Below are 72,089 nucleotides of genomic sequence, written 5' to 3' on the forward strand. Positions count from 1 at the left end.
TTATGGAACATTATATGTGGTCCATTATTCTGTATGGGGCAATATATGGGGTTATTCATTCTCTTTAGAGCATTATTTGGGTTCTTTATTCTGTATGGAGCATTATATGAGGCCCATTATTCTGTATGGAGCATTAAATAAGTTCCATTATTCTGTATGGGGCTTTACATTGTGCCCATTATTCTGTATAGAGCATTATATGGGGCCCATTAATCTATATGGAGAATTATATTGGGCCGATTATTCTGTATAAAGCATTATACGGGGCCCATTATTCTGTATGGAGCATTATGTGGGGCCGATTATACTATATGGGGCAATATATGGGGTTATTTATTCTGAATTGAGCATTATATGGGGTCCATTGTACTGTATGGGGCATTATAAGGGGCCCATAATTCAGCATGGAGCATTAAATGGGTTTAATTATTCAGTATGGAGCATTATACAGGGCCCAATATTCTATATGGAGCATTATATGAAGCCCATTATTCTCTATGGGGCAATATATGGCGTTCTAAATTCTGTGTAGAGCATTATATGGGTTCTTTATTCTGTATGGAGCATTATACGGGGCCCATTATTCCATATGGAGCGTTATATGAGGCCCATTATTCTGTACGCAGCAGTATATGGGGTACATTGTACTTTACGCGGCATTATATGGGGCTCATTATTCGGTATGGATCGTTATATGGATTCCATTATTCTATATGGAACATTATATTGGGCCCTTTATGCTGTATGGAGCAATATATGGGGATCTTTATTTTGTTTGGAGTATTATACAGTGCCCATTATTCTATATGAAGCATTATCTGAGGCATATCATTCTATATGGAGCATTACACGGGGCACATTATTCTGTATCGAGCATTATATGAGGCCAATTCTGTATGGAGCAATATATGGGGTCCATTGTACTGTATGGGGCATTATATGAGGCCCATTATTCGGTATGGAGCATTAAATGGGTTCCATTATTCTGTATGGAGCTTTATTTATATTGGGCCCATTATTCTTTATGAAGCATTATATTGGTCCATTATTCTGTTTGGGGCATTATATGGGGCCCATTATTTTATATGGAGCATTATATAAGACCCATTATTATGTATGGAACAACATATGGGAATCTTTATTCTGTATGGAGCATTATATAGGGTCCATTGTACTGTATGGGGCATTAATTTGGGCCCACAATTCGGCATGGAGCATTATAAGGGTTGCTTTATTCTGTATTGAGCATTTTATGAGCTCCATTATTCAGTATTGAGCAATATATGGGGTCCAGTGTATTGTATGAGGAATTATATTGAGCCCACAATTCGGCAGGGAGCATTATAAGGGTTACTTTATTCTGCATGGAGCATTTTATGAAGTCCATTATTCAGTACGGAGCAATATATGGGGTCCAGTGTACTGTATGTGGCATTATATTGAGCCCATTATGTGGTATGGAGCATTATAAGGGTTCCATTATTCTGTATGGAGTATTATACGGGGCCCATTATTCTATATTGAGCATTATATGAAGCACATTATTCTGTATATGGCAATTTATGGGGTTCTTTATTCTGTATGGAGCATTATATGGGGTCTATTATTTTGTATGGGGCAACATATGGGTTTCGTTTTTCTGTATAGAGCATTATATGGGTTCTTTATTCGGTATGGAGCATTATACTATATGAAGCATTTAATGAGGTCCATTATTCTGTACGGAGCAATATATGGGGTCCATTGTACTTTACGTGTCATTATATGGGGCCCATTATTCTGTATGGAGCATTATATGGTACCCATTATTCTGTGGAACATTATATTGGGCCCATTATTGTGTATGGACAAATATATGGGGTTCTTTATTCTGTATGGAATATTATCAGGGGCCCATTATTCCATATGGAGCATCATATGAGGCTCATTATTGTGTATGGGGTAATATATGGGGTTCTTTATTGCGTATGGAGCATTATATGGGGTCCATTATTCTGTATGGATCATTGTATGAGGTCCATTATTCAGTATAGAGCAATATATGGGGTCCAGTATACTGTATGGGGCATTATATTGGGCCCATTATTCCGTATGGAGCATTATATGGGTCCCATTATTCTGTTTGGAGCATTATGTGGGGCCCATTATTCTATATGGACCATTATATGAGACCCATTATTCTGTATGTAGCAATATATGGGGTTCTTTATTCTGTATGGAGCATTTTACGGGGCCCATTATTCGACATGGAGCATTTTATGAGGCCCATTATTCTGTTTGGAGCAATATATGGGGTCCATTGTACTTTATGGGGCATTATATTGGGCCCATTATTCTGTATTGAGCATTATATGGAGTCCATTATTCTGTATGGAGCATTATATGGGGCCCATTATTCTGTATGGAGCATTATATGGGGCCCATTATTTTATATGGAGCATTAAATGAGCCCCATTATTCTGTATGGAGCAATATATGGGGTTCTTTATTCTGTATGTAGCATTATACGGGGCACATTATTCTGTATGGAGCTTTATATGAGGCCCATTATTCTGTATGGAGCAATATATGGGGTCCATTATTCTGTATAGAGCATTATATGGGGTCAATTGTACTGTATTGGGCATTATATGGGGCCCATTATTCGGTATGGAGGATTAAATGCGTTCCATTCTTCTGTATAGAGCTTTATATTGGGCCCATTATTCTATATCGAGCATTATATGAAGCCCATTATTCTCTATGGTTCAACATATGGGGTTCTTTATTCTGTATAGAGCATTATATGGGTTTTTTATTCTGTATGGAGCATTATATGAGTCAATTATACTGTTTGTAGCATTAAATGAGGCATATTATTCTGTATTCTGAATGGAGCATTATATGGGGTCCATTGTACTGTATGGGGCATTATATAAGGCCCATAATTCAGCATGGATCATTAAATGGGTTTTATTATTCTGTATGGAGCATTATATGAAGCCCATTATTCTCTATGGGGCAATATATGGGGTTCTTTATTCTGTGTAGAGCATTATATGGGTTCCATATTCTGTGTGGAGCATTATAAGGGGCCCATTATTATATATGGAGCATTTTATGAGGCCCATTATTCTGTATGGAGCAATATATGGGGCCCATTGTACTTTACGCGGCATTATATGGGGCCCATTATTCGGTATGGAGGATTAAATGGGTTCCATTATTCTGTATAGAGTTTTATATGGGGCCCATTATTCTATATCGAGCATTATATGAAGCCCATTATTCTCTATGGTTCAATATATGGGGTTCTTTATTCTGTATACAGCATTATATGGGTTCTTTATTCTGTATGGAGCATTATATGAGTCAATTATACTGTTTGTAGCATTAAATGAGGCATATTATTCTGTATTAATTCTGAATGGAGCATTATATGGGGTCCATTGTACTGTATGGGGCATTATATGAGGCCCATAATTCAGCATGGATCATTAAATGGGTTTTATTATTCTGCATGGAGCATTATATGAAGCCCATTATTCTCTATGGGGCAATATATGGGGTTCTTTATTCTGTATAGAGCATTATATGGGTTCTATATTCTGTCTGGAGCATTATACGGGGCCCATTATTCGACATGGAGCATTTTATGAGGCCCATTATTGTGTATGGAGCAATATATGGGGTCCATTATTCGGTATGGAGCATTATATGGGTTCCATTATTCTGTATGTATCATTATATTGGGCTTATTATGCTGTATGGAGCAATATATGGGGTTCTTTATTCTGTTTGGAATATTATACAGTGCCCATTAATATATATGGAGCATTATATGAGGCCCATTATTCAGTATGTAGCAATATATGAGGTCCATTGTACTGTATGGGGCATTACATGGGGCCCAATTTTTGGTATGTAGCATTATATGGGTTCTATTGTACTGTATGGAGCATTACATTGGCCTCATTATTCCGTATGGAGCATTATATGGGTCCCATTGTTCTGTTTGAAGCATTATATGGGGCCCATTATTCTGTATGGAGCAATATATGGGGTTATTTATTCTGTTTGGAGTATTATACGTTGCCCATTATTCTATATGGAGCATTATCTGAGGGCCATTATTCTGTATGGGGCAATATATGGGGCTCTTTATTCCGTATTGAGCATTATATGGTTTCTGTGCTCTATATGGAGCATTATACGGGGCCCATTATTCTATATAGAAAATTATATGAGGCCCATTATTCTGCATGTAGCAATATATCGGGTTCTTTATTCTGTGTGGAGCATTTTGCGGGATCTATTATTCTATATGGAGCATTTTATGAAGCCTATTATTCTGTTTGGAGCAATATATGGGACCCATTTTACTTTATGTGGCATTATATGGGGCCCAATATTCGGTAAGGAGCATTATATTGGTTCCATTATTCTACATGGAGCATTATATTGGGTCCATTATTCTAAATGGAGCATTATATGGGGCCCATTATTCTGTATGGAGCATTATATAGGGCCCATTATTCTACATGGAGCATTAAATGAGCCCCATTATTCTGTATGAAGCATTATATAAAACCTTTTGTTCTGTATGGAACAATATATGGTGTTCTTTATTCTCTATGGAGCATTATAGGGGCTCCATTGTACTATATGGGGCATTATATTGGGCCCATAATTTGGCATGGAGCATTAAATGTGTTTTATTATTCTGTATGGAGCCTTATATGGCTTGTTTATTCTGTATGGAGCAATATATGGGGTTCATTATTCTGTATGAGGCAATATATGGGTTTCTTTATTTTGTATACAGCATTAAATGGGTTCCATTATTCTGTATAGAGCTTTATATTGGGCCCATTATTCTGTTTGGAGCATTATATGTGGTCCATTATTCTATATGCAGCATTAAATGAGGCCCATTATTCTGTATGGGGCAATATATGGGTTTCTTTATTCTTTATGGAGCATTTTATGGGTTCTTTATTCTGTATGGAGCATTATACGGGGCCCATTAATATATATGGAGCATTATATGAGGCCCATTATTCTGTATGGGGCAATATATGAGGTTCTTTATTTTGTATAGAGCATTATATGGGGTCCATTTTTCGGTATGGCGCATTATATTTGGTCCATTATTCAGTATGTAGCAATATATGAGGTCCATTGTAACGTATGGGGCATTACATGGGGCCCAATTTTTGGTATGTAGCATTATATGGGTTCCATTGTACTGTATGGAGCATTACATTGGCCTCATTATTCCGTATGGAGCATTATATGGGTCCCATTGTTCTGTTTGAAGCATTATATGGGGCCCATTATTCTCTATGGGTCAATATATGGGGTTCTTTATTCTGTATAGAGCATTATATGGGTTCTATATTCTGTCTGGAGCATTATACGGGGCCCATTATTCGACATGGAGCATTTTATGAGGCCCATTATTCTGTATGGAGCAATATATGGGGTCCATTGTACTTTACGGGGCATTATATGGGGCCCATTATTCGGTATGGAGCATTATATGGGTTCCATTATTCTGTATGTATCATTATATTGGGCTTATTATGCTGTATGGAGCAATATATGGGGTTCTTTATTCTGTTTGGAGTATTATACAGTGCCTATTATTCTATATGGAGCATTATCTGAGGCCCATCATTCTGTATGGGGCAATAAATGGGGCTCTTTATTCTGTATGGAGCATTATATGGGGTCCAATTATTCTGTATGGGGCAATATATGGGTTTCTTTATTCTTTATGGAGCATTTTATGGGTTCTTTATTCTGTATGGAGCATTATACGGGGCCCATTAATATATATGGAGCATTATATGAGGCCCATTATTCTGTATGGGGCAATATATGGGGTTCTTTATTTTGTATAGAGCATTATATGGGGTCCATTTTTCGGTATGGAGCATTATATTTGGTCCATTATTCAGTATGCAGCAATATATGAGGTCCATTGTACTGTATGGGGCATTACATGGGGCCCAATTTTAGGTATGTAGCATTATATGGGTTCCATTGTACTGTATGGAGCATTACATTAGACTCATTATTCCGTATGGAGCATTATATGGTGCCCAATATTCTGTATGGAGCAATATATGGGGTTATTTATTCTGTTTGGAGTATTCTACGTTGCCCATTATTCTATATGGAGCATTATCTGAGGCCCATTATTCTGTATGGGGCAATATATGGGGCTCTTTATTCCGTATTGAGCATTATATGGTTTCTGTGCTCTATATGGAGCATTATACGGGGCCCATTATTCTATATAGAAAATTATATGAGGCCCATTATTCTGTATGTAGCAATATATCGGGTTCTTTATTCTGTGTGGAACATTTTACGGGATCCATTATTCTATATGGAGCATTTTATATAGCCTATTATTCTGTTTGGAGCAATATATGGGACCCATTTTACTTTATTTGGCATTATATGGGGCCCAATATTCGGTAAGGAGCATTATATTGGTTCCATTATTCTACATGGAGCATTATATTGGGTCCATTATTCTAAATGGAGCATTATATGGGGCCCATTATTCTGTATGTAGCATTATATAGGGCCCATTATTCTACATGGAGCATTAAATGAGTCCCATTATTCTGTATGAAACATTATATAAAACCTTTTGTTCTGTATGGAACAATATATGGTGTTCTTTATTCTCTATGGAGCATTATAGGGGCTCCATTGTACTATATGGGGCATTATATTGGGCCCATAATTTGGCATGGAGCATTAAATGTGTTTTATTATTCTGTATGGAGCCTTATATGGGTTGTTTATTCTGTATGGAGCAATATATGGGGTTCATTATTCTGTATGGGGCAATATATGGGTTTCTTTATTTTGTATACAGCATTAAATGGGTTCCATTATTCTGTATAGAGCTTTATATTGGGCCCATTATTCTGTATGAAGCATTATATGGGTCCATTATTCTGTTTGGAGCATTATATGTGGTCCATTATTCTATATGGAGCATTAAATGAGGCCCATTATTCTGTATGGGGCAATATATGGAGTTTTTTTCTGAATGGAGCATTATATGGGGTAAATTGAACTGTATGAGGCATTATATGGGGCCCATAATTTGGCATGGAGCATTAAATGTTTTTTTATTCTGTATGGAGCATTATATGAGGCCCATTATTCTATGTGGAGCATTATATGAAGCCCATTATTCTCTATGGGGCAATATATGGGTTCTTTATTCTGTATGGAGCATTATATTGGATCCATTAATCTGTATGGTACATTATATGAGGTCCATTATTCAGTATGTTGCAATATATGGGGTCCATTGTACAGTATGGGGCATTATATGGGGCCCATTATTAGGTAGTGAGCATTATATGTGTTCCATTTTTCTGTCTAAAGCATTACATTGGGCAAACTATTCCGTATGGAGCATTATATGTGTCCCAATATTCTATATGAAGCATTATATGAGGCCCATTATTCTGTATGGAACAATATATGGGGTTATTTATTCTGTATGGAGCATTAGATGGGGCCCATTATTCTATATGGAGCATTAGATGAGGCCCATTATTCTGTATGAAGCATTATTTGGGGTCCATTTCACTTTACGGGGCATTATATGGGGCCCATTATTCAGTATGGAGTATTATATGGGTTCCATTATTCTGTATGGAGCACAATATTAGTTAATTTATTCTGTTTAGAGCATTATATAAGGCCCAATACTCGGTATGGAGCATTATATGGGTTCCATTATTCTGTATGGAGCAATATATGAGGTCCTTTGTACTTTACGGGGCATGATATGGGGACCATTATTCGGTATGGAGCATTATAGGGGTTCCATTATTCTGTATGGAACAATATATGGGGTTCTTTATTCTGTTTGGAGTATTATAGGGTGACCATTATTGTATATGGAGCATTATGTGAGGCCCATTACTCTGTATAGGCCAATATATGGGGTTCTTTATTCTGTATGAAGCATTGTATTTGGTCCATTATTCTGTATGGAGCATTATATGAGGTCCAGAATTCAGTATGGAGCAAAATATGGGGTTCATTGTACTGTATGGGGCATTATATTGGGACCATTACTCGGTATGGCGCATTATATGCGTTACATTATTCGGTTTGGTGCATTACATGGGGTCCATTATTCTACATGGAGCATTATATGAGGCCCATTATTCTGTATGGAGCAATATATGGGGTCCATTGTACTTTACGGGGCATTATATGGCTTCCTTTATTCTGTATGGAGCATTATATTGTTCCATTATTTTGTATGGAGCATTATATGGGGTCCATTATTTTGTATGGAACATTATATTGTACACATTAATCTGTATGGAGCATTATATGGAGCCCATTATTCTGTATGGAGAATTACATGAGCCCCATTATTCTGTATAGAGCAATATATGGAGCTCATTATTCTGTATGGAGCTTTATATGAGGCCCATTATTCTGTGTGAAGCATTATATGGGGTCCATTTTAATGTATGGGGCATTATATGGGGCCCATTGTTTGGTATGGAGCATTAAATGTGGACCATAATTCTGTATGGAACGTTATATTGAGCCAATTACTCTGTATGAAGCATTATATGGGTCCATTATTCTGTATGGGGCAATATGCGGGATTCCTTATTCTGTATGAAGCATTATATGAATTCTTTATTCTGTATGGAGCATTATACGGTGCCCAATATTTTATATGGAGCATTATATAAGGCCCATTATTCTGTATGGGGCAATATATGGGGTTCTTTATTCTGTATGGAGAATTATGCGGGGTCCATTATTCTGTATGGTACATTATATGAGGTCCATTATTCAGTATGTAGCAATATATGGGGTCCATTGTACTTTATGGGGCATTATATGGGGCCCATATTCGGTATGAAGCATTATATGCGTTCCATTCATCTGTATGGAGCATTATATTGGGCTCATTCTTCTGTATGGAGCATTATATGGATCCCATTATTCTGTTTGGAGCATTATATGTGGCCCATTATTCTATATGGAGCAATATATGGGGTTCTTTTTTCTGTATGAAACATTACACGGGAAGCATTATTCTATATGGAGCATTATATGAGGCACATTATTCTGTATGGAGCATTATATGGGTTCCATTATTCTGTATGAAGCATTACATTGGTCCCATTATTCTGTTTGGAGCATTATATGGGGCCCATTATTTTCCATGGAGCAATACATAGGGCCCATTATTCTACATGGAGCATTAAAAGAGCCCCATTATTCTGTGTGGAGCAAAATATGGGGGTCTTTAATCTGTATGGAGCATTATATGGATCACATCATTCTTTATGGAGCATTATACGAGGCCCATTATTCTGTATGGAGCAATATGTGGGGTCCATTTATTTGTGTGGAGCATTAAATTGGGTCCATTGTACTGTATGGGGCATTATATGGGGCCCATTATTCTATATGGAGCATTAAATGAGCCCCATTATTCTGTATGGAGAAATAAATGGGGTTCTTTATTCTGTATGGAGAATTACACGGGGCACATCATTCTGTATGGAGCATTACATGAGGCCCATTATTCTGTATGGAAAATTATATGGGTCAATTATTCTGTATGGAGCATTATATGGGGTCCATTGTACTGTATATGGCATTATATGGGGCCCAATATTCAGTATGGAGCAATAAATGCGTTCCATTATTCTGCATGGAGCTTTATATTGGGCCCATTATTCTATATGAAACATTATATGAGTCCATTATTCTGTTTAAAGCATTATATGGGGCCCATTATTTCATATGGAGCATTATTTAAGACCCATTATTATGTATGGAACAATATACGGGGTTCTTTATTCTGTATGGAGTATTATATGGGTACGGTTGCACTGTATGGGGCATTCTATTGGACCCCTAATTCGGCATAGAGCATTAAATGGTTTTTATTTTACTGTATAGGGCATTATACGGGGCCCAATATTCTATATGGAGCATTATATGAAACCCATTATTCTGTATTTGGCAATATATGGGGTTCTTTATTCTGTATGGAGCATTATATGAATTCCATTATTCTGTATGGGGCAATATATGGGGTTCTATATTCCGTATAGAGCATAATATGGGTCCTTTATTCTGTATGGAGCATTATAACGGGGCCCATTATTCTATATGGAGCATTATATGAGGCCCATTACTCTGGATAGAGCAATATATGGGGTCCATTGTACTTACGGGGCATTATATGGGGCCCATTATTCTGTATGGAGCAATATTTGGGGTTCTTTATTCTGTTTGGAGCATTAAACAGGGCCAATTATTCTATATAAAGCATTATATGAGGCCAATTATTCTGTATGGGGCAATATATGGGGTATTTTACTCTGTATGGAGCATTTTATGGGGTCCATTATTCTGTATGGAGCATTATATGAGGTCCATTATTCAGCATGGAGCATTATATGAGGTCCATTATTCTGCATGTTGCAATATATGTGGTCCCTTTTACTGTATGGGGCATTATATTGAGCCCATTATTCGGTATGGAGCATTATATGGGTTCCATTATTCTATATGGAGCATTATATTGGGCACATTATTCTGCATGGAGCATTATATGGGGTCCATTATTCTGTATGGAGCATTATATGGGGCCCATTATACTGCATGGAGCATTATATGGGGCCCAATATTCTATATGGAGCATTAAATGAGCCCCATTATTCTTTATGGAGCAATACATGGGGTTCTTTATTCTATATGGAGCATTATACAGGGCACTTCATTCTGTGTGGAGCATTAAAAGAGGCCCATTATTCTGTATGGAGCAATATATGGGGTCCATTATTCTGTATGGAGCATTATATGGGGTCCATTGTAATGTATGAGGCATTATATGGGGCCCATTATTTGGTATGGAGCATTATATGGGTTCCATTATTCTGTATGGAGCATTATATTGGTCACATTATTCTGTATGGAACATTATATGGGGTCCATTATTCTGTATGGAGCATTATATGGGGCCCATTATTCTGTATGGAGCATTATATGGGGCCCATTATTCTATATGGAGCATTACATGAGCCCCATTATTCAGTATGGAGCAATATATGGGGTTCTTTATTCTGTATGGAGCATTATACAGGGCACATTATTCTGCATGGAGCGTTATATGAGGCCCATTATTCTGTATGGAGCAATATATGGCGTCCATTATTCTCTTTGGAGCTTTATATGGGGTCCATTGTAATGTATGGGGTATTATATGGGGCCCATTATTTGGTGTGAAGCATTAAATGGGTTCCATTATTCTGTATTGAGCTTTATATTGGGCCCATTATTCTTTATGAAGCATTATATGGGTCCGTTATCCTTTTTGGAGCATTATATGGGGACCATTATTCTTTATGGAGCCTATATGATGCCCATTATTCTGTATGGGGCAATATATGGGGTTCATTAATCTTTATGGAGGATTATATGGGTTCTTTTTTCTGTATAAAGCATTATATGGGACAAATAATTCTATATAGAGTGTTATATGAGGCCCATTATTCTGTATGGGGACAATTTATGGGGTTCTTTATTCTGTATGGATCTTTATATGGGGTCCATTATTCTGTATGGAGCATTATATGAGGTCCATTATTCAGTATGGAGCAATATCTGGGGTCCATTGCACTGTATGGGGCATTATATGGGGCCCATTATTCGGTATGGAGCATTTTATGGGTCTATTTTTCTGTATGGAGCATTATATTGGGATCATTATTCCGTATGTAGCATTATATGAGGCCCATTATTCTGTATGGAGCAATATATGTTTTTTTTATTCTGTTTGGAATGTTAAAAGGGGCCCACTATTATATATATGGAGCATTATATGAGGACCATTATTCTATACAGAGCAATATATGAGGTTCTTTATTCTGTATGGAGCATTACATGAGCCCCAGTATTCTGTAAGGAGCAATATATGGGGTTCTTTATTCTGTATGGAGCATTATACAGGGCACATTATTCTTTGTGGAGCATTATATGAGACTGATTATTCTGCATGAAGCAATATATGGGGTCCATTATTCTGCATGGAGCATTACATGGGGCCCATTGCACTAAATGAGGCATTATATGGGGGCCATTATTTGGTATGGAGCATTAAATGGGTTCCATTATTCTGTATTGAGCTTTATATGGGGCCCATTATTCTATATGGAGCATTATATGATGCCCATTATTCTGTATGGGGCAATATATGGGGTTCATTAATCTTTATGGAGGATTATATGGGTTCGTTATTCTGAAAGGAGCATTATACGGGCCCAATTATTCTATACAGAGCATTATATGAGGCCCATTATTCTGTATGGGGTAATATATGGGGTTCTTTATTCTGTATGAAGCATTATATGGGGTCCATTATTCTGTATGGAGCATTATAAGAGGTCCATTATTCAGTATGGAACAATATATGGGGTCAATTGTACTGTATGGGGCATTTTATGGGGCGCATTTTGGGTATGGAGTATTTATGGGTCTATTTTTCTGTATGGAGCGTTATATTGGGCTCATTATTCCGTATGGAACATTAAATGGGTCCCATTATTCTGTTTGCAGCATTTCATGGGGCCCATTATTCTAAATGTAGCATTATATGAGGCCCATTATTCTGTATGGATCAATATATGGGGTTCGTTATTCTGTTTGGAGTGTTATACGAGGCCCATTATTCCATATGGAGCATTATATGAGCCCCATTATTCTATATGGAGCCATACATGGGGTTCTTTATTCTGTATGGAGGATTATACGAGGCCCATTAATCTGCATGGAGCATTATATGGGGCCCATTATCCTATATGGAGCATTAAATTACCCCTATTGTTCTGTATAAAGCAATATATGGGGTTCTTTATAATATATGGAGCATTATACGTAGCACATTATTCTGTATGTAGCAATATATGGGGTCCATTATTCTATATGGATGAATATATGCGGTTCTTTATTCTGTATGGAGCATAATATGGGGTCCATTATTCTATATGGAGCATTATATGTGGCCCATTATTCTGTATGGAGCAATATAGGGGGTTCCTTATTCTGTTTGGAGTATTATACGGTGCTCATTATTCTATATGGAGCATTATATGAGGCCCATAATTTTATATTGAGCAATATATGGTTTTCTTTATTCTTTATGTAGCATTATACGGGACCCATTTTTCTATATGCAGCATTATATGAGGCACATTATTCTGTATGAAACAATATATGGAGTCCATTGTACTTTACGGGCATTAGATGGGACCCATTATTCGATATGGAGCATTATATGGGTACCATTATTCTGTATGGAGCATTATATCGGGCCCATTATTCTGTATGGAGCAATATATGGGGTACATTGCACTGCATGGGGCATTATATTTGGCCCATTATTTGGTATGGAGCATTATATGGGTTCCATTATTCTGTAAGGAGCATTATATTGGGCACATTATTCTGTATGGAGCATTATTTGGGGTCCATTATTCTGTATGGAGCATTATATGAGGCCCATTATTCTGTTTGAAGCATTATATAGGGCCCATAATTCTATATGGAGCATTATATGAGCCCCATTAATATACATGGAGCAATATATGGAGCTCTTTATCCTGCATGGAGCATTATACAGGGCACATTATTCTGTGTGGATAATTATATGAGGCCCATTATTCTGTATGGAGCATTATAGGGGGTCCATTATTCTGTATGGAGCATTACATTGGGCCCATTATTCTGTTTGGAGCATTATATGGGGCCCATTATTTTCTATGGAGCAATACATAGGGCCCATTATTCTACATGGAGCATTAAAAGAGCCCCATTATTCTGTGTGGAGCAATATATGGTGTCAATTATTCTGTATGGATCAGTATGTGGGGTCCATTGTACTGTATGGGGCATTATATGGCGCCCTTTATTCTGTATAGAGCATTAAATGGGTTCCATTAAGCTGTATGGTGATTTATACTTGGACCAATATTCTGTACGAAGCATTATATGGGTCAATTATTCTATTTGGAGCATTATATGGGGCCCATTATTTTATATGGAGCATTATTTAAGACCCATTATTCTGTATGGAACAATATATGGGGTTCTTTATTGTGTATGGAGTATTATATGGGGTCCATTGCACTGTATGGGGCATTATATTGGACCCCTAATTCGGCATGGAGCATTAAATGGCTTTTACTTTTCTATATGGAGTATTATACGAGACCCAATATTCTATATGAAGCATTATATGAAGCCCATTATTCTGTAACGGGCAATATATGGGGTTCTTTATTCTGTATGGAGCATTATATGGAGTCCATTATTCTTTATGGGGCAATATATGGGTTTCTTTATTCTGTATAAATCATTATATGGGTTCTTTATTCTGTATGGAGCATTATACGGGGGCCAATTATTCGGTATGGAGCATTATATGGGTTCCATTATTCTGTATGGAACATTATATTGGGCCCATTATTCTATATAGAGCAATATATGGGAATCTTTATTCTGTTTGGAGTATTATAGGGGGTCTATTAATCTATAAGGAGTATTATATGAGGCCCATTATTCTGTATGTGGCAATATATGGTGTTCTTTATTTCTTATGGAGCATTAAAAGGGTACATTATTCTGTATGGAGTATTATATGAGGTCCATTATTCTGTAGGAGCAATATATGGGGTCCATTGCACTGCATGGGGCATTATATTGGGCTCATTATTTGGTATGGACCATTATATGGGTTCCATTATTCTGTATGGAGCATTATACAGGGCACATTATTCTGTGTGGCGCATTATATGAGGCCTATTATTCTGTGTGGAGAAATATCTGGGGTCTATTATTCTGTATGGAGCATTATATGGGGTCCATTGTACTGTCTGGGGCATTATATGGGGCCTATTATTTGGTATGGAGCATTATATGGGTCCCATTATTCTGTATGGAGCATTATATTGGGCATATAATTCTGTATGTAGAATTATATGGGGTCAATTACTCTGTAGCATTATATGGGGCCCATTATTCTGTATGGAGCATTATATGGGGCCCATTATTCTATATGGTGCATTACACGAGCCCCATTATTCTGTATGGAGAATAATATGGGTTATTTATTCTGTTTGGAGCATTATACAGGGCACATTATTCTGGGTGGAGCAATATATGGGGTCAATTATTCTGTATGGAGCATTATATGGGGTCCATTGTACTTTACGGGGCATTATATTGGGCCCATTATTCGGTATAAAGCATTATATGGGTTTCATTATTCTGTATGGAACATTATATTGGCCCCATTATGCTGTATGGAGCAATATATGGGGTTCTATATTCTGTTTGGAGTATTATACAGTGCCCATTATTCTATATGGAGCATTATCTGAGGCCCATTATACTGTATGGGGCAATATATGGGCCTTTTTATTCGGTATGGAGCATTATATGGGGTCCAATTATTCTTTATGGTGCAATATATAGGGTTCTTTATTCTTTATGTAGCATTATATGGGTTCTTTATTCTGTATGGAGCATTATATGGGGTTCATTATTCTTTATGGTGCAATATATGGGTTTCTTTATGCTGTATAGAGCATTATATGAGTTCTTTATTCTGTATGGAGCTTATACGGGCCCATTATTCTATATGGAGCATTGTTTGAGGCCCATTATTCTGTACGGAGCAATATATGGGTTCCATTGTACTTTACGGGGCATTATATGGGGCCCATTATTTGGTATGGAGCATTATATGGGTTCCATTATTCTGTATGGAACATTATATTGGGCCCATTATTCTGTATGGAGCAATATATGTGGTTCTTTATTCTGTTTGGAGAATTATTGGAGGCACATTATTCTATATGGAGCTTTTTATTAGGCCCATTATTCTGTATTGAGCATTATATGGGGTCCATTATTCTGTATGGAGCATTATATGGGCCCCATTATTATATATGGATCATTATATGAGGCCCATTTTTCTGTATGGGGCAATATATGTGGTGCTTTATTTTGTATGGATCATTATATGGGGTCCATTTTTCTGTATGGAGCATTATATGAGGTCCATTATTCAGTATCTAGCAATATATGGGGTCCATTGTACTGTATGGGGCATTATATGAGGCCCATTATTCTATATGGAGCAATATATTGGGTTCATTATTCTATATGGAGCAATATATGGGGTTCTTTATTCTGTATGGAGTATTATACGGGGCCCATTATTCTATATGGAGCATTATATGAGGCCCATTATTCTATAGGGAGCAGTACGTGAGGTTCTTTTATCTGTATGGAGCATTATACAAGGCCCATTATTCTATATGGAGCATTATATGAGACACATTATTTTGTATGTTGCAATATATGTGGTCCATTGTTCTTTACGGGGCATTATATGGGGTCCATTATTCGATATGGAGCATTATATGTGTTCCATTATTCGGTATGGAGCAATATATTGGGCCCATTATTCTTTATGGAGCATTATATGGGGCCTATTATTCTGTATGGAGCATTATATGGGGCCCATTATTCTATATGGAGCATTAAATGACCCCCATTATTCGGCATGGAGCAATATATGGGGTTCTTTATTCTGTATGGAGAATTATACGGGGCACATTATTCTGTGTGGAACATTATATAAGGCTCATTATTCTGTATGGTTCAATATATGAGGTCCATTATTCTGTATGGAGCATTATATGCTGTCCATTGTACTGTATGAGTCATTATATGAGGCCCATTATTCGGTATGGAGCAACAAATGGTTTCCATTATTCAGTATAGAGCTTTAAATTGTGCCCATTATTCTGTATGAAGCATTATATGGGTCCATTATTCTGTTTGGAGCATTATATGGGGCCCATTATTCTATATGCTGCATTATATTCGGCCCATAATTCGGCATTGAGCATTAAATGGGTTTTATTATTCTGTATGGAGCATTATGTGTGTTCTTTATTCTGTATGGAGAATTTTATGGGGTCCATTATTCTTTATGGGGCAAAATATGGGTTTCTTTATTCTGTATAGAGCATTATATGGGTTCTTTATTCTGTATGGAGCTTATACGGGCCCATTATTCTATATGGATCATTATTTGAGGCCCATTATTCTGTGCGGAGCAATATATGGGGTCCAATGTACTTTACGGGGCATTATTTGGGGCTCATTATTCGGTATGGAGCATTATATGGGTTCCATTATTCTGTATGGAGCATTATATAGGGCCCATTATTCTATATGGAGCATTAAATGAAGCCCACTATTCTGTATGAAGCAAAATATGGGGTCCATTATTCTGTATAGAGCATTATGACCTGTCCATTGTACTGTATGGGGCATTATATGGGGCCCATTATTCGGTATGGAGTATTAAATGGGTTCCATTATTCTGTATAGAGCTTTATATTGGGCCCATTATTCTGTATTACGCATTATACGGGTCCATTATTCTGTTTGGAGCATTATATGGGGCCCATTATTCTATATGGAGCATTATATAAAAACCATTATTCTCTATGGAACAATATATGGGGTTCTTTATTCTGTTTGGAGTATTATATGGGGTCCATTGTACTGTACGGGGCATTATATTGGGCCCATAATTCAGCATGGAGCATTAAATGGGTTTATTATTCTGTATGGAGCATTATAAGGGCCCATTATTCTATACGGAGCATTATATGAGGCCCATTATTCTGTACGGAGCAATATATGGGGTCCATTGTACTTTACGGGACATTATATTTGGCCCATTATTCGGTATGGAGCATTATATGGGTTCTATTATTCTGAATGGAACATTATATTGGGCCTATTATTCTTTATAGAGCAATATATGGGTTTCTTTATTCTTTTTGGAGCATTATAGGGGGCCCATTATTCTAAAAGGAGCATTATATGAGGCACATTATTCTGTATGGAGCAATATATGGGGTCCATTGTACTTTACAGGGCATTATATGGGCTCCATTATTCGATATGGAGCTTTAAATGAGCCCCATTATTCTGTATGGAGCAATATAGGGGGGTCATTATTCTGTGTGGAGCATTATACGGGGCACATTATTCAGTTTGGAGCATGATATGAGGCCCATTATTCTGTATGGAGCAATATATGGGGTCCATTATTCTGTATGGAGAATTATATAGGGTCCATTGTACTGTATGGAGCTTTTTATTGGGCCCATTATTCTATATGAAGCATTATATTGTTCCATTATTCTGTTTGGAGCATTATATGGGTCCCATTATTCTATATGGAGCATTATATAAGACCCATTATTCTGTATGGATCAATATATGGGGTTCTTTATTCTGTATGGAGCACTATATGGGGTCCATTGTACTGTATGGGGCATTACAATGGGCCCATAATTCAGAATGGAGCATTAAATGGGTTTTATTATTCTGTATGGAGCATTATATGTGTACTTTATTCTGCATGGAGCAATATATGGGGTCCATTATTCTTTATGAGGCAATATATGGGTTTCTTTATTCTGTATAGAGCATTATATGGATTCTTTATTCTGTATGGAGCATTATATGAGTCAATTATACTGTTTGTAGCATTAAATGAGGCATATTATTCTGTATTTATTCTGAATGGAGCATTATATGGGGTCCATTGTACTGTATGGGGCATTATATAAGGCCCATAATTCAGCATGGATCATTAAATGGGTTTTATTATTCTGCATGGAGCATTATATGAAGCCCATTATTCTCTATGGGTCAATATATGGGGTTCTTTATTCTGTGTAGAGCATTATATGGGTTCTATATTCTGTGTGGAGCATTATACGGGGCCCATTATTCGACATGGAGCATTTTATGAGGCCCATTATTCTGTACGGAGCAATATATGGGGTCCAATGTACTTTACGGGGCATTATCTGGTGCCCATTATTCAGTATGGAGTATTATTTGAGTTCCATTATTCTGTATGGAGCAATATATGGGGTTCTTTATTCTGTTTGGAGTATTATAGGAGGCCCATTATTCTATATGGAGCATTATACTGGGCCCATTATTCTATATTGAGCATTGATATAGGTTCCATTATTCTGCATGGAGCATTATATGGGGCCCATTATTCTATATGGAGCATAAAATGACCCCCATTATTCTGTATGGATCATTGTATGAGGTCCATTATTCAGTATAGAGCAATATATGGGGTTTAGTATACTGTATGGGGCATTATATTGGGCCCATTATTCCGTATGGAGCATTATATGGGTCCCATTATTCTGTTTGGAGCATTATATGGGGCCCATTATTCTATATGGACCATTATATGAGACCCATTATTCTGTATGTAGCAATATATGGGGTTCTTTAATCTGTATGGAGCATTTTACGGGGCCCATTATTCAACATGGAGCATTTTATGAGGCCCATTATTCTGTTTGGAGCAATATATGGGGTCCATTGTACTTTAAGGGGCATTATATTGGGCCCATTATTCTGTATGGAGCATTATATGGAATCCATTATTCTGTTTGGAGCATTATATGGGGTCCATTATTCCAGGGGCGGAACTACCGCCCGTGCAGCCGGTTCATTGAACGGGGGCCCCGAGGGAGAGGGGGCCCCGAGGGAGAGGGGGCCCCTCCAGCCTCCAGCAGGGCCGCCATCAGGGCATGACTGCCCTGACTCCAGTATGGGGCCCGGCCGGTAGGGGCCCCCTCGGGGGCCCCCCTCTTGTGCGCCTCTCTCCTCATGGGGCCCCCGGCCCCATGCTATGCGCCGGGTCCGGGACATTTCAGCGCTGAGCTGCGCTGTTGCAGCACCTTCATGATTCCCCTGACTTCCGGTCATGTGACGGTGCCGTCACATGGCCGGAAGTCAGGAGAACCTGCTGTCAGCGATTTGGACGAGCGCCAGGATTCTGCAGGGATCGCATGGGGGTAAGTATAACAAGTTTTATTTTTTTTAAAATACAATTAACTAGGAGTGGAGAGATGGGAGAAGCACATGTGTGTGTGTGTGTATGTGTGTGTGGGGGGGGAGATGGGAGATGCACATGTGTGTGTGTGGGGGGGGAGATGGGAGATGCACATGTGTGTGGGGGGGGAGATGGGAGATGCACATGTGTGTGTGGGGGGGGAGATGGGAGATGCACATGTGTGTGGGGGGGGAGATGGGAGATGCACATGTGTGTGGGGGGGGAGATGGGAGATGCACGTGTGTGGGGGGGGAGATGGGAGATGCACGTGTGTGGGGGGGGGATGGGAGATGCACATGTATGTGGGGGGGGATGGGAGATGCACATGTATGTGGGGGGGAGATGGGAGATGCACATGTGTGTAGGGGGGGGAGATGGGAGATGCACATGTGTGTGTGGGGGGGATGGGAGATGCACATGTGTGTGGGGGGGGTGGGAGATGCACATGTGGGGGGGATGGGAGATGCACATGTGGGGGGGGGATGGGAGATGCACATGTGTGTGTGGGGGGGAGATGGGAGATGCACGTGTGTGGGGGGGGAGATGGGAGATGCACATGTGTGGGGGAGATGGGAGATGCACATGTGTGGGGGAGATGGGAGATGCACATGTGTGGGGGGGAGATCGGAGATGCACATGTGTGGGGGGGGAGATGGGAGATGCACATGTGGGGGGAGATGAGAGAGGTGCACATGTGGTGGAGGGGGATGAGAGAGGGGCACATGTGGGGGAGGGGGATGAGAGAGGGGCACATGTGGGGGAGGGGGATGAGAGAGGGGCACATGTGGGGGAGGGGGATGAGAGAGGGGCACATGTGGGGGAGGGGGATGAGAGAGGGGCACATGTGGGGGGGAGGGGGTGAGAGAGGGGCACATGTGGGGGGGAGGGGGTGAGAGAGGGGCACATGGAGGGGGATGAGAGCTGCACATGGGGGGGTTTGAGAGCTGCACATGGGGGAATTGGGAGTAGGGGGATAATGAGCTGCACATAACGAATGTGGGGTGGGGGAGAGTAAATGATAAATGATGATGGGGTGGGGAGAGCACGGACATGATATAATGAATTGGGGCAGGGGGTGCATGTAAATATTGAATGCGGGGAGCAGGAAGTATAGAGTAGGGGGCGTTGCGGATGCAGGAGTGTGACTGGTAACAAATTGGCGGAAAGAGTAGAGGTTCTAATTAAATTATATATTAAGTGCCTATTTACAGTTAATGGGGGCACAGTGGTGGATTACAATTTATATTTGGAATGGTAGGTTGCCTAATAACTAACCATATATTGATGGTGGATGCACGTCTGTATTCAGCTGCGTAATGTAGAAGTTGGGGAATGTGCTCTAGATAACTGTGTTATTTTATGCAGAGACGAGTCCTGGCTGGAAGACGTGATGGCGGTCTGTGCTGGATGAAGGAGAAAAGCGAAGATGAAGGACTTCACCTAGAGACGTCACCGGTGAGTCAGTCTATTACATGTACACTGTGTATAATGTCACTGGTGATCACTGTATTACCTGTACACTGACACTATATACAGAGCTCCTGTGTATAATGTCACTGGTGATCACTGTATTACCTGTACACTGACACTATATACAGAGCTCCTGTGTATAATTTCACTGGTGATCACTGTATTACCTGTACACTGACACTATATACAGAGCTCCTGTGTATAATGTCACTGGTGATCCCTGTATTACCTGTACACTGACACTATATACAGAGCTCCTGTGTATAATGTCACTGATGATCACTGTATTACCTGTACACTATATACAGAGCTCCTGTGTATAATGTCACTGTATTACCTGTACACTGACACTATATACAGAGCTCCTGTGTATAATTTCACTGGTGATCACTAGATTACCTGGACACTTACGTTATACATACCATGTATAGAGCTCCCGTGTATAATGACACTTATGGTAATATTAGTAATGTGGTGGTAATATTAGTAATGTAGTGGTAATATGTGGTCTGGTCATGGTGTGGCAGTTTTTCTCCCTTCTGTGTGGTATTATTCGGTCACTATGTTGTGGTAATATGTGGTCTGGTCATGGTGTGGCGGTATTCCCTGTATGTGGTATTATTGGTCATTTAAAAAAAAAATGTATATGACACATTCCCTTAAAGAAAACTAAATAAAAATATATCTAAAAAGAGTATTGGATATTTTAAGAAAATTTTAATAGGTTAGAGTAGGGCCCGCCCAGAAGAGTCTACCTTATCGTGGTGGCGGCTTTAAAAATCTTTTGGCCAAAACAAAAGCTGATGGCTATGTATGTGGCGCCGTCACATGGCCGAACGTCAGGAGAACCTGGTGGCAGCGACGTGGACGAGCGCCAGGATTCTGCAGGGATTGCATGGGGGTAAGTATAACAAGTTTTATTTTTTTTAAATACAATTAATTAACTAGGAGTGGGGGGAATCAGAGATGCACGGGGGGGATGAGAGATGCACATGGGGGGGTGAGAGATGCACATGGGGGGTGAGAGATGCACATGGGGGGGTGAGAGATGCACATGGAGGGTGAGAGATGCACATGGGGGGGTGAGAGATGCACATGGGGGGGTGAGAGATGCACATGGGGGGGATGAGAGATGCACATGGGGGGGATGAGAGATGCACATGGGGGGGATGAGAGATGCAAATGGGGGGGATGAGAGATGCACGGGGGGTGAGAGCTGCACATGGGTGGGATGAGAGCTGCACATGGGGGGGTGAGAGATGCACATGGGGGGTTATGTTTACATAACTTTGTTGCCTTATGAAGGGCAGGGGGGGCCCCCCAAAATTTCTTGCACAGGGGCCCACTACAGTCTGTGTCCGCCCCTGCATTATTCTATATGTAGCATTATATGAGGCCCATTATACTGTATGGGGCAATATATGGGATTCTTTATTCTGCATGAAGCATTATATGGGGTCCATTGTACTATATGGGGCATTATATTGGGCCCATAATTGGGCATGCAGCATTAAATGGGTTTTATTATTCTGTATGGAGCATTAAACGGGGCCCATTATTCTATATGGAGCATTTTATGAAGCCCATTATTCTGTATGGGACAATATATGTGGTTCTTTAATCTTTATAGAGCATTATATGTTTTCTTTATTCTGTATGAAGCATTATACGAGGCCTATTATTCTAAATGGATCATTATATGAGGCCCATTATTCTGTATGGGGCAATATATATTGTTCTTTATTCTGTATGGAGCATTGCATGGGGTCCATTATTCTGTATGGAGCATTATATGAGGTCCATTATTCATTATAAAGCAATATATGGGGTCCATTGTACTGTATGGGGCATTATATTGGGCTCATTATTCCGTATGAAGCAATATATGGGTACCAGTGTTTTGTTTGAAGCATCATATGAGGCCAATTTTTCTGTGTGGAGCAATATATGGGGTTCTTTATTTTGTTTGGATTATTATATGGGGCACATTATTCTATATGGTACATTGTATGAGGCCCATTATTCTATATGGGGCAATATATGGGGTTCATTATTCTATATGGAGCATTATATGGGGTTCTTTATTCTGTATGGAACATTATACAGGTCCCATTATTCAATATGAAGCATTATTTGAGGACCATTTTTCTGTACGGAGCAATATGTGGGGTCCATCATAGTTTACAGTTCATTACATGGGAACCTTTATTCGGTAAGGAGCATTATATGGGTTCCATTTTTCTTTATGGAACATTATATGTGGTCCATTATTCTGTATGGGGCAATATATGGGGTTATTCATTCTATTTAGAGCATTATTTGGGTTCTTTATTCTGTATGGAGCATTATATGAGGCCCATTATTCTGTATGGAGCATTAAATAAATTCCATTATTCTGTATGGGGCTTTACATTGTGCCCATTATTCTGTATAGAACATTATATGGGGCCATTAATCTATATGGAGAATTATATTGGGCCGATTATTCTGTATAAAGCATTATACGGGGCCGATTATTCTGTATAAAGCATTATACGGGGCCCATTATTCTGTATGGAGCATTATATGGGGTTATTTATTCTGAATTGAGCATTATATGGGGTCCATTGTACTGTATGGGGCATTATAAGGGGCCCATAATTCAGCATGGAGCATTAAATGGGTTAATTATTCAGTATGTAGCATTATACAGGGCCCAATATTCTATATGGAGCATTATATGAAGCCCATTATTCTCTATGGGGCAATATATGGCGTTCTAAATTCTGTGTAGAGCATTATATGGGTTCTTTATTCTGTATGGAGCATTATACGGGGCCCATTATTCCATATGGAGCATTATATGAGGCCCATTATTCTGTACGCAGCAATATATGGGGTCCATTGTACTTTACGGGGCATTATATGGGGCTCATTATTCGGTCTAGATCGTTATATGGATTCCATTATTCTATATGGAACATTATATTGGGCCCTTTATGCTGTATGGAGCAATATATGGGGATCTTAATTTTGTTTGGAGTATTATACAGTGCCCATTATTCTATATGAAGCATTATCTGAGGCACATCATTCTATATGGAGCATTACACGGGGCACATTATTCTGTATGGAGCATTATATGAGGCCAATTCTGTGTGGAGCAATATATGGGGTCCATTGTACTGTATGGGGCATTATATGAGGCCCATTATTCGGTATGGAGCATTAAATGGGTTCCATTATTCTTTATGGAGCTTTATTTATATTGGGCCCATTATTCTTTATGAAGCATTATATGGGTCCATTATTCTGTTTGGGGCATTATATGGGGCCCATTATTTTATATGGAGCATTATATAAGACCCATTATTATGTATGGAACAACATATGGGAATCTTTATTCTGTATGGAGCATTATATAGGGTCCATTGTACTGTATGGGGCATTAATTTGGGCCCACAACTCGGCATGGAGCATTATAAGGGTTGCTTTATTCTGTATTGAGCATTTTATGAGCTCCATTATTCAGTATTGAGCAATATATGGGGTCCAGTGTATTGTATGAGGAATTATATTGAGCCCACAATTCGGCAGCAAGCATTATAAGGGTTACTTTATTCTGCATGGAGCATTTTATGAAGTCCATTATTCAGTACGGAGCAATATATGGGGTCCAGTGTACTGTATGGGGCATTATATTGAGCCCATTTTGTGGTATGGAGCATTATAAGGGTTCCATTATTCTGTATGGAGTATTATACGGGGCCCATTATTCTATATTGAGCATTATATGAAGCACATTATTCTTTATAGGGCAATTTATGGGGTTCTTTATTCTGTATGGAGCATTATATGGGGTCTATTATTTTGTATGGGGCAACATATGGGTTTCGTTTTTCTGTATAGAGAATTATATGGGTTCTTTATTCGGTATGGAGCATTATACGGGGCCCATTATACTATATGAAGCATTTTATGAGGTCCATTATTCTGTACGGAGCAATATATGGGGTCCATTGTACTTTACGGGTCATTATATGGGGCTCATTATTCTGTATGGAGCATTATATGGGACCCATTATTCTGTGGAACATTATATTGGGCCCATTATTGTGTATGGACAAATATATGGGGTTCTTTATTCTGTATGGAGTATTATCAGGGGCCCATTATTCCATATGGAGCATCATATGAGGCTCATTATTGTGTATGGGGTAATATATGGGGTTCTTTATTGTGTATGGAGTATTATATGGGGTCCATTATTCTGTATGGATCATTGTATGAGGTCCATTATTCAGTATAGAGCAATATATGGGGTCCAGTATACTGTATGGGGCATTATATTGGGCCCATTATTCCGTATGGAGCATTATATGGGTCCCATTATTCTGTTTGGAGCATTATATGGGGCCCATTATTCTATATGGACCATTATATGAGACCCATTATTCTGTATGTAGCAATATATGGGGTTCTTTATTCTGTATGGAGCATTTTATGGGGCCCATTATTCAACATGGAGCATTTTAAGGGGCATTATATTGGGCCCATTATTCTGTATGGAGCATTATATGGAGTCCATTATTCTGTATGGAGCATTATATGGGGCCCATTATTCTGTATGGATCATTATATGGGGCCCATTATTTTATATGGAGCATTAAATGAGCCCCATTATTCTGTATGGAGCAATATATGGGGTTCTTTATTCTGTATGTAGCATTATACAGGGCACATTATTCTGTATGGAGCTTTATATGAGGCCCATTATTCTGTATGGAGCAATATATGGGGTCCATTATTCTGTATAGAGCATTATATGGGGTCAATTGTACTGTATTGGGCATTATATGGGGCCCATTATTCGGCATGGAGGATTAAATGGGTTCCATTATTCTGTATAGAGCTTTATATTGGGCCCATTATTCTATATTGAGCATTATATGAAGCCCATTATTCTCAATGGTTCAACATATGGGGTTCTTTATTCTGCATAGAGCATTATATGGGTTATTTATTCTGTATGGAGTATTATATGAGTCAATTATACTGTTTGTAGCATTAAATGAGGCATATTATTCTGTATTCTGAATGGAGCATTATATGGGGTCCATTGTACTGTATGGGGCATTATATGAGGCCCATAATTCAGCATGGATCATTAAATGGGTTTTATTATTCTGTATGGATCATTATATGAAGCCCATTATTCTCTATGGGGCAATATATGGGGTTCTTTATTCTGTGTAGAGCATTATATGGGTTCTATATTCTGTCTGGAGCATTATACGGGGCCCATTATTCGACATGGAGCATTTTATGAGGCCCATTATTCTGTATCGAGCAATATATGGGGTCCATTGTACTTTACGGGGCATTATATGGGGCCCATTATTCGTTATGGAGCATTATATGGGTTCCATTATTCTGTATGTATCATTATATTGGGCTTATTATGCTGTATGGAGCAATATATGGGGTTCTTTATTCTGTTTGGAGTATTATACAGTGCCTATTATTCTATATGGAGCATTATCTGAGGCCCATCATTCTCTATGGGGCAATAAATGGGGCTCTTTATTCTGTATGGAGCATTATATGGGGTCCAATTATTCTGTATGGGGCAATATATGGGTTTCTTTATTCTTTATGGAGCATTTTATGGGTTCTTTATTCTGTATGGAGCATTATATGGGGCCCATTAATATATATGGAGCATTATATGAGGCCCATTATTCTGTATGGGGCAATATATGGGGTTCTTTATTTTGTATAGAGCATTATATGGGGTCCATTATTCGGTATGGAGCATTATATTTGGTCCATTATTCAGTATGTAGCAATATATGAGGTCCATTGTACTGTATGGGGCATTACATCGGGCCCAATTTTTGGTATGTAGCATTATATGGGTTCCATTGTACTGTATGGAGCATTACATTGGCCTCATTATTCCGTATGGAGCATTATATGGGTCCCATTGTTCTGTTTGAAGCATTATATGGGGCCCATTATTCTGTATGGAGCAATATATGGGGTTATTTATTCTGTTTGGAGTATTATACGTTGCCCATTATTTTATATGGAGCATTATCTGAGGCCCGTTATTCTGTATGGGGCAATATATGGGGCTCTTTATTCTGTATGGAGCATTAATGGTTTCTGTGCTCTATATGGAGCATTATACGGGGCCCATTATTCTATATAGAAAATTATATGAGGCCCATTATTCTGTATGTAGCAATATATTGGGTTCTTTATTCTGTGTGGAGCATTTTACGGGATCCATTATTCTATATGGAGCATTTTATGAAGCCTATTATTCTGTTTGGAGCAATATATGGGACCCATTTTACTTTATGTGGCATTATATGGGGCCCATTATTCGGTAAGGAGCATTATATTGGTTCCATTATTCTACATGGAACATTATATTGGGTCCATTATTCTAAATGGAGCATTATATGGGGCCCATTATTCTGTATGTAGCATTATATAGGGCCCATTATTCTACATGGAGCATTAAATGAGCCCCATTATTCTGTATGAAGCATCATATAAAACCTTTTGTTCTGTATGGAACAATATATGGTGTTCTTTATTCTCTATGGAGCATTATAGGGGCTCCATTGTACTATATGGGGCTTTATATTGGGCCCATAATTTGGCATGGAGCATTAAATGTGTTTTATTATTCTGTATGGAGCCTTATATGGGTTGTTTATTCTGTATGGAGCAATATATGGGGTTCATTATTCTGTATGGGGCAATATATGGGTTTCTTTATTTTGTATACAGCATTAAATGGGTTCCATTATTCTGTATAGAGCTTTAAATTGGGCCCATTATTCTGTATGAAGCATTATATGGGTCCATTATTCTGTTTGGAGCATTATATGTGGTCCATTATTCTATATGGAGCATTAAGTGAGGCCCATTATTCTGTATGGGGCAATATATGGAGTTTTTTTTTCTGAATGGAGCATTATATGAGGTAAATTGAACTGTATGAGGCATTATATGGGGCCCATAATTTGGCATGGAGCATTAAATGTTTTTTTTATTCTGTATGGAGCATTATATGAGGCCCATTATTCTATGTGGAGCATTATATGAAGCCCATTATTCTCTATGGGGCAATATATGGGTTCTTTATTCTGTATGGAGCATTATATTGGATCCATTAATCTGTATGGTACATTATATGAGGTCCATTATTCAGTATGTTGCAATATATGGGGTCCATTGTACTGTATGGGGCATTATATGGGGCCCATTATTAGGTATTGAGCATTATATGGGTTCCATTTTTCTGTCTAATGCATTACATTGGGCTCAATATTCCGTATGGAGCATTATATGTGTCCCAATATTCTATATGAAGCATTATATGAGGCCCATTATTCTGTATGGAACAATATATGGGGTTATTTATTCTGTATGGAGCATTAGATGGGGCCCATTATTCTATATGGAGCATTAGATGAGGCCCATTATTCTGTATGAAGCATTATTTGGGGTCCATTTCACTTTACGGGGCATTATATGGGCCCATTATTCAGTATGGAGTATTATATGGGTTCCATTATTCTGTATGGAGCACAATATTAGTTCATTTATTCTGTTTATTGCATTATATAAGGCCCAATGCTCGGTATGGAGCATTATATGGGTTCCATTATTCTGTATGGAGCAATATATGAGGTCCTTTGTACTTTACGGGGCATGATATGGGGACCATTATTCGATATGGAGCATTATATGGGTTCCATTATTCTGTATGGAACAATATATGGGGTTCTTTATTCTGTTTGGAGTATTATAGGGTGCCCATTATTGTATATGGAGCATTATGTGAGGCTCATTACTCTGTATAGGCCAATATATGGGGTTCTTTATTCTGTATGGAGCATTATATTTGGTCCATTATTCTGTATGGAGCATTATATGAGGTCCAGAATTCAGTATGGAGCAAAATATGTGGTTCATTGTACTGTATGGGGCATTATATTGGGACCATTACTCGGTATGGAGCATTATATGGGTTCCATTATTCTGTTTGGTGCATTACATGGGGTCCATTATTCTACATGGAGCATTATATGAGGCCCATTATTCTGTATGGAGCAATATATGGGGTCCATTGTACTTTACGGGGCATTATATGGCTTCCTTTATTCTGTATGGAGCATTATATTGGTCCATTATTTTGTATGGAGCATTATATGGGGTCCATTATTTTGTATGGACCATTATATTGTACACATTAATCTGTATGGAGCATTATATGTAGCCCTTATTCTGTATGGAGAATTACATGAGCCCCATTATTCTGTATAGAGCAATATATGGAGCCCATTATTCTGTATGGAGCTTTATATGAGGCCCATTATTCTGTGTTAAGCATTATATGGGGTCAATTTTAATGTATGGGGCATTATATGGGGCCCATTATTTGGTATGGAGCATTAAATGTGGACCATTATTCTGTATGGAACATTATATTGAGCCAATTACTCTGTATGAAGCATTATATGGGTCCATTATTCTGTATGGGGCAATATGCAGGATTCCTTATTCTGTATGGAGCATTATATGAATTCTTTATTCTGTATGGAGCATTATACTGTGCCCAATATTTTATATGGAGCATTATATAAGGCCCATTATTCTGTATGGGGCAATATATGGGGTTCTTTATTCTGCATGGAGAATTATGCGGGGTCCATTATTCTGTATGGTACATTATATGAGGTCCATTATTCAGTATGTAGCAATATATGGGGTCCATTGTACTTTATGGGGCATTATATGGGGCCCATATTCGGTATGAAGCATTATATGCGTTCCTTTTTTCTGTATGGAGCATTATATTGGGATCATTCTTCTGTATGGAGCATTATATGGATCCCATTATTCTGTTTGAAGCATTATATGAGGCCCATTATTCTATATGGAGCAATATATGGGGTTCTTTTTTCTGTATGAAACATTATACGGGGAGCATTATTCTATATGGAGCATTACATGAGGCACATTATTCTGTATGGAGCATTATATGGGTTCCATTATTCTGTATGAAGCATTACATTGGGCCCATTATTCTGTTTGGAGCATTATATGCGGCCCATTATTTTCTATGGAGCAATACATAGGGCCCATTATTCTACATGAGCATTAAAAGAGCCCCATTATTCTGTGTGGAGCAATATATGGGGGTCTTTAATCTGTATGGAGCATTATATGGATCACATCATTCTTTATGGAGCATTATACGAGGCCCATTATTCTGTATGGAGCAATATGTGGGGTCCATTTATTTGTATGGAGCATTAAATTGGGTCCATTGTACTGTATGGGGCATTATATGGGGCCCATTATTCTGTATGGAGCATTATATTTGGCCCATTATTCTGTATTGAGCATTACATCGTGCCCATTATTCTATATGGAGCATTAAATGAGCCCCATTATTCTGTATGGAGAAATAAATGGGGTTCTTTATTATGTATGGAAAATTACACGGGGCACATCATTCTGTATGGAGCATTATATGAGGCCCATTATTCTGTATGGAAAATTATATGGGTCAATTATTCTGTATGGAGCATTATATGGGGTCCATTGTACTGTATATGGCATTATATGGGGCCCAATATTCAATATGGAGCAATAAATGCGTTCCATTATTCTGCATGGAGCTTTATATTGGGCAAATTATTCTATATGAAACATTATATGAGTCCATTATTCTGTTTAAAGCATTATATGGGGCCCATTATTTCATATGGAGCATTATTTAAGACCCATTATTATGTATGGAACAATATACGGGGTTCTTTATTCTGTATGGAGTATTATATGGGTCCGGTTGCACTGTATGGGGCAATCTATTGGACCCCTAATTCGGCATACAGCATTAAATGGTTTTTATTATACTGTATAGGGCATTATACGGGGCCCAGTATTCTATATGGAGCATTATATGAAACCTATTATTCTGTATTTGGCAATATATGGGGTTCTTTATTCTGTATGGAGCATTATATGGAGTCCATTATTCTGTATGGGGCAATATATGGGGTTCTATATTCCGTATAGAGCATAATATGGGTCCTTTATTCTGTATGGAGCATTATAACGGGGCCCATTATTCTATATGGAGCATTATATGAGGCCCATTATTCTGGACAGAGCAATATATGGAGTCCATTGTACTTACGGGGCATTATATGGGGCCCATTATTTTGTATGGAGCAATATTTGGGGTTCTTTATTCTGTTTGGAGCATTAAACGGGGCCAATTATTCTATATAAAGCATTATTTGAGGCCAATTATTCTGTATGGGGCAATATATGGGGTATTTTACTCTGTATGGAGCATTTTATGGGGTCCATTATTCGGTATGTAGCATTATATGAGGTCCATTATTCAGCATGGAGCATTATATGAGGTCCATTATTCTGCATGTTGCAATATATGTGGTCCCTTTTACTGTATGGGGCATTATATTGAGCCCATTATTCGGTATGAAGCATTATATGGGTTCCATTATTCTGTATGGAGCATTATATGGGGCCCATTATACTTCATGGAGCATTATATGGGGCCCAATATTCTATATGGAGCATTAAATGAGCCCCATTATTCTTTATGGAGCAATACATGGGGTTCTTTATTCTATATGGAACATTATACAGGGCACTTCATTCTGTGTGGAGCATTAAAAGAGGCCCATTATTCTGTATGGAGCATTATATGGGGTCCATTATTCTGTATGGAGCATTATATGGGGTCCATTGTAATGTATGAGGCATTATATGGGGCCCATTATTTGGTATGGAGCATTATATGGGTTCCATTATTCTGTATGGAGCATTATATTGGTCACATTATTCTGTATGGAGCTTTATATGAGGTCCATTATTCTGTATGGAGCATTATATGGGGCCCATTATTCTGTATCTAGCATTATATGGGGCCCATTATTCTATATGGAGCATTACATGAGCCCCATTATTCAGTATGGGGCAATATATGGGGTTCTTTATTCTGTATGGAGCATTATACAGGGCACATTATTCTGCATGGAGCGTTATATGATGCCCAATTATTCTGTATGGAGCAATATATGGCGTCCATTATTCTCTTTGGAGCTTTATATGGGGTCCATTGTAATGTATGGGGTATTATATGGGGCCCATTATTTGGTGTGAAGCATTAAATGGGTTCCATTATCCTGTATTGAGCTTTATATTGGGCCCATTATTCTTTATGAAGCATTATATGGGTCAGTTATCCTTTTTGGAGCATTATATGGGGACCATTATTCTTTATGGAGCCTATATGATGCCCATTATTCTGTATGGGGCAATATATGGGGTTCATTAATCTTTATGGAGGATTATATGGGTTCTTTTTTCTGTATAAAGCATTATACGGGACCAATAATTCTATATAGAGTGTTATATGAGGCCCATTATTCTGTATGGGGCAATTTATGGGGTTCTTTATTCTGTATGGAGCTTTATATGGGGTCCATTATTCTGTATGGAGCATTATATGAGTTCCATTATTCAGTATGGAGCAATATCTGGGGTCCATTGTACTGTATGGGGCATTATATGGGGCCCATTCGGTATGGAGCATTTTATGGGTCTATTTTTCTGTATGGAGCATTATATTGGGCTCATTATTCCGTATGTAGCATTATATGAGGCCCATTATTCTGTATGGAGCAATATATGTTTTTTTTTATTCTGTTTGGAATGTTAAAAGGGGCCCACTATTATATATGGAGCATTATATGAGGACCATTATTCTATACAGAGCAATATATGAGGTTCTTTATTCTGTATGGAGCATTATACGGGGCACATTATTCTGTGTGGAGCATTATATGAGACTGATTATTCTGCATGAAGCAATATATGGGGTCCATTATTCTGCATGGAGCATTACATGGGGTCCATTGCACTGAATGAGGCATTATATGGGGGCCATTATTCGGTATGGAGCATTAAATGGGTTCCATTATTCTGTATTGAGCTTTATATGGGGCCCATTATTCTATATGGAGCATTATATGATGCCCATTATTCTATATGGGGCAATATATGGGGTTCATTAATCTTTATGGAGGATTATATGGGTTCCTTATTCTGAAAGGAGCATTATACGGGCCCAATTATTCTATACAGAGCATTATATGAGGCCCATTATTCTGTATGGGGCAATATATGCGGTTCTTTATTCTGTATGAAGCATTATATGGGGTCCATTATTCTGTATGGAGCATTATAAAAGGTCCATTAGTCAGTATGGAACAATATATGGGGTCCATTGTACTGTATGGGGCATTTTATGGGGCCCATTTTGGGTATGGAGTATTTATGGGTCTATTTTTCTGTATGGAGCGTTATATTGGGCTCATTATTCCGTTTGCAGCATTTCATGGGGCCCATTATTCTAAATGTAGCATTATATGAGGCCCATTATTCTGTATGGAGCAATATATGGGGTTCTTTATTCTGTTTGGAGTGTTATACGAGGCCCATTATTCCATATGGAGCATTATATGAGGCCCATTATTCTATATGGAGCCATACATGGGGTTCTTTATTCTGTATGGAGGATTATACGAGGCCCATTAATCTGCATGGAGCATTATATGGGGCCCATTATCCTAAATGGAGCATTAAATTACCCCTATTGTTCTGTATGGAGCAATATATGGGGTTCTTTATTCTGTATGGAGCATTATACGTAACACATTTTTCTGTATGGAGCAATATATGGGGTTCATTATTCTATATGGATGAATATATGCGGTTCTTTATTCTGTATGGAGCATAATATGGGGTCCATTATTCTATACGGAGCATTATATGAGGCCCATTATTCTGTATGGAGCAATATAGGGGGTTCCTTATTCTGTTTGGAGTATTATATGGGGCTCATTATTCTATATTGAGCATTATATGAGGCCCATAATTTTATATTGAGCAATATATGGGATTCTTTATTCTTTATGGAGCATTATACGGGACCCATTTTTCTATATGCAGCATTATATGAGGCACATTATTCTGTATGAAACAATATATGGAGTCCATTGTACTTTACGGGGCATTACATGGGACCCATTATTCGATATGGAGCATTATATGGGTACCATTATTCTGTATGGAGCATTATATCGGGCCCATTATTCTGTATGGAGCAATATATGGGGAACATTGCACTGTCTGGGGCATTATATTTGGCCCATTATTCGGTATGGAGCATTATATGGGTTCCATTATTCCATAAGGAGCATTATATTGGGCACATTATTCTGTATGGAGCATTATTTGGGGTCCATTATTCTGTATGAAGCATTATATGAGGCCCATTAATATACATGGAGCAATATATGGAGCTCTTTATTCTGCATGGAGCATTATACAGGGCACATTATTCTGTGTGGATAATTATATGAGGCCCATTATTCTGTATGGAGCATTATAGCGGGTCCATTATTCTGTATGAAGCATTACATTGGGCCCATTATTCTGCTTGGAGCATTATATGGGGCCCATTATTTTCTATGGAGCAATACATAGGGCCCATTATTCTACATGGAGCATTAAAAGAGCCCCATTATTCTGTGTGGAGCAATATATGGTGTCGATTATTCTGTATGGAGCATTATATGGGGTCCATTGTACTGTCTGGGGCATTATATGGGGCCTATTATTTGGTATGGAGCATTATATGGGTCCCATTATTCTGCATGGAGCATTATATTGGGCATATAATTCTGTATGTAGAATTATATGGGGTCAATTATTCTGTATGTAGCATTATATGGGGCCCATTATTCTGTATGGAGCATTATATGGGGCCCATAATTCTATATGGTGCATTACACGAGCCCCATTATTCTGTATGGAGCATAATATGGGTTATTTATTCTGTTTGGAGCATTATACAGGGCACATTATTCTGGGTGGAGCAATATATGGGGTCAATTATTCTGTATGGAGCATTATATGGGGTCCATTGTACTTTACGGGGCATTATATTGGGCCCATTATTCTGTAAGGAACATTATATTGGCCCCATTATGCTGTATGGAGCAATATATGGGGTTCTATATTCTGTTTGGAGTATTATACAGTGCCCATTATTCTATATGGAGCATTATCTGAGGCCCATTATACTGTATGGGGCAATATATGGGCCTTTTTATTCGGTATGGAGCATTATATGGGGTCAATTATTCTGTATGGTGCAATATATAGGGTTCTTTATTCTTTATGTAGCATTATATGGGTTCTTTATTCTGTATGGAGCATTATATGGGGTTCATTATTCTTTATGTGGCAATATATGGGTTTCTTTATGCTGTATAGAGCATTATATGGGTTCTTTATTCTGTATGGAGCTTATAAGGGCCCATTATTCTATATGGAGCATTGTTTGAGGCCCATTCTGTACGGAGCAATATATTTCATTGTACTTTACGGGGCATTATATGGGGCCCATTATTTGGTATGGAGCAATATATGGGGTTCTTTATTCTGTTTGGAGTATTATATGGGGTCCATTGTACTGTACGGGGCATTATATTGGGCCCATAATTCAGCATGGAGCATTAAATGGGTTTATTATTCTGTATGGAGCATTATAAGGGCCCATTATTCTATAGAGAGCATTATATGGGGTCCATTGTACTTTACGGGACATTATATTTGGCCCATTATTCGCTATGGAGCATTATATGGGTTCCATTATTCTGTATGGAACATTATATTGGGCCTATTATTCTGTATAGAGCAATATATGGGTTTCTTTATTCTTTTTGGAGCATTATAGGGGGCCCATTATTCTAAAAGGAGCATTATATGAGGCACATAATTCTGTATGGAGCAATATATGGGGTCCATTGTACTTTACAGGGCATTATATGGGGTCCATTATTCGATATGGAGCTTTAAATGAGCCCCATTATTCTGCATGGAGCAATATAGGGGGTTCATAATTCTGTGTGGAGCATTATACGGGGCACATTATTCAGTTTGGAGCATTATATGAGGCCCATTATTCTGTATGGAGAATTATATGGGGTCCATTGTAATGTATGGAGCTTTTTATTGGGCTCATTATTCTATATGAAGCATTATATTGTTCCATTATTCTGTTTGGAGCATTATATGGGTCCCATTATTCTATATGGAGCATTATATAAGACCCATTATTCTGTATGGAACAATATATGGGGTTCTTTATACTGTATGGAGCACTATATTGGGGTCCATTGTACTGTATGGGGCTTTATAATGGGCCCATAATTCAGAATGGAGAATTAAATGGGTTTTATTATTCTGTATGGAGCATTATATGTGTACTTTATTCTGTATGGAGCAATATATGGGGTCCATTATTCTTTATGGGGCAATATATGAGTTTCTTTATTCTGTATAGAGCATTATATGGATTCTTTATTCTGTATGGAGCATTATATGAGTCAATTATACTGTTTGTAGCATTAAATGAGGCATATTATTCTGTATTTATTCTGAATGGAGCATTATATGGGGTCCATTGTAATGTATGGGGCATTATATGAGGCCCATAATTCAGCATGGATCATTAAATGGGTTTTATTCTTCTGTATGGAGCATTATATGAAGCCCATTATTCTCTATGGGGCAATATATGGGGTTCTTTATTCTGTGTAGAGCATTATATGGGTTCTATATTCTGTGTGGAGCATTATACGGGGCCCATTATTCGACATGGAGCATTTTATGAGGCCCATTATTCTGTACGGAGCAATATATGGGGTCCAATGTACTTTATGGGGCATTATCTGGGGCCAATTATTCAGTATGGAGTATTATATGAGTTCCATTATTCTGTATGGAACATTATATTGGGCCCATTATTATGTATGGAGCAATATATGGGGTTCTTTATTCTGTTTGGAGTATTATAGGAGGCCCATTATTCTATATGGAGCATTATACTGGGCCCATTATTCTATATTGAGCATTGATATAGGTTCCATTATTCTGCATGGAGCATTATATGGGGCCCATTATTCTATATGGAGCATAAAATGACCCCCATTATTCTGTATGAAGCAATATATGGGGTCCATTATTCTGTATAGAGCATTATGTGCAGTCCATTGTACTGTATAGGGCATAATATGGGGCCAGTAATTCAGTATGGAGTATTAAATGGGTTCCATTATTCTGTATAGAGCTTTATATTGGGCCCATTATTCTGTATGAAGCATTCTACGGGTCCATTATTCTGTTTGGAGCATTATATGGGGCCCATTATTCCAAATGGAGCATTATATTGGGCCCATTATTATGTTTTCATCATTATATGGGGCCCATTGTTCTTTTAGGAGCATTATATGGGGCCCATTTTTCTATATGGAGCATCAAATGACCCCCATTATTCTGTGTGGAGCAATTTATGGGGTTCATTATTCTGTATGGAGCATTATACGGGGCATATTATTATGTATGAGCATTATATGATGCCCATTATTCTGTATGGAGCAATATATGGGGTCCATTTTTCTGTATGGAGCATTATCTGCTGTCCATTGTACTGTATTGGGAATTATATGGGGCCCATTATTCGGTATGGAGTATTAAATTGGTTCCATTATTCTGCATAGAGCATTATATTGGGCACATTGTTCTGTATGAAGCATTATACGGGTCCATTATTCTATATGGAGCATTATATAACAACCATTATTCCGTATGGAACAATATATGGGGTTCTTTATTCTGTATGGAGCATTTTATGGGGTCCATTGTACTGTATGGGGCATTATATTGGACCCATAATTCGGAATGGATCATTAAATGGGCTTTATTATTCAGTATGGAGCATTATATGGGTTCTCTATTCTGTGTGGAGCATTATATGGTGTCCATTATTCTGTATGGGGCAATATATGGGTTTCTTTTTTCTTTATAGAGCATTATATGGGTTCTTTATTCTGTATGGAGCATTATATGGATTCCATTATTCTGTATGGAGCATTATATGAGGTCCATTATTCTTTATGGTGCAATATATGGGGTCCATTTTACTGTATGTGGAAATATATTGGGCCTAATATTCTGTATGGAGCATTACATGGGTTCCATTTTTCTGTATGGAGCATTACATTGGGCTCAAAATTCCGTATGGAGCATTATAAGGGTCCCCTTGTTCTATTTGGAGCAATATATGGGGCCCATTATTCTGTTTGGAGCATTATATGGGGCCCATTATTCTATATGGAGCATTAAATGACCCCCATTATTCTGTATGGAGCAATATATGGGGTTCATTATTCTGTATGGAGCATTATACGGGGCACATTATTCTGTATGGAGCATTATATGTTGCCCATTATTTTATATGGAGCAATATATGGGGTCCCTTATTCTGTATGGAGCAGTATGTGCTGTCCATTGTACTGTATAGGGAATTATATGGGGCCCATTAATCGGTATGGAGACATAAATAGTTTCCAATATTCTGTATAGTACTTTATATTCGGCCCATTATTCTGTATGGAGTAATATATGGGTTCTTTATTCTGTATAGAGCATTATATGGGTTCTTTATTCTGTATGGAGCATTATTAGGTCCCATTATGGAGCATTATGTGAGGTACATTATTCTATATGGAGCATTATATAACAATCATTATTCCGTATGGAACAATATATCGGGTTCTTTATTATGTATGAAGCATTATATGGGTTCCATTGTACTGTGTGGGGCATTATATTGGGCCCATAATTCGTAATGGATCATTAAATGGCTTTTATTATTCTGCATGGAGCATTATATGGGTTCTCTATTCTGTATGGAGCATTATTAGGGCCCAATATTCTATATGGAGCATTATATGAGGCCCATTATTCTGTATGGAACATTACATTCGGCCCATTATTCTGTATGGACTAATATATGGGTTTCTTTATTCTGTATAGAGCATTATAGGGGTTCTTTATTCTGTATGGAGCATTATTAGGGCCCATTATTCTATATGGAGCATTATATGAGGCCCATTATTCTGTATTGAACATTATATTCGGCCCATTATTCTGTATGGAGTAATATATGGGTTTCTTTATTCTGTATAGAGCATTATATGGGTTCTTTATTCTGTATGGAGCATTATTAGGGGCCATTATTCTATATGGAGCATTATATGAGGCCCATTATTCTGTATTGAACATTATATTCGGCCCATTATTCTGTATGGAGCAATGTATCGGGTTCTTTATTCTGTTTTTTTTTATTTAAAATTTTTCATTAAAATAAATATACATTCCTTTTTTTATTTTTTTTGTATATATATATATATTTTTTTTATTATTATTTTACATTTTTCACTAAAATAAATATACATTCCTTTTTTATATATATAAATATATACATTACAGCCCAAAATTTTGGACACACCTTCTCATTTAAAGATTTTTCTGTATTTTCATGACTTTGAAAATTGTACATTCACACTGAAGGCATCAAAACTATGAATTAACACATGTGGAATTATGTACTTAACAAAAAAGTGTGAAACAACTGAAAATATGTCTTATATTCTAGGTTCTTCAAAGTAGCCACCTTTTGCTTTGATGACTGCTTTGCACACTCTTGGAATTCTCTTGATATGCTTCAAGAGGTAGTCACCGGAAATGGTTTTCACTTCACAGGTGTGCCCTGTCAGGTTTAATAAGTGGGATTTATTGGCTTATAAATGGGGTTGGGACCATCAGTTGTGTTGTGCAGAAGTCAGGTGGATACACAGCTGATAGTCCTACTGAATAGACTGTTAGAATTTGTATTATGGCAAGAAAAAAGCAGTTAAGTAAAGAAAAACTAGTGGCCATCACTACTTTAAGAAAAAATTGTCCGAAAAATTGGGCACACTTTGAAAGTGTCCCCAAGTGCAGTTGCAAAAAACCATCAAGAGCTACAAAGAAACTGGCTCACATGAGGACCGCCCCAGGAAAGGAAGACCAAGAGTCACCTCTGCTTCTGAGGATAAGTTTAGCCGAGTCACCAGCCTCAGAAATTGCAGGTTAACAGCAGCTCATATTAGAGACCAGGTCAATGCCACACAGAGTTCTAGCAGCAGACACATCTCTACAACAACTGTTAAGAGGAGACTTTGTGCGGCAGGCCTTCATGGTAAAATAGCTGCTAGGAAACCACTGCTAAGGACAGGCAACAAGTAGAAGAGAATTGTTTGGGCTAAAGAACGCAAGGAATGGACATTAGACCAGTGGAAATCTGTGCTTTGGTCTGATGAGTCCAAATTTGAGATCTTTGGTTCCAACCACCGTGTCTTTGTGCGACGCAGAAAAGGTGAACGGATGGACTCTACATGCCTGGTTCCCACTATGAAGCATGGAGGAGGAGGTGTGATGGTGTGGGGGTGCTTTGCTGGTGACACTGTTTGGGTTTTATTCAAAATTGAAGGCATACTGAACCAGCATGGCTACCACAGCATCTTGCAGCGGCATGCTATTCCATCCGGTTTGCGTTTAGTTGGACCATCATTTATTTTTCAACAGGACAATGACCCCAAACACATCTCCAGACTGTGTAAGAGCTATTTGACCAAGAATGAGAGTGATGGGGTGCTGCGCCAGATGACCTGGCCTCCACAGTCACCAGACCTGAACCCAATCGAGATGGTTTGGGGTGAGCTGGACCGCAGAGTGAAGGCAAAAGGGCAAACAAGTGCTAAGCATCTCTGGGAACTCCTTCATGATTGTTGGAAGACCATTTCCGGTGACTACCTCTTGAAGCTCATCAAGAGAATGCCAAGAGTGTGCAAAGCAGTCATCAAAGCAAAAGGTGGCTACTTTGAAGAACCTAGAATATAAGACATTTTCAGTTGTTTCACACTTTTTTATTAAGTATATAATTCCACATGTGTTAATTCATAGTTTTGATGCCTTCAGTGTGAATGTACAATTTTCATAGTCAGGAAAATACAGAAAAATCTTTAAATGAGAAGGTGTGTCCAAACTTTTGGTCTGTACTGTATATATATTTAATTTAATTTTTCACTAAAGTAAATATACATTCCGTTTTTTATATATATATATATATATATATATATATATATATATATATATATATATATATATATATATGTGTAATTTTTTTTTCTTTTACATTTTTCACAAAAATAAATATACATTCCTTTTTTTATATATATATTTTTTTATTTAAAATTTTTCACTAAAATACATATACATTTCTTTTTTTATATATATATATTTTTTCTTTTAAATTTTTCACTAAAATAAATATACATTCTTTTTTTTACTTTACATATATAAATATATTTTTTCATTTAAAATTTTTCACTAAATAAATATACATTCCTTTTATATATATATATATATTTTTTATTTTACATTTTTTACTAAAATAAATATACATTCCTTTTTTAATATATATATATATATATATATATATATATATATATATGTTATTATTTAAAATTTTTCACTAAAATAAATATATATTCCTTTTTTTGTTATATATATATTTTTATTTAAAATTTTTCACTAAAATAAATATAAATTCCTTTTTTTATTTTATATATATATTTATTATTTTAAATTTTTCATTAAAATAAATATACATTTTTTTTATATACTGTATATATATGTTTTTTTATTTTAAATTTTTCACTAAAATAAATATACATTCCTTTTGATATATATATATATAGTTATATTTATATATATTGTTTTTCATTTTTCACTAAAATAATAATAATAGTTTTTATTTTTATAGCGCCAACATATTCCTCAGCACTTCACAAATTTTAGGGGGGACATATACAGACAATACAGAATAAGCATATCTCATATCGAAAGGAGTGAGGGCCCTGCTCGCAAGCTTACAGTCTATGAGGAAATGTGGGTGACACAAAAGGTAAAAAGTACATATATTGTATAATGCAGCCTTGATATACTAAATAGAATAAATAATAATACATGGACTGGTCGCCAGCCAGTATGTGTACAGTCCTGACAGAGGCTATTAAGTGCATGGTTGGTATAAACCTGAAGTTGAAGAAGATTTTAATATGGGGGAAAACTGGGACGGACAGAGTGTGTTTAGGCGATATGCCAGTCTAAAGAAATGTGTTTTTAGGGTTCGCTTGAAACTGTGGGTATTGTGAATTAATCGAACTGTCCTGGGTAGTGCATTCAAAAGAATTGGCGCAGCATGCAAGAAATCTTGGAGACGGGAGTGGGAAGTTCGAATTATGGAGGATTTTAGTTTTAAGTCATTTGCAGAACGGAGGGCACGTGTAGGGTGGTAGACTGAGACAAGAGAGGAGATGTAGGGGGGTACTGAAGCATGGAGCGCTTTGTGAGTAAGCGTGATAAGTTTAAATTGAACTCTATATTGGATGGGCAACCAATGCAAAGACTGGCACAGGGAAGAGGCATCGGTGTAGCGGTTGGCGAGGAATATGATCCTGGCTGCTGCGTTAAGGACAGATTGGAGAGGGGAGAGTTTAGTAAGAGGGAGACCGATTAGTAGAGCGTTGCCATAGTCAAGACGAGAATGAATAAGAGCTACAGTAAGAGTTTTTGCCGAGTCAAAGGTGAGAAAAGTCCTGATTCTTGAGATGTTTTTGAGGTGTAGATGACATGAACGAGCGAGTGATTTGATGTGAGGAGTGAAAGAAAGATCTGAATCAAAAATGACCCCAAGACAGCGGGCTTGCTGCTGGGGAGTAATGGTTGAGCCACAAACGGAAATGGCAATATCGGGCACAGGTAGGTTAGAAGAGGGAGGAAAGACGAGTAGTTCAGTTTTTGACAGATTCAGTTTTAGGTAGAGGGAGGACATAATGTTAGACACAGCAGAAAGACAATCACTGGTCTTTTGTAGTAATGCAGGGGTGATGTCCGGAGCAGAGGTGTATAATTGAGTGTCATCAGCATAGAGATGGTACTGAAAACCAAATCTACTGATTGTTTGTACAATAGGAGCAGTGTATAAGGAGAAAAGAAGGGAGCCTAGGACTGATCTTTGAGGAAGCCCAACAGTAAGGGGAAGTAGGGAGGAGGAGGAGCCGGCAAAAGACACAGAGAAGGAGCGGTCAGAGAGATAGGAGGAGAACCAGGAGAGAACAGTGTCCTTGAGGCCAATAGTGTGGAGCATAGTGAGGAGGAGCTGGTGATCCACAGTGTCAAATGCTGCAGAGAGATCCAGGAAAATCAGCAGGGAGTAGTGACCATTAGATTTAGCTGTTAGTAAATCATTAGAGACTTTAGTGAGGGCAGTTTCAGTAGAATCTAAAGAGCGGAAACAAGATTGTAAAGGGTCAAGAAGAGAGTTTTCTGAGAGATAGCGGATGAGACGGGAGTGGACCAGGCATTCCAAGAGTTTAGAGATAAAGGGAAGATTGGAAACAGGTCTGTAGTTGGCCATGCAGTTCTGGTCAAAGGATGGCTTTTTAAGTAATGGTTGTATGCTGGCATGTTTAAAAGAAGAGGGAAAGATACCAGATGAGAGGGAAAGGTTGAAAATTTTAGTTAGGTGAGTGGTGACAGCTGGAGCAAGGGACAGATGGAGATGCGAGAGAATAGGGTCACTGGTGCAGGTGGTAGGGCGAGAAGATGCAAGGAGCCTGATCACTTCATCTTCTGTGACTGGTTCTAAGTCAGAAAGTGAGCAAGATACAATGTGGCGGGGGAGAGCATGCATAACATTTGGGGATTGGGAGAAAATTTCCTGTCGGATATGGTCAATTTTTTCTTTGAAATAATTGGCCAGATCGTCAGCGTTGAGGTCGGTGGTCGGGGCCTGTGTTGTTTGATTGAAGAGAGAATGAAACGTGTCAAAGAGTCATTTAGGATTATTGGAAAGTGAGATGATGAGGTTGTTAAAGTAGATTTGTTTGGAGAGGTGAAGGGCAGAGTTATATGTTTTCAGCATAAATATATAATGGAGGAAAACTTCGGGCAGATTTGATTTTCTCCACAGCCTTTCAGCGCACCTGGAATACCTCTGGAGAAGACGTGTTTGAGGCGTGTGCCAGGGTTGTCTCCATCTATGCTGAATTTTTCTTTGTGTAGGAGGTGCGGCTTCATCCAGGGCACATAGAATTATTTTGTTATAATGCTTCAATGCAGAGTCGGGAAAAGAGAGGGAGGAGATTGGGGCCAATGATGATTGCAACCTTTTTATAAATTTCTGGGTGTTAATGGCACGTAAATTTCTATAAGTGTGGACGGTGGGAGTGTCTTGAGTAGAGTCACAGTTCTTGACAGAGAATGAAAGAAGATTATGGTCAGAGAGTGGAAGGGGAGAGTTAGTAAAGTCATGTACTGAGCAAAGCCGGGAGAAGATCAGGTCCAATGTGTTCCCGTCTTCATGTGTAGGAGAATTAGCAAGCTGTGAAAGGCCAAAGGAGGAGGTTAGTGATAAAAGATGCGTGGCAGATGAGGAAAGAGAATCGCCAATTGGGATGTTAAAATCTCCCATGATTATCGTGGGGATGTCGCAGGATAGAAAATTTGGAAGCCAGGCAGCAAAGAGATCCAGGAATTGACGGGGGGACCTGGAGGGCAATAGACAACCGCCACATGCAGGGAGAAGGGCAGGTAGAGTCTGACTGTGTGGGCCTCAAAAGACGGGAAGATAAGGGAGGGTACAGGGGGGATAACCTGAAAAGTACATTTTGTTGAAAGAAGCAGACCAACACCTCCCCCTAATCTGTTGTCTGGTCGGGGGGTATGAGAGAAATGTAGGCCACCATAGGAGAGAGCTGCAGCGGCGGTGGTGTCCGACTGCTGGATCCAGGTTTCAGTGAGAGCCAGAAAGTTGAGGAAATTGGAGAGGAAAAAGTCATGGATGTAAGAGAGTTTATTACAAGCTGAGCGTGCATTCCAAAGGGCATAGTTGAATGAGACAGAAGATATGCAGGGAATATTAATGAGATTAGCAGGGTTTCTTAAAGTAACAGGGAAAGAGTTAGTGTTATTATTACTGGAGGGTCCTGGGTTGGGAGAAATATCACCTGCGACTAATAGAAGGAAGATACAGAGAGTGAGCAGATGGTTGTGTGATTTGTGAGAGTGTTTCCTATGTTGTATAGTGGGAAAGAATGGATCTGCGCGGTATAATATTGTGAAGAGAGCATGACAACTGTACATAGGAGAAGAGAGGAGTGAGGGGTTAATATGGATGAAATGTGCCAAATTTGTGGGAGAACGGTGAATGTGGATAATTGTAGCACCCAGAATATAAATGGCACAGATTCAAATGGTGAATACTGTTTGCAAAACAGATGACCTGGAAGCAAGTTTGTTTAATTGTCTTGCATGTCTTACCTGTCTCCTGCCCTGTCCAACTGCCATTTTCTAACTGCCGTGGCACTTTGATAAATTATGACACTTCGATAAAGTATGTGACGCGCCCCTGGGCCTACGTGGTGTAGCGTTGCGCACGCGGGGACTACCCGGAGCCGGGCCTGTTGGGGGTAGTAGTCTCGTGGCGGTGACCCGGTCCGTGCCCAGGGAGTCAAACTGTGTGGCTGAGTATTAGCAGTAGATGTAGGACGACTACGCCACCCGTTGAATGCAGCTATGGAGCTGCCGCTGCAGGGCAGACCTCTGAGGCCGGTGGAAGGATGGTGCAGCGTGGATGGTATAACCCCCAACGGGAGGGGCATGGCCTCAGGGCAGCCGACGTGGATGATGGGGGTAGCAGGAACCACTCAGAGACGATGCGGTGTAGTTCAGGGCCTTTACTGGTGACAAAGATAGACCCTCCCGGAGTACTGGCTAGCGGTCGGGGCCTGGTCAGTCCTTGAGCAGATGGGATCTCCCCTGGCCAGGCGGAGTTGTAAGCCTCCCCAACTAATTGTACTCTTCTGGCTACCTTGCTAGAGGCGGGTAAAAGTAGCCCACGTCCCTGAGTGTACCGTGTGGTGCTCACCCGTATGGCCGGTGACTCGGGGCCTTCTAGTGGCTTCCGCTCCACGATGGCGGTGCTGGTCCCACGCGTGTGACCGTGCCTTCGGGTTTCTGGGCCAGAGGACCTGAAATCCCCTGCCGGTCGGTTTCTGCTGCTGAGTAAGGATTAGCCCCCACAGCCTCGGACTCCGGGTCCGGTGATAACTCTTCAATCAGGGCAAGCTCTTCAGCTGCCAGCCCCTGATTCCTTTTAGCACTGCTCCCACTGAGCTCCTGTTCTTTCTTTCCTATAGCTGCTTCTCCTCTTCTCTCTCTACTCTTTCTCTTCTCTCTTCTCTTCTCTAACCCTGCCTCAGCCCCAGTTTTATATAGGGGAAGTTCTTCCCCTCCCAGGACTGGGCAGGAGGTGTGGCATGCATAGGATTCCTGACCAAGAGACCTCCCACCTGCTCTCAGATGTAATATTGCTATTACTGTGGAAACCAGACCCCTGGGGTGCCACATATGCATAAATGCTATATGCATAAATGCCCCCGCATAAATGCTGCCCCTTGACTATGTCTCAATATATAAGGACGTATCTGCCTAGATCTACACAGATTTAACTCGTTAGCAATCAATCAACTAGCTTAAGACAACAGGAGACAATAAAACTGCAGAAAAACAAACAGACTGGCAACTCAACATGGATCAAAAACTCTTAAAGTAAGTGTGATGATCTTAAAGTATCATGGATTAAACAACGTAGAGGAGTGAGAAATATATACCAGTGATAGGCTGCAGAGCATTGCATGGAGGTACAAGACAGTTTTCAGGATAGATCACACATAGGAGTGAGAAATATATACCAATGATAGGCTTCAGAGCACTGCATGGAGGTACAAGGCAGTTTTCAGGATAGATCACACATAAGAGAGAAATATATACCTGTAAGAAGAGAAGAAAGATTAATATTAGCAATGACATTTTCTAACTGCCGCGGCACTTTGATAAATAATAGCCCTTCGATAAAGTATGCATAAATGCTATATGCATAAATGCCCCCACATAAATGCTGCCCCTTGACTATGTCTCAATGGCCCTCTTAAAAATAGTCTGGGTGAAATGGTGGATGAGGATGAGGAAAAAGCCAGTATGCTAAATGATTTTTTTTCAACCGTATTTACAAAAGAAAATCGCATGACATTAAACATGATTAGTGATAACAAAAATTCTCCATTAAATGTCACTTGCTTAACCCAGCAGGAAGTACGGCGGCGTCTAAAAATCACTAAAGTTGATAAATCCCCAGGCCCAGATGGGATACACCTGTGAGTACTGCAGGAATTAAGTAACGTCATAGATAGACCATTATTTTTAATCTTTAAAGATTCAGTAATAACAGGGTCTGTGCCACACGACTGGCATATAGCAAATGTGGTGCCAATATTCAAAAAGGGGACAAAAACTGAACTTGGAAATTATAGGCCAGTAAGCTTAACCTCTACTGTGGGTAAAATCCTGGAGGGTTTCCTAAGAGATGCTATAATAGAGTATCTGAAGAAGAATAACCTCATGACTAGTGTTGAGCATTCCGATACTGAAATATCGGGTATCGACTGATATTCGCTGTATCGGAGTTACGATACTGAGTTCCTATACTTTTACAATATCGAATACCGGAAACGGTAGTTCACATAATGCCTGCGCTCTGCAGTGTCTCTTAAGGATGACAAGCTGGATGACAGCGCTCAGCTGCGATCCAGCCTGTCATCAGAATGCCATCCCAGCGTGGGAGAATTCTCCTGCTCAAGCGCTGACATTACATTATCTCCCTTATATTACAATTAAATGGAATAGCTGGAATTAATATTTTTTTAAGACGTTAATGCCACAGCCATGGTGGTTGTGGCATTACAGTGGTTGCCCAAATCGATGGGAACAGTGCTCACAGTGAAACATGAAAAGCTGGCAATTCATCAGCGGCATATACCGGTACCCAACAATTTAGAACAGAAACAATAGAGCTTCACACATAGATTAGATAGATAGAAACATGTCAGTCACATATATAAGAAGTACAGTGACAGTGTTGGTTAATGTTCTTGTTATTTAGTGTTAAAGGATTTATTTAATAAAATAATAGTGTTTTCATGCACCGTCTCTTTAAAAAAGCCAGCCCACAATTCAGCATCGGTACCCAACAATTTAGAACAGAAAGATAGAGCATCACACATATATTAGATAGAAACATGTCAGTCACATAAGTACAGTGACAGTGTTGGTTACTGTACTTGTCATTTAGTGTTAAAATAAAAGATTTATTTTAAAAAAATTGGTGTGGGGTTCCCCGTAATTTTAGTCTCTAGTGGAGGTTAAGCAGACGGCTGGGGCAGATGTTTGAAGCCTGGGAAGCGGGTAATACCCACGGAGCTTCCCAGGCTACTAATATCAGCCCCCAGCTGAATACCTAGCCTTTACTAGCTATTAAAATGGGAACCCCAAAAAAAATGACATGGGGTCACCCCTATTTTAATAGCTTACAAAGGCTAGGCAGAAAGCTGGGGGCTGATATTAATAGCCCAGGAAAGGTACCATGTGTTATGATCTGCTACAAGCAGTAAGGAAAGACAGGAGATCTGTCCCTACAATAGAACTAAGCTAGATCCCTACGATGTAACGGGGAACCTGATCCTGCGATCAGACCCGCTAAAGTCCTCAGCTAGTCTGAACGAAGACCTATAGATGTGAGGGAGGGATCCCTACAAGAACTAGGGACTGGGAGAAAGATGGACACCTCCTAGCAGAAATTGTAGCAGTAAAAAGACAAACAAACATAGAACATAGAGGTCAAAAGACCTAGCTAAACTGACTGAGTAAGGTAACAAAGCACCTGGCTAGCTTAAGAGTAGAAATTACAATGAAGTCCAGCAAGGCCAGAAGGGCGGAGCAGGATTAAATAGGCAAAAAAGGTCATGTGACCGGCATAATAGAAAAAACCTAACAGGAGAGTTCTAACAGTACCCCCTCTTCTATGAGGATCCTCCGGATCCCCTAGGCCCAGGCTTATCAGGAAACCTCTTGTGAAACGCTCTGACAAGTCTGGAAGCAGAAACATCATCCGCCCTCACCCATGAGTTATCCTCGGGACCGAAACCCTTCCAAGCGACGAGATACTACAAACTCCCTCTATACCGTCTAGAATTAAGGATGCGGGAAATTTCATATTCCCCGTCCTCCACCACCGGAGGAACAGTGGCAGTGGCGTCTCTGATACATCAGCTTTTTTCAATAGAGAAACATGAAACACCGGATTAATCTTCCAGGAGGTGGGAACCTCCAACCTAACAGCAAATTGGTTAACTACCTGAAGCACCTTAAAGGGCCCTACAAACTTAGGACCCAATTTTTTAAAAGGAATCCTCAGCTGCAGATTCTTAGAGGACAACCAAACCATGTCACCAACCGTAAACAAAACCTCTTGACGTTTCCTGTCAAAGTACCTCTTAGATTTTTTGTTAGCCCCCTGAAGATTACCACGCACATCCGTCCAAACTCTTTCCAAATCACCGGAAAAACTCTCCTCCTCAGGCACAGCCGATACCAATTTGGAGAATGACCCAAAAGACGGATGTCTCCCAGAACAACAAATAAAAAGCGAACACCCAGCAGAAGAGGATGTATGGTTGTTAAGAGCAAATTCAGCAAGCGGCAGAAACTCAGACCACCCCTCTTGATTGTCTGCCACAAAACAATGCAAGAACTGCTCAACATCCTGGTTCTTCCTTTCTGTCTGGCCATTAGACTCAGGATGATATCCAGATGAAAATGACAAATGAACTCCCAACCTGTCACAAAAGGCACGCCAAAAACGAGCCACGAACTGAGGTCCCCTATCAGAAACAATGTCAGTAGGAGCACCATGGAGTCTGACAATCTCCTTGACAAATGCCTTAGCGAGTGTCTTAGCGCAGGGCAGTTTGATGAAGGGAACCAAGTGACACATCTTGCTTAAACGGTCCACGACCACCCAGATGACCGTGAAACCCTCAGAGGGGGGAAGGTCAGTAATAAAGTCCATAGCTAGATGTGTCCAAGGTGCCCTAGGAACCTCCAGAGGGCAAAGCAACCCCGCAGCAGGAGTATGTGAAGACTTAGATCTAGCACACACAGTACATTGACGCACCCACTTAATGACTTCCTTCTGCCATCCAGGCCACCAAAAACTGCGACCCACAAGTCTCTTGGTCTCAGAAATTCCTGGATGACCTGCCAACCGAGACTCATGACACTCAAACAAATCTCTCCTAAAGGTCCTAGGCACAAACAACCTCCTATGGGGAGTGTTAGATGGGGCATTCTCCTGTGCTTTAAGAATCTCATCTTCCAAAATGGAGTCCAATGCAGCAATCACAACACCTTCTTGTAAAATGCTCTCCTCCTCCTCAGCACCGACCATGGGTGAAAAGCTGCGAGACAAAGCATCAGCTTTAATATGTAAAGAGAGGAGAGAACAAGGCGCAATGGGTGACTCAGTATTGCAATTGTTAGAGGGGTGTGAGGATGGCTACTAACCTTATGAAGTTGTGCACCTCTGCACAACCCCAGTGTAAAGCTCCACAAGCTCCGCTCTGTTGGTGGCTGTCATCTAATTCCAGCGGCGTTCACAGATCCTGATCTCTCGGTGGTGGATCACGTGGTCAGGTTAGTTGCATGTAACGCCGAGATGGGCGCCCAGCTTCACCAACACCCCAGGCAGCGCAGCTTGGAAAACCTGGGTAGTGATTCTAATTAAATTCCTCCCACAGGTGAAAGAACAATAGATTAAAGGCAGCTCTACCGCACCCCAACAGGGGGAAAGGGACAATCAGTGAATATGAATAGCGGTACCAGAGCGCCAATAACAGGGCAAAAATATTAAAAGGACTGATTTATTAATACACACAACGCCAAAATAGAAATAACTAATCACGTAGACCCGATGTTTTTAGAACATTACATTAAGGATAACATAATACCCAAGGGATTGAGAATGAATCTCAATTCATCCTTTCCTCAGGATATTGTTTTTACTGAAAGATGGGACAGGTGTATTTCTGATTGCTCAACAACACTGATCAGATTGTTGATTGATAAAAGGAATACTCTGGCTATGCATGCTTTAGAAACAATAGCTAAAATTAAAGGGGATTTGGAGTTCTTTTCTTCATCTGCGGAATATTTTGCCACAGATAATGAGGTAAAACTAAGACTGGCTAAGTTTGAAAATGATTTAATAAATAAAAAAGCAAAAAAATATGAAATAGATATAAAAGACTCTAAAAAAGAAAAAATCCAATCACCACTTCAAATTTCACCTGTTCCCATCATCCCTATGCGGAGAACAACTAGGGATAATCCATCATCCCCTATTCTAAGCAATGATCCTGATAACCATACAAAACAAGTGAATAGTTTTCAAAAACAGTTTTTTATGAATAAAAAACAACAAGCAATATATGAGACTCATAAAAAGAAGTTATCCATTAACAATAAATTACAAGAAAAATACTGCATTTAATTCTAATTTGGAAAAAAATAATGACCTTATAATAGAGGGAATGTGTATGGAAATTACTCCTCCCTCCATATTGATTACTGATCCACCTATTTTATCCACACAAGCAGCAGATGTAGAATTTATTGCTAATCCGTCTACTATTTCCACACAAGTAGCAGATATTGATGAACTGAACTTCACATTACATATTAATACACAGGAGATATCCCATAGTGGATCTAATATCTCAGAGCTTTCTAGTGCAATACAGACTCCTATTGCTGGGGAGTCATCTGGTCAGATCCCGATAGCGGATACACTGAATAATTTAAATCAAGGGAGACCTTCTGATAAAACAAGTGGTATAAACCACATAAAACCCCCTATAAACAGAATGACATCCTTGGAATTATCTCCGATTTTGAATGAGAATAGTATCTTGATAAATCCTCAAACACAGAATGCAGTTGCATCCCAAACTAATAAAACGAAAATTACACATTTTTTTCACGTGGTCCCCGGACGTTGTCCAAAACGAAAAAGAAATTTAGGGGATGTAGAGGGAGTGGAAAAACCCGAGGCCTCAACAACAAAAATAGTCCAAATGCCGAAATTGAGACACAATCCAAATATAAAGAAAATGAAATCTTGCCAATGAACCAGAATACAAATTCCCTGCAGATAGAAACCCCTATCGGTTGTGGGGGCATTTTTAATATTTCTAGCTATGTGCTATCTGAAGCTGAACGATCCTTGTTAGGTCGAGGATTATCTTTCTGTCCAGCTGTCCCATTTAATAATTTCACTTTGTTCTGTGATTTAAATGAATTTATAAGGAAATTGACACTAAAAAGACATTTTCTATTGAAAGACAAGAGAAAATCACATCCTATTAGTTCATGCTCAACAGTATCCCCCTCCATTCAAGAATCTAATATACCAGGCCCCCCATTACTGGACCCTTTCACTCATGTAAATGTGAAGGGGAAAAATAATTTTTATCCATTACATCACAAAGGTTCACACCTTGAAACTTTCCAACAATTAATTTTGAGGGACCTTAGGACATTCCCCCCAATTTCTAAAAAAGTGAATAACTTGAGCTACCAGGAGAAATGTGCATTAAAAACCCTTCAGGATAATAAAGAAATAATTATAAAGAGAGCAGATAAGGGAGGGGGGACTGTGATAATGAACAGAGGCTGGTACATCAAGGAGGGCCTCAGAATCTTAGACGACTCAAACTATTACATGAAATTAGAAGCAGACCCATCTGTAACCATTCTTTTGGAGTACAAAGGACTTGTAGCAGGGGCCTCTACAGCTGGCTTCCTCAATAAAAAAGAAAAATCCTTTTTAGACATTAAAAAATTCAAAGTCCCTTATTTTTATTTTTTACCCAAAATTCATAAAGATAAATTTAATCCCCCTGGACGTCCTATTATTTCTGGTATTAATTCTATCACATCCAACTTATCCCACTATATTGATCTTTTTTTACAGAAGTACGTTTTATCCCTAGATTCTCATTTAAAGGATTCCACACATTTAATTAGACTGTTGAGAGAATTACCCCCTCTTCCAGGCTGTCTTCTTATTACACTCGATATAAGCTCTCTTTATTCCAATATCACACATGTATTGGGTTTACAGGCAATTAAAAAATTCCTAGATGAGGACCCTAATTTACAAGATCCTCAAAAAAACTTTTTATTGAGGGGTATAACTTTCATTCTTGAGAACAATGTATTTTCTTTTGAGGGGGTGATGTATCGGCAGCTGAGGGGCTGCGCGATGGGGACGAGGTTTGCCCCCAGTTATGCAAATCTATATATGGGGGCATTCGAGTCTATCCACATCGCGCAATCCCTCGGCGCCGATAAATCCATCGTTATGTACCGCCGCTTTATAGATGATCTGTTTATTATATGGAGGGGAAATACTGTGGAGGCTGCCAAATTTATTGATGAATTAAACTCTAACGACTGGGGTCTTTACTTTACCTCTACCATATCTGAGAGTAATATTCAATATCTTGACCTTCAGATAAATATAGACAATTCGGGTAAAATATCCACATCTACCCACTTTAAGGAAGTGGATGTAAATAGCTATCTTGAATTTGACAGTGGCCATCTACCCAGCTGGATTAGAAATATTCCATACGGTCAATATTGGCGTGTCAGAAAAAATTGTACACATGATTCGGATTTTTTTCTGGAATCTAAGGTTTTACAAAAACGTTTTAGAGCTAAGGGATACCCCCAGAAATTATTAAAGGATGCTTTCACCAAAACTAGATCCCTATCACAGAACTTGTGTATCAACAAACCCAAGAATACCAGCCAAGAGCCATACAACGATTTCAGTTTAAATCTGATTACTACTTATGGTAAACCTACGCAAGTGTTATCCAGTTTATTAAAAAAATACTGGTTCATTTTAAGTAATGATCCAATATTAACTGGTCATTTACCGGAATTTCCTCATGTCATATATCGGAGGAGTAAAAATCTAGGAAACTATATAGCCCCTAGCAATACAACAATTGGTAGAAGACCGAACCATTTAAATTCAGCTCCTACTAGCAATAATGGATGTTATAAATGCAACGTCCCTAAATGCTTATGCTGTCAATCCATTGATAACGGAGCTAAAACATTCGTCTCTGCGGTCACTGGAGAGATATATCCCATATCTGCTCCAGTGCACCTGCGGCCTGCAATACATTGGCCGCACTATCCAGGAAATGCACTCCAGATTAAATAAACATCGCCAAAATATTAGAAACGGCTTTCCCCTACATAGTGTTTCTAATCATTTCTTAAAAGAACATCAAAAAAATCCTAATAACCTAAAACTAACTATCATTGATCATATAGTTGATACACACCCTGATAGACTAAATCGTCTCATTACACGTGAAAATTATTGGATTTTCAAAATGGGAACCTTGTCTCCTGAAGGTTTGAACCTTAATATAGAGAAGACAACTTTTTAAATAATTGTTTTTATATTTTAGCAAATTTATTATATACAGTCATATGAAAAAGTTTGGGCACCCCTATTAATCTTAAGCTTAATGTTTTATAAAAATTGGTGTTTTTGCAACAGCTATTTCAGTTTGATATATGTAATAACTGTTGGACACAGTAATGTTTCTGCCTTGAAATGAGGTTTATTGTGCTAACAGAAAATGTGCAATCTGCATTCAAACAAAATTTGACCGGTGCATAAGTATGGGCACCCTTATCATTTTCTTGTTTTAAATACTCCTGCCTACTTTTTACTGACTTACTAAAGCACTTTTTTTGGTTTTGTAACCTCATTGAGCTTTGAACTTTATAGCCAGGTGTATGCAATCATGAGAAAAGCTAATTAAAGTGGCCACTTGCAAGTTGTTCTCCTGTTTGAATCTCCTCTGAAGAGTGGCATCATGGGCTCCTCAAAACAACTGTCAAATGATCTGAAAACAAAGATTATTCAACATAGTTGTTCAGGGGAAGGATACAAAAAGCTGTCTCAGAGATTTAACCTGTCAGTTTCCACTGTGAGGAACATAGTAAGGAAATGGAAGAACATAGGGACAGTTCTTGTTAAGGCCAGAAGTGTCAGGACAAGAAAAACATCAGAAAGGCAGAGAAGAAGAATGGTGAGATCAGTCAAGGACAATCCTCAGACCACCTCCAGAGAGCTGCAGCATCAACTTGCTGCAGATGGTGTCACTGTGCATCGGTCAACTATACAACGCACTTTGCACAAGGAGAAGCTGTATGGGAGAGTGATGCGAAAGAAGCCGTTTCTGCAAGTACGCACAAACAGAGTCGGCTGAGGTATGCAAAAGCACATTTGAAGAAGCCTATTTCTTTTTGGAAGAAGGTCCTGTGGACTGATGAAACCAAGATTGAGTTGTTTGGTCATACAAAAAGGCGTTATGCATGGTGGCAAAAAAACACAGCATTCCAAGAAAAACACTTGCTACCCACAGTAAAATTTGGTGGAGGTTCCATCATGCTTTGGGGCTGTGTGGTCAATGCCGGCACTGGGAATCTTGTTAAAGTTGAGGGACGCATGGATTCCACTCAGTATCAGCAGATTCTTGGCAATAGTGTTCAAGAATCAGTGATAAAGTTGAAGTTACGCAGTGGATGGATCTTTCAGCAAGACAATGATCCAAAACACCGCTCCAAATCTACTCAGGCATTCATGCAGAGGAACAATTACAATGTTCTGGAATGGCCATCCCAGTCCCCAGACCTGAATATCATTGAACATCTGTGGGATCATTTGAAGAGGCTGTCCATGCTCGGCGACCATCAAACTTAACTGAACTGGAATTGTTTTGTAAAGAGGAATGGTCAAAAATACCTTCATCCAGGATCCAGGAACTCATTAAAAGCTACAGGAAGCGACTAGAGGCTGTTATTTTTGCAAAAGGAGGATCTACTAAATATTAATGTCACTTTTCTGGTGAGGTGCCCATACTTATGCACCTGTCAAATTTTGTTTGAATGCAGATTGCACATTTTCTGTTAGTACAATAAACCTCATTTCAAGGCAGAAACATTACTGTATCCAACAGTTATTACATATATCAAACTTAAATAGCTGTTGCAAAAACACCAATTTTTATAAAACATTAAGCTTAAGATTAATAGGGGTGCCCAAACTTTTTCATATGACTGTATATCTTTTATATGGCGGAGCAGGGGGGAGGAGATAGAGAAGGAGGGAAGAGGGGAAAGGAGAGAGGGAGGGGAGGAGGGAGGAGAGAGAGAAGGGAGAAGGGAAGGGAGGGAAGGAAATGATAAGAGAAGGGAAAAATAAAAAAAAAAATTTTTTTTTTTTTTGGATAAAAATTTTTTAAAAGATTTTTTTACTTTTTTTTTTTTTTTAAATTTTTTTTTTCTCTTTCCTTTCTTCGTCTACTTTTCCCTAATTATAATGATAGAAACTGATTGTTTTATGTTGTATGTAAAAATTATTATTTATGATTATAGGATTCACAAGTTTTTATACAGCGAATCCTTTTTATAAGAACCCTATATGCTTCATTAGGCATTAATTTATAACAATCCTTTTTACTTTATTGAGCATATATGAACTCAAGGGGTTAATATAGAGGTATTACTCTGTATCTGGCCCCGCCCCTTTTAAGTAATTGTATACCTAGTCAAATGTATATAAGGATCAATTGTTTGCTGCTTGTCACACCTGATGAAGGTGGCTGTGTCCACCGAAACGCGTTGTGTGTATTAATAAATCAGTCCTTTTAATATTTTTGCCCTGTTATTGGCGCTCTGGTACCGCTATTCATATTCACTGAAAGCATCAGCTTTAACATTCTTGGTACCCGGGATGTAAGTAACGGAAAAATTAAACCGCGGAAAAAAAAGTGCCCACCTAGCCTGACGGGCATTCAAGCGCTTAGCAGCATCAAGATCAAAAAAATCTGATCAGTGAAAACCTGAATGGGAAAATCAGCACCTTCCAAGAGATGACGCCAGTGTTCAAATGCGAGTTTAATAGCCAGCAATTCCCGATTACCAATATCGTAATTAAGTTCAGTCTCAGAAAAATTTTTTGAAAAAAAGGCACAGGGATGTACTCCATCCTTGTTTTCCTGAGACAACACCGCACCGACCCCCACAGAAGAAGCATCAACCTCAACCAAAAACGGCTTAGTCACATCAGGCTGCATAAGGATGGGGGCAGAGCTGAACCTCTCCTTTAGAAACACAAAAGCTTCAATGGCCTCAGTAGTCCACTGAACCGTATAACAACCTTTCCTGGTGAGATCGGTCAGTGGTTTAATAATAATAGAAATTTTTTTAATGAATTTTCTGTAATAATTGGCGAAACCCAAAAACCTCTGTATCGATTTCAAACCAATAGGCCTAGGCCATTCCTGCACAGCTTGAACTTTAACCGGGTCCATCTCAAAGCCCTCGCTGGAGATAATGTAGCCCAAAAAACTAATTCTCTGTACAGCAAACTCACATTTCTCCAGCTTAGCAAAAAGCGAATTGTCAATCAATAACTGCAATACCTCACGTACGCTCCGCCAATGAGACTCCAGGTCAGGCGAATAAATCAAAATGACATCCAAATACACAACCACATTCTTGCCAATCAAAGGTCTAAAGATGTCATTAATAAGATTCTGAAAAAATTCTGGTGCATTGGTAAGACCAAAAGGCATAACCAGATTCTCAAAATAACCCACAGGAGTGTTAAAAGCAGTCTTCCATTCATCACCCTCCTTCATGCGCAACAAATTGTATGCCCCCCGGAGATCAATTTTAGAGAACCACTTGGCCCCCACTAACTGGTTAAACAAATCAGGAATCAATAGCAGTGGGTAGGAATTGCGTAAAGTAATTTTATTAATCTCGCGAAAGTCCAAACAAGGACGTAAACTGCCGTCCTTTTTTTTAACAAAAAAAAATCCAACAGCCACAGGTGACTTAGAGGGTCTGATATGACCGGCGGCCAAGCTCGTCTGTATGTATTCCTCCAAAGCCTTTCTCTCAGGAATAGTAAGATTAAATAAACGACTTTTAGGAAGAGTCGCTCCAGGGACAAATTGAATGGTACAATCATAGTCTCTATGGGGTGGCAAAATTTGCGACTCCTCCTCAGAAAAAACTTTCCAAAAATCCTGAATAGATACAGGTAATTCCCCTTTATCCACAGCAGCAATGCGCCCGTTACAACACTTGTCATAACACTTAGGGCTCCAGGACTTAATTTCATTGGTAGACCAATCCAGTACAGGATTGTGTAATTTTAACCAGGGCAACCCCAAAACTACTGGAGAAGGCAAATTATTTAATACCACCAAATCCAAATTTTCTTGGTGAATACCATTAATAGTGAGGGGAAATTCATAAACCTTGTGAGTAACACATTTCAAGGGAGAGCCATCGACAGAAACCACGGCAATAGGGGATGACAAAGGTTTGGGTTTTAAATTAAGTTTTTCCAAGAATCCCCCATCAATCACATTCAGAGTAGAACCACAATCCACAAATACCCGAAATTCAATTAATTCTTCCTGAGCTGCGGTAGTAGCAGAAAGAAATACAGCCTTAGTGTTTAAACAGGCTATACGGGCATAACTGACCTTTTTTTTTTCTTTGTTGATACGAAGCACACAGTTCTTAATGAAATGGTCAGATTTCCCGCAATAAAAGCACAAACCTTCAGAAAACCTGCGGTCTTTTTCCTGAGAGCGGGGTGACATCGCCCCAATCTCCATCGGCTCTCCAGTGTCAGTACAGACCCTCTCAAGACTCGGAGCTGACATGGCAGAGGATTTACTCTCATTAACCCTTGCACGCAGTCTCCTGTCCACCCGTATAGCTAATTGCATTGCCTCCTGCAAGTTTCCAGGTGTAGGATAAGCAATCAGCAGATCCTTAACCCTTTCACCTAGCCCAGCAAGAAACAAACTTTTCAGAGCTGAATCGTTCCACCCCACCTGAGCAGACCACCGACGGAAGTGAGTACAATAATTTTCCACATTATATGATCCCTGCCTCAAATGTCTCAATTCCGTCTCAGCTGATGAGACACGATCAGGATCATCATACAACAACCCTAAAGCAGAAAAAAAACTATCCACTGATCTAAAGCACGGATCACTAGGTTGGAGAGAAAAGGCCCATCCCTGAGTTTCTTTGCGCAAAAGTGACATTATGAACCCTATGCACTGTGATTCATCACCAGAGGATCTGGGTCTCAAACGAAAATACAATAAACAAGCATTTTTAAAGGAAAAAAAATCTTGTTGTTCACCAAAAAATAAATCAGGCAATTGTACCTTTGGCTCCACAAAATGCGCTCCAGAACAGCTACTCACGTGTTGTTGTAGCTCGGCCACGTCCAGAGAGAGTCCCTGCAGGCATTGAGCCAAATCCTGAACCGACACCATGATGGAAACTGGAGGTCTTTCCTAAGAGAAATTTTTTTTGGGCTGGACTTACTGTTATGATCTGCTACAAGCACTAAGGAAAGACAGGAGATCTGTCCCTACAATAGAACTAAGCTAGATCCCTACGATGTAACGGGGAACCTGATTCTGCGATCAGACCCGCTAAAGTCCTCAGCTAGTCTGAACGAAGACCTATAGATGTGAGGGAGGGATCCCTACAGGAACTAGGGACTGGGAGAAAGATGGACACCTCCTAGCAGAAATTGTAGCAGTAAAAAGACAAACAAACAACATAGAACATAGAGGTCAGAAGACCTAGCTAAACTGACTGAGTAAGGTAACAAAGCACCTGGCTAGCTTAAGAGTAGAAATTAAAATGAAGTCCAGCAAGGCCAGAAGGGCGGAGCAGGATTAAATAGGCAAAAAAGGTCATGTGACCGGCATAATAGAACTCTCCTGTTAGGTTTTTTCTAACACCATGAATATTGGCCCCCTCCCAGGCTAGAAACACCAGCCGTCAGCCGCCCCAGAAATGGCGCATCCATAGGATGCGCCAATTCTGGCACTTAGCCTCACTCTTCCCACTGCCCTGTAGCGGTGGCAGTGGGGTAATAGGGCTGGGGTTGATGTCAGCTTATAATGCCAGCTGACATCAAGCCCAGGTTAGTAATGGAGAGGAGTCTATAAGACACCCCCATTACTAACCCCATAGTCAAAGTTTAAAAAAAAACACAAACACCCAGAATAAAGTCCTTTAATTGAAATAAACACACAATTCTTTATTGTTCTAAATTAAACCATACTTACAAGCCAACGATCTCCTGCAATAAAAGAAAAATAATAAAGCAACATCATCCTTACCTTTCCATGGTTCCCAGGATGGCTTCAGCTCTGCTACATTCACATGACATGCTGGATCGCAGCAGAAAGCTGCCATCCAGCCTGTCATGCCGCAGACAGACACTGAGAAGCGTAGGCATGCTTGCGCTCCTCAGTGTCAGGCTGTGATGGCATCCAGATGAGCTGACAATGAACTCAGCTCACCTCATGCACGTCACTGACAGCGTGGGAGAATTCTCCTGCGCATGTGGTGAGCGTGAGAGACTCGGCTCATCAGGATGCCGTCACAGCCTGACACTGAACAGTGCAAGCATGCCTGCGCTTCTCAATGTCTGCCTGCAGCATGACAGGCTGAATGGCAGCTTTCTGCTGCCATCCAGCCTGTCATCTCGATGTAGCAGAGCTTGAGCTGCCCTGGGAACCATCGAAAGGTAAGGATGATGTTGGTTTATTAATATTCTTTTATTGCAGGATATCGTTGGCTTCAGCTGGAATGGGCGAATGGGCGTGAGGGTAGGTATGGTTTAATTTAGAACAATAAAGAATTGTGTGTTTATTTCAACTAAAGGACTTTATTCTGGGTGTTGTGTTTTTTTTTAAATACTTTACTAGAAATTCATGGCGGTCATGTCTAATATTGGCGTGACCCCATGAAATTCAGGCTTAGGGCCAGCTAATAATACCAAGCTGGCCCTAACCCCTTTATTACCCAGTGAGCCACCGCACCAGGGCCCTGGATGAGTTGTGTACAGCGCCAGAAGATGGCGCTTCTATGAACGCGCCATTTTCCGGGGTGGCTGCGGACTGCAACTTGCAGCGGTGGGGGGAGGGGGGCAGAAAGCTTGGGCCTCCCAGCGCTGCAGATTCCAGACCCCAGCTGCCTAGTTGTACCTGGCTGGACACAAAAATAGGGCAAAGCCCCACGTATTATTTTATTTTATTTTATTTTAATTATTTCATGAAATTGGGGCTTCGCACTATATTTGTGTCCAGTCAGGTACAGCAGACAGGAATTGGCTGCCCCCAACCACCAGCTGCCTATTTGTACCTGGCCGGACACAACAATATAGGGAAGACCTTTTTTTTTTAATTATTTCATGAATTTCATGAAATAATTAAAAAAAAAAATACGTGGGGCTTCGCCCAATTTTTGTGTCCAGCCAGGTACAACTAGGCAGCTGGGAGCTGGAATCCGCAGCGCAGGGAGGCCCAAGCTTTCTGCCCCCCCCCCCCCCTGCTGCAAATTGCAGTCCGCAGCCACCCCGGAAAATGGCGCGTTCATAGAAGCGCCATCTTCTGGCGCTGTACCCAACACCCAACTCATCCAGGGCCCTGGTGCAGTGGCTCACTGGGTAATAAAGGGGTTATGGCCAGCTTGGTATTATCAGCTGGCCCTAAGCCCGAAATTCATGGGGTCATGCCAATATTAGACATGACCGCCATGAATTTCTAGTAAAGTATTTAAAAAAAACACAACACCCAGAATAAAGTTCTTTAATTGAAATAAACACACAATTCTTTACTGTTCTAAATTAAACCATACTTACCATCACACCCATTCCAGCTCAAGCCAACGATCTCCTGCAATAAAAGAAAAATAATAAACCAACATCATCCTTACCTTTCGATGGTTCCCAGGACAGCTCCAGCTCTGCTACATCGAGACGACAGGCTGGATCGCAGCAGAAAGCTGCCATCCAGCCTGTCATGCCGCAGGCAGACACTGAGAAGCGCAGGCATGCTTGCGCTCCTCAGTGTCAGGCTGTGACGGCATCCAGATGAGCCGAGTCTCTCATGCTCACCGCATGCGCAGAAGAATTTTCCCACGCTGTCAGTGACGTGCATGAGGTGAGCTGAGTTCATTGTCGGCTCATCTGGATGCCGTCACAGCCTGACACTGAGGAGCGCAAGCAAGCCTGCGCTTCTCAGTCTCTGCAGCATGGCAAGCTGGATGGCAGCTTTCTGCTGCGGTCCAGCCTGTCATCTCGATGTAGCAGAGCTGAAGCTGTCCTGGGAACCATGGAAAGGTAAGGATGATGTTGCTTTATTATTTTTCTTTTATTGCAGGAGATCGTTGGCTTCAGCTGGAATGGGCGTGACGGTAAGTAGAGTTTAATTTAGAACAATAAAGAATTGTGTGTTTATTTCAATTAAAGGACTTTATTCTGGGAGTTTATGTTTTTTTTTTACTTTGACTATGGGGTTAGTAATGGGGGTGTCTTATAGACGCCTCTCCATTACTAACCTGGGCTTGATGTCAGCTGACATCAACCCCAGCCCTATTACCCCACTGCCACCGCTACAGGGCAGTGGGAAGAGCGAGGCTAAGTGCCAGAATTGGCGCATCCTATGGATGCGCCATTTCTGGGGCAGCTGACAGCTAGTGTTTCTAGCCTGGGAGGGGGCCAATATTCATGGCACCCTTCCTGGGCTATTAATATCAGCCCCCAGCTGTCTGCCTAGCCTTTGCTAGCTATTAAAATAGGGGGGACCCCACGTCATTTTTTTGGGGGGTCCCCCATTTTAATAGCTAGTAAAGGCTAGGTATTCAGCTTGGGGCTGATATTAGTAGCCTCGGAAGCTCCATGGGTATTACCCCCTTCCCAGGCTTCAAACATCTGCCCCAGCCATCTGCTTAACCTCCGCTAGAGACTAAAATTACGGGGAACCCCACGCCAATTTTTTTTTTAATAAATCCTTTATTTTAACACTAAATGACAAGTACAGTAATCAACACTATCACTGTACTTCTGATATATGTGACTGACATGTTTCTATCTATCTAATCTATGTGTGAAGCTCTATTCTTTCTGTTGTAAATTGTCGGGTACCGCTGCTCAGTTGCCGGCCGGCTTTTTTAAAGAGACTGTGCATGAAAACACTATTATTTTTTTTAATAAATCCTTTACACTAAATGACAAGTACAGTAAGCAACACTGTCACTGTACTTATAATATATGTGACTGACATGTTTCTATCTATCTAATCTAATGGTCTGTAATACCAAGACAGGTTATTACACTTGGGGTTATTTACTGTGGAAAAAAGAAGGCTTAGGGGTGATCTTATTACTATGTACAAGTATATGAGGGGACAGTACAAAGACCTTTCTACTGATCTTTTTACTCTGAGGCCTGAGACGGGGACAAGGGGGCATCTTCTATGTCTGGAGGAAAGAAGGTTTAATCATAATCACAGGGGATTCTTTACTGTAAGAGCAGGGAGACTATGGAACTCTCTGCCGCATGATGTTGTAATGATTGATTCACTGTTAAAATTTAAGAAGGGCATGGATGCCTTTCTTGAAAAGTATAATATTATAGGTTATAAATACTAGATTCCTTGATAGGGCATTGATCCAGGGAACTAGTCTGATTGTCATATGAAGTCGAGAAGGAATTTTTTCCCCAATGTGGAGCTTAGTGTTTGCCACATGGTTTTTTTTTACTTCCTCTGGATCAACATGTTAGGCTACGGGTTGAACTAGATGGACTTAGTCTTCCTTCAACCTTAAAAACTATGTTACTAATATATAGGGACGTATCTGCTTAGATATACACAGATTTAACTGGTTAGCAATCAATCAACTAGCTTAAGACAACAGGAAACAATAAAAATCCAGAAAAAAAAACAGACTGGCAACTCAACATGGATTATAAACTCTTAAAGTAAGTGTGATGACCTTAAAGTATCATGGATTAAACAATGTAGAGGAGTGAGAAATATATACAAGTGATAGGCTGCAGAGCATTGCATGGAGGTGATTCGCCCCCTGGGCCGTGGGGCACTCGGATCCGGGCAATAGGGGGAACGATGGGAGTAATAGTGGCAACCCGGTTCCGTGGCTCAGGGTGGTCAGGCCAGTGGTAGTCCATTATGTACTGATGTTTATGTCCGACTACGCCACCCGTGGATTGCGGTTATTAGGAACCGCCGCTGCATGCAGACCGCTAGGGCTGATGAGGTGTGCAGCTAGGGTAGTGTGACTCTCCACGGGAAGAGTGCGGCCCCAGGGCAGTATAGTGGATGGTGGGAGTGATGGTAGTGAGAGTCCCAGTGCTGATAGTGCTGGAGGAACAAGGAGCACACAGACAACAGGTTGCAGTCCAGGGTCTTTAGTAAACAGGTAAACTGACCCACAAACAGTCCCGGCTAGGAGGGGACCTGGATGTCTGAGAGCAACGGGGAAATTGGCCCTGGTCAGGGTGAGGGTGTAGGCCTACCGTGCTTTCTGCGCTCCTTCTGGCTATCTCCTCCTGATAGGGTAACAGCCCACGTTTCCGAGCTTTCCGTGTATTCTCGCCTGTATGGCCTGCGACGTGGGTTCCTTTCTGCTCCCAGCCTTGTACGGCTTTACTGGTCCCTTCGGTTGTGGCAGGGCCTCCAGGCTTCTTAGGTCAAGGAATATACAGTCCCTTGCGGACTGGTTCTCTGCTGGGGGATGTGGAATCCTTCCAGCCTCAGACACCAAAGTCTGGTAAAATTAAGTCTTTTCTCTGCCAAGACAGGCTCTCTTCGCCTCTTGTCTCTGGCTTGTGGCTCTCCTCCTGCCACACTTCCTCTTAGGTGCAACACAACTGTCCCTCTCTGCTCTGGGACCTGAATCCTCAGATAGGTCGTCCAGTTCTCTCTAACCCTGCCCTCAGTTCCAGCTTTTATAGGGGCAGCCAGCTCCCCCTACTGGCCTGAGACAGGAGGCATTGCATGCTAATGTTCCCCTGACTAGAGAACCTCCCCCTTGCTCTCAGACACAGCTTTAATTACACTTGTGGCATCCAGGTCAGGGTGACACATTCCCCCCTAGTGAAATTTAGTACTCCGGGACTAAACAATAAACAAAGACAATATGCATAACAACAAAACATTAACAGATGAGGCACAAATTGAGTTCTTAAGGTCACAGTGTGGCCTGTGACCGGGTGTCCATATCACCAAAACAACGGGGAGCCTTAACCAGGTGGGGGTCTGTCCTACCCCAAATCCTTCACAGTCTTAGTTCATTCCTTGGTTAGGCTCCAAACGCAGTCCATATAAGGTCCCGGTTATAAAAAGTCCATAACCTTTGAGTCCTTACGGTAGCTGCAAGAAACTGAAACACGCTATTAATAATCACGCAGGTAACTTGGCAAACATTTCAACATTTTGCAACAGGGTTATTTACAATTTTTGTACACTCTATATTCTCCAGCGAGCGGGCATCTGTCCCTTTGTGCTCCTGGTTGACCTACGTAGCCCACTGTCTGGTGGTGGACCAACCTGGCTTTCCCCACTAGCGTTAGGGGTACAGCTACCAGCTGGGTGTACAGGTAAGGCAGGCAGCTGTCTGCGGGTTCTTTGGCTTACCGCAGGCATGGCAGGTTCGCTGTCAGCAGAGGGTTGACTCTCCTGGGCTGCTGGTACAGGCTCTTCTGCCTCTGGAACCGCTTGCTCCTCTTCACCTTCCGGCTCTGGTGTTGGTTGTTGCTGTGCCGGTTGCAGGAAATGCAGGACGGGTACCACTATGGCATCATTTATGCGAGTCCAGGACTGAGGGAACTCTCCGAGAACGGTGCTGATCATTTCTTCCTTGTCCTCTGCGGGTTCAAGGTCACTCTGATCCTCTTCTGCACTATGGAGTTGCTCGGGGCACCTTTTGAGGTGGTCTCTGGAGACGACACTAGTGGTTTCTCCTCCGTCCTTGGTGATTATGCACACCTTTGGGTTGTCGTGGTCAGACTGCAGTACGGTGTAGGGTTCCCTTTCCCACTGGTCGTCCAACTTATGTAGCCTTCTTTTTCGCTTTAGGACTTGCTCACCAGGTTCTAGGGGACCAGAAGGGGTGTGTTGATTGAAGAGTCTTTCTTGCTTCTCTCTCACCTGGGCCAGGCTCTTCTCCACACTCTCCTGTACCTTCTTGTACTGCAGTTGCCTTTCCGTATCCCAGTCCGCATCCGGGGAGGTGTCCTCAGGTATTAGGACTCCCATCTCCAGGTCTACGGGCAGCTTACCTGGTCTAGCTCGCATCAGGTAAGCCGGGGTGCAGTTTGTAGCATTCACCGGGATATTGTTGTATAGGTCTATCAGGTCCGGCAGTTTTTCTGGCCACAGACTGCGTTCCTCCAGGGGCAACGTCTTCAGGAGATCAATGACTATATTGTTCATCTTCTCACACATCCCGTTGGTTTGTGGATGGTAAGGCGTTGTCCGAATTTTCTTACAGCCATAGAGGTTGCAGAACTCCTGGAAGATTTCAGCCTCGAACGCTGGACCCTGGTCTGTCAGGACCTGTTCCGGATACCCTTGTGGACGGCAGAAGTACTGCTGGAAGGCTCTGGCCGCTGTTTGGGCTGTCAAGTCCTTTACCGGGACCACCACTAGAAAACGGGAATAGTGGTCCACGATTGTCAGGGCATAGATGTATCCTGACCGGCTGGGAGCCAATTTGACATGGTCCAGAGCTACCAGCTCAAGAGGCTGCGTGGTGACGATGGGCCTCAAGGGTGTCTTCTGGCTGGTGCGGTCCTTCCTCCTCAGGTGACAAGGGCCACAGTCTTTGCACCACTTTTCTACTGCTCCTCTCATGCCGACCCAAAATAACCTTCCTCTTAGTAGGAACTCCAGTTTCTTCCAACCGAAGTGTCCCGCTCTGTCATGGTAAGCCCCCAGGACCATAGCTGCATCCCGCCTTGGGACCACGACTTGCCAGGTCAGCTCGTGCGTCCGGTGGTTGACAATCCTTCTGCACAACTTGCCTTCGTAGAGGAACAGCTTGCTCTTCTCCTTCCATAGCTGCTTGGCTTCCTCTGGGGCATCTGGATCTAGGCGGGCGTCTTCCCGGGTTAGCAGATCTTTCTCCAGGCGGACTGCAGGGTCACTATCTTGGGTCTCGGCCCAGCTGTGGTGAGGTAGGGGATTCATCATCACAGTTGTTAGATCCTCCTCCTTCACGCGGTGAGAGTGTTGAGCGGCTCCATACCGGTGAAATGCGGGGAGTTCTACCTCCTCCAGCTCTTCTGGGTCTTCGTCACCTTCAGGTAAGTGAGGCATTCTTGATAGGGCGTCCGCGTTGGCGTTGGTTTTGCCTGCCCGGTACTTGATCACGAAGTCATAGTTGGAGAGACGGGCCATCCACCGCTGTTCCAGGGCACCTAGTCTTGCATTGTCCAGGTGTGTCAACGGGTTGTTGTCCGTGTACACGGTGAACTTTGAGGAGGCCAGGTAATGCTTGAAGCGTTCCATCACGGCCCACACCACCACCAAGAATTCTAGCTTGAAGGAGCTGTAATTCTCCGGGTTCCTTTCGGTGGGCCTCAGCTTCCGACTGGCATATGCGATCACCCGTTCTCTGCCCTGTTGGTTTTGGGACAGTACGGCTCCCAGTCCCACATTACTGGCATCTGTGTGGAGAATGAAAGGCTGGCCGTAATCAGGGTAGGCCAGGATCTCATCCCCTGTGAGGGCCATCTTTAGCTGGCGGAAGGACTCCTCTTCCGGTTTATCCCACTTGAAGGGTGGCTTTTGACTTCTGGACTTAGACTGTAAGATCAGGAGGTCCTGCATAGGAGCTGCCATCTTAGTGAACCCGGGGATGAACCTTCGGTAGTAGCCTACCAACCCGAGAAACTGTCTCACCTCTTTGATGTTCGAGGGGCTTGGCCAGCTCTTGATTGCCGTGACCTTGTCAGGGTCGGGGGCCACTCCTTCCGCGCTTACCACGTGCCCTAGGTACTGGACCTTTGGTTTCAGCAGGTGACACTTCGATGGTTTCACCTTCAGGCCATAGCCTGCCAGGGCTTCGAACACCTCAGCCAGGTGCTTTAGATGGTCCTCGTAGGTCTTCGAATAGACGATCACGTCGTCCAGGTAGAGGAGGACCGTCTCGAAGTTTCGGTGCCCTAGACAGCATTCCATCTGCCGCTGGAAGGTCCCTGGTGCGTTGCAGAGTCCGAAAGGCATACAGTTGAATTCGCTCAGTCCCATCGGGGTGGTGAAGGCGGTCTTCTCCTTGTCAGCCTCTGCCACAGGAACCTGCCAGTACCCGCTAGTAAGGTCCAAAGTAGAAAAGAAGTTAGCAGATTTTAGTGCGGCTAAAGACTCCTCTATTCTAGGCAGCGGATATGCGTCTTTGTGGATGATACAGTTGATTTGTCTATAGTCCACGCACATTCTCATGGTGCCGTCTTTCTTTTTCACCAGAACCAAGGGGGCTGCCCAGGGGCTACAGCTATCTCTAATGACCCCAGCTTCTTTCATCTCTCTTAGCATGCCCTTGGCGTTCTGATAATGTGCAGGGGGTACAGGCCTGTGTCTCTCTTTTATTGGTGGGTGGCTCCCTGTGGGGATGTGGTGTTCTATCCCCTTTACTCTGCCGAAGTCTAGCGGGTGCTTACTAAAGACTCTCTCGTACTCCTGTACCACCCGGTAGACTCCTTGTTTTTGGTGCAGGGGAGTGGAGTCAGCACCCACGTGGAGTTTCTGGCACCAGTCCTCCTTTTGTTTCTGGGAGCCATTACCCTCCGCCTGAGGAGATGGAGGCAAGGGTTCCACGGCCCTGATAGCTTTGTGTTCGACAACAAACAGTTTGGCGAGTGTAGCGTACCTGGGTAAGTGTACTTCCCTCTCCCCAATGTTGAGGATGCGGACGGGCACCCTCCCATGACGGACATCAACCACCCCCCTGGCTGTCAAAATGGTGGGCCTGCTGTCTGAGTACACGGGTTCTACCATGGCTTGGTAGTCTCTACCTCTCAACCCGATTGCAGTCCGACACCAGATCATCATTTCACTTTTGGGAGGCATGGAAATGGGGAATGGGTCACTGAGTCTTACGCTACCGATCTCAACACCAAACAGTTCTACCTGCTGCCGTCTCATCAGGGCTTTTATCTCCTTGTTGAGGACTCTCTGTTGGCTGGAACTAGCATTCACCGCCACCTGTTGAAGAATTACAATTACCTCTGAAAGACAATTTTCAATTATGTTAGTACCCACAGTTATCTTAGGGTGACTTTCATGACGGTCAATGTCCACAATAATCACCCCCTGTGCCGGCAGTTCAACTTTACCAATTTTAATGGTCATCTCCTTGAACCCCAACTGTGGCACGGGTAAGCCATTACTGGCGATGATGCTCAAGTTACTGTCTGGATACCGTGTGATATCAGCATCAGTCCAATACTGCTTAAAAAGTACATAAGGGATAGTGGTTACTTGCGACCCAGTATCCAGCAGGGCGCTCATGGGGATACCGTCCAGCACCACGGGTAAAACCGGGCGCCCCCGAACGTACTTATTACGCCAATTGTAAGGGCCTGGTGATCTTATGTCTGGGGGTTGGCCCTCTGCCCCAGGTTGGACCCGTTTAAATTACAGTACCTGGAAAGGTGTCCGGGCTGGTTGCATCGACGGCAAATGGGCTGTCCATCCTCTGCGTAGCGGTCTGTGGGCCTCCCTCGGAACGACGGGATCCTCCTCTGTCGACGCCACGGGACATCCTCCGGACTTGAAGCCAGCTCGATGGGTCTTGACGGGTCCACTTGCAACGCCTGGACGGTCCTGGTCAACGCCGCGACGCTCCTGATCAGCTCCTGGACTTGGTGGTGCAGGCCTTTCGACGGGGCTTGGTTCAAGGCCTGTGCATCAGCCTCCACGGAGTCCATAGAGGAGGGCGCCGCCTCCTGGTGGTAGGTGATGGCAGGGCGCCGCGGGTTTATAGCGCCACTGGTTGCAGATTCACGGAGCACCCTTATGGCCCTGTCATTAAATTGGGCAAAGGTCAGGTCGGGGTTCTGAAAGAACATGAGGCGCAGTTGGGCCCTGTGGGCGCTAGACAGCAGACCTTCTATGAATTGCTTTGTCAGTAGTTTATCCGTTTCCTGCACACTGCCAGGGTCAGTTTGTTGAATAGCCCTCAAGGCTTCCTGCAGATTTACGGCATAGTCTCTGATGCTGTCCTGTGCCCGCTGCTTACATCCATAGAACCTCATTTTAATCTCAGCGGAGGTACGTGTGTCAAAGGTACCCCGCAGCCGGGCCAGAATACCCTTCACAGTCCTTTTCTCCTCAGTGGGCCATGATTTTACCTCCCTTTGGGCTCCGCCAGTTAACTGCCCTGTCAATATGCTGACCTTCTGTTCCTCTGTCAGGGGGTAAACTTGGAACAAACTGTACAGCCTTTCCTTAAAATCAGTTAGGGCATGGGGCTCCCCTGAGTACTTGGGCAGCCAGGCCGCTCCAGGGATGTAGGGCAAGGAAAAGGGCATCACCGCTGCTGCAGCTGCGTTGGTGGTAGTGGGCGCCTCTGTGTCCGACATCTTCCTCCCCCCTAGTTAAGCGTGGCCTACCTCCCAACGATCCTCTTCTGTAGGCCGCGGCTCCGCTGCTGCTGCTATGGACGAGGACCTGGCGTCGCGTCCTGATGACGTCAGCGTCGCTCTCTCTCCCTTCCAGGACCTTGCGCAGCGTCGGTGCGTGGGGCGGAGCTTCGGATTTCGCGCGGTTTTGACGTCCACGCCCCTCTTCTTCCCGCTCGGCGTCCTGAAGATGGCGTCCGATGGCGGGAAGCAGCTGCGGATGGCGGGAAAAAGGCAGAAGACGGCGGGAAACGGTCCAAGATGGCGTCTGATGGCGGGAATCGGCTCCGGATGGCGGGAAACGACTCCGGACGGCGGGAAACTTCGCCACAGGTAAGTTACAAAAGTCTTTTTCAGGCACGCAGTACCCGGTGGTTGCGGGCACGAAATCCTGCCAACTACGCCAAAGCTGACTCGTCCCCTGGGCCGTGGTGCTCTCGGATCCGGGCAATAGGGGGAACGATGGGAGTAGTAGTGGCAACCCGGTTCCGTGGCTCAGGGTGGTCAGGCCAGTGGTAGTCCGTTATGTACTGATGTTTATGTCCGACTACGCCACCCGTGGATTGCGGTTATTAGGAACCGCCGCTGCATGCAGACCGCTGGGGCTGATGAGGTGTGCAGCTAGGGTAGTGTGACTCTCCACGGGAAGAGTGCGGCCCCAGGGCAGTATAGTGGATGGTGGGAGTGATGGTAGTGAGAGTCCCAGTGCTGATAGTGCTGGAGGAACAAGGAGCACACAGACAACAGGTTGCAGTCCAGGGTCTTTAGTAAACAGGTAAACTGACCCACAAACAGTCCCGGCTAGGAGGGGACCTGGATGTCTGAGAGCAACGGGGAAATTGGCCCTGGTCAGGGTGAGGGTGTAGGCCTACCGTGCTTTCTGCGCTCCTTCTGGCTATCTCCTCCTGATAGGGTAACAGCCCACGTTTCCGAGCTTTCCGTGTATTCTCGCCTGTATGGCCTGCGACGTGGGTTCCTTTCTGCTCCCAGCCTTGTACGGCT

Source organism: Phyllobates terribilis, unplaced genomic scaffold (assembly GCF_046119375.1).
Source record: "Phyllobates terribilis strain yellow unplaced genomic scaffold, ASM4611937v1 Scaffold_5__5_contigs__length_657084704, whole genome shotgun sequence".
Lineage (NCBI taxonomy): Eukaryota > Metazoa > Chordata > Amphibia > Anura > Dendrobatidae > Phyllobates > Phyllobates terribilis.